The following is a 71,618-nucleotide window of genomic DNA, read 5'->3' as shown; positions in this document are numbered from 1 at the left end:
ACCACATCCTGCTCTCTCAGAACCTGCCACTGCAATACGATACCCTGTGCATATGTGTCCTTCTTCTTGATTCTTTCTGAACCAACAGAGTGGATGACCAGGACCGTGACCTTCCAGCCTACACCCTCCGCCGTGAAGGATAACCTCTTCACTCCTGTAACCTTGGTGCAATGATCACATTTAGGACATTTATCACGGTGCTAGCTCGTGAATGGGTTCCAAATGGATTTTTTTTCCCAGTTGCCACTGTTCTGCCCCTTTACACAGGCCACTCTTCTCCGGGGCAGGACCATCTGGAAGCACATGCTCAGTTGGGTTGCTGCTTCTCTTCCCTTCATGATGACAACTACTCAGGTTTTCTTTGCTTTTCATGTCAGTGAGTCACTCGGCCCCATAGGTCCTCAAATGATCTTTAAAATAAATAAAGCATCTCTCTCCCTCTCTCCCAAGCCCGGGCTCTGTGTGCGTGTGCACGATGACCCGTGGTTGTGAGTGTGAGTGTAGACTTGTGCATGCCACAGCATAGCAGTGGAGGTTGGAGAACAACCTGGAGTCTCAGTCCTCATCTTATTTGAGACAGGGACTCATCCTCCTATCCACTCTCCCTATACAAGCTGGCCCGTGAGATTCTCTTGTCTCCCATCTTACTGTAGAGTGTGGGGAGCCACACCAGGCTTTACAAGGGTTCTGGGTTTCTGATTCCAGGTCTTCGTGCTGTGTAGCAAGTGCCTCATCTGGTGAGTTATCTCCCCAGCCCACGGGATGGACTTTTCAACTGGAAAGAGCATATGCATTCAGAATCCTGAGACTCCAGCCGACGAGCCACCACAGGTTGGGGGGCCCATTTGCTTTCTCTCGGGTGTTTTTTCCTTTGTTAAAATGGGCATGGTATAATGTTGTCTGTCCCCTCTCATGGGGTTCTTTGGGAGCTTCGATGAGGAAGGGGATACGAAATTACTTCAAAATTGCAAGACATTTACTGTTAGTCACAAAACAATAATACTATAAAATTTAAGGTGTCATTATTTGTATGCATTGGTCTTCCTACTAGAATGCTCTCTGACAGGTACGGTGCCTGCCACCCATCCCAGCACCCAGGAGGCTGAGGCAGGAGGGTTATAAGTCTGCAGCTAGTCTGGGCTACCTAGCCAGCATATCTCATGAAAAGCACGGACAACACACAACGTCTACCATCTGTCTTCCCTTCGTTCTTCTCTCTCTCCTTTTGGGAGCAAGGACCTAGAGTCTGCTGTGACTAAAGGCACCTACACTTCACTTGGGCCTGGAGATGTCTGGTGGGTTACTAAGGGCAGGAGAGAAACTGGCCACATGCTGCAACTCTCTCTTCTTGTGAGCCACCTGGGATTCTAGGAGAGGACGGACAGACAAACACTTGTACAAGAGTCGACGTTGTACCCTGGCAACTGCACCCTTCTGATTGTGCTTCACGAAAGCCTCAGACAATGGTCAACCCAGCCAGTTCCCCCAAGGCTGATCGGTGCTTTGTGCTTCCTCTGACTCCGTTCCCTTCCCTGGGTAACGTGGGAGCTCTTGCCAGGGCCTCTGAAGAACACTGGCAGCAGCATTGGTCCCCCTTCCTTCCTGCTTCTCACAGTCACTTTCTCTGTTGGGGTTTTTGGTGAGCGGCTGGACCCAATATGCTGGGATACCCAGAGTCAAGCCTCTGGCCTAGGATTGCAGTGGCATTTACACACACACACACACACACACACACACACACACACACACACACACCCTACTCTCATATCCTTGGAGTGCTCCATAATCACACCAGTGGTCTAGTAGCAAGATAAACAGTATCACGATGCTCAGTGGCTCAGATCATCACAGACATGCTCCAGTGGCTTCATCTTTGGCTCTGCTCTGAGGGGTGGTAGGTGTAGGATATAAAGTCGTTATGATAGGGATAGGAGGGACCTCACCGACAATTGGAGCTTCTGGATAGCAGCAGGGACTCAAAGATCTCACATCCTTGGGTGTGAGGAGGACACAGCACATACTTCGGCCATGGTGACCTGCCTCACCACAGGCACAGAAGCAAAGCTGAGAGACCTTGGCCTGGCGCCTCTAAACTATGACACTGCACACGTTTTTCACCTTTCCAGTAGTTTCCCTCGGGTATTTTGTTTGTCCCAGTGACGACAGACTGACTGACACCCCCACTTTGCCCTGTAGCATTATTATTTGTGCACTGCTGCAGGCCGCAGGAATATCATAAGAACTCAGCTGGTTATGGCAAAGTCACTACCTGGAGGGATCAGGGAATTCCTCCAGAGGAAGCCAAATCCCAAGGAGTTTTTGGTGTTACTTGGCTTGTTATATATCAGCTGTCTTCTGTTATGAAAAACATGTGTGCCTTCATAGTTTTTCCAATTGACTTTCCCCTAAGAAGGACTAACAGTGTAGACTGATCACTCTCTGGACATACACATTCCAGGTATTTGGAGAACAGCCTCAGGAAAGGCTTTCTCTGGAATCAGATTATCTATCTCCCTTGGCCACTTTCAAGGACTACAGGAAACACCACCCAGGTGGGCGCCCATTGTTAGTCCCAGGTGGACTAACAATGGTAACAGCCCACGTGCAAGTCTCCTGACTTACGGTAAATTCCACAAGGGGACACCGCCTAGGAGAGGTGGACGTTAATAGCTTTACACAATTTATCTCGGACCCTCCCTTTTATATACCGGGACTTCCAGGGCACGAGGGGAAAAGAGAAGAGAATGGAAGAACTAGATGGGTAAGAACTTGAGAGAAATGAACTGAGATGGGGAAGAACTAGATTGTAGAACTAGAAGAGAGGACAAGAGGAACGAGATGGAAGATGAGGAAGAGCCAGATGGGGAAGAACAAGATGAGGAAGAGCCAGATGAGAGAGAAGGAGACGGGAGAGGAGCTGATAGGAGAAAGAACTAAATGGATGAGAACCTAGAAGGGGCAGAACTAGATGAAGGAATTAAGATAGAACCTAGAGGGGATCGTAGACAAGTGTAGAGAGAAATCAGGCTAAAGATGACCTAAATATGAGAGCAGAATATAAGCTTGTAACTGTCACAGAATAATAAAGTATATGGACTAAGGAGTTTCGTGTACATAGATTCATTTCTTCTCATCAAAGGTTAATCATCAGCTGGTTGTAGATTCTTCCCGGACCCTGGGAGGGGACTATCGAGGGGCTGGACCCCCATAGTCCCCGATAGTGCACTCTGTATTTCTGCCATCTATTTACAATTTTATTGTCCCTCAAGCTTTCACACGCACTGTCTTAACCGCTGTCAGGTGCACCGTTCAGTGGCACGAGGGCCCTCGCCCTGTATTGCTGCCTCCATGGCTGGCCGTCTCCACCCCTTTAATCTGCATTTTTCACGGCCTTTATCTTTTATGATTTAGACTGGCTTTCGGTTTCCTTATGTTTTTGTAGGGCTGGAGATTGAACCCCAAGCTTTGTGTGTTTTAAGCAAGTGTTCGACTATTGGGCTTCATCTCTGACCCTGGTTTTGATAGTGTCAAGGATCACTCTCCCCTCTTTCAATGAGGCAGAACATTCGTCATCCTGGCTTTTCTCAGTGTCCTTGTGGTCCGTCTGCACTGTCGGCAGGAGCACCTCACACGTTCATCTGGAGTCACACCACAGCCATCTGGTCCCTGTTAGCCAAGTGACCCGAGCCCAGCAGACCAAGAGGTGACCTTCATAATCCTGTGGGTTATTATTACCTTTTCTTCCCTTGTAGCTACAAGGCAGGAGATGGGAAGACACTAGTCCTCATCAAAAGTTCTCTCTAGATTTGAAGTCATCGCTGACCTCATTAGGATAGCTGTGAAATGTTCCCTTTGAACTCCAGCATTCTTGATTTTCCTGGTGTGCCCTCAACAGTCTCTATCAGTGAGAGCCTGGATTGGTTACTTCTCTGTGATAGAATACACAGATCAAAAGCGAATTTAGGAAGAGACCGTTACTTCCTCTCAGGGTTCCAGAGGGAGAGTCTGTCAGGATGACGATGAAGGAGAAAAATGGCTGATCATATGAAAAGTTATGAGAGAGAGAGAGAGAGAGAGAGAGAGAGAGAGAGAGAGAGAGAGAGAGAACAGGGAGGTCAGGGATAAGAAAGTGGGGTGCAATTTTAAAACCTCACAGTGCACTCCCATTGATACTTCCTCCAGCAAGGATTCTTCTCCTGAAGGCTCCACAACCTCCCCAAACAGTGCCACCAAAGAAGGAGCAAGTATTTAAATATATGAGCATATGGAGGACATTTCTCATTCCAATCACCAAAGAGAAGATGTATAAAATCAGTCTGTCATCTATGCATCTTCTCTCTAAATCTATCATCTATCTTTCTAATGTACGAATGTAGCTGGAGTTATCTTCAGTCCTGCCCAGGCCCGCAGCCACTCAGACCCAAATAAACACACAGACCCTTATATTAATTAAAACTGTTTGGCCTAATGGCTCAGGCTTCTTGCTATCTAGTTCTTATATCTTAAATTAACCCATTTCTATTAATCTATAAGTTGCCACATGGCTTGTGGCTTACCAGTACTTTACATCTTGCTTCTCATGGTGGTGGCTGGCAGTGTCTCCTGACCCAGCCTTCCACTTCCCAGAATTCTCCTCTCTGCTTATCCTGCCTATACTATATACTTCCTGCCTGGCTATCAGCCAATCAGTGTTTTATATGTCAATCAATCAGAACAATACATTCACAGCATACAGAAAGACATCCCCAGCATATGAACTCATGAATTCTTCACTTTTCTGTGTTTTATAGTTGTTGGCTTGGTGTTCTCATGGTCTCAGATTTGCCAGGAGAGGTTGACACCTGTGGTTTTGGGATTAGTGACGACTTCTTCCTAACTGAGTGGCAGCCGCAGAATGGAGCAATCGGAACTGAGATCCTGGACAATGCTGGGCCTGCCTGTGACGTAAGCAAAGGAGAATGGATGAGTGAAACAATCATCTAGCAGAGAGGTTTGCTATTATGAGGAAAACTGGGTTGGAGACATCCAGGGGCCATGTCAACTCAATCTTGTGGCCTGAGGCCTGGGTCAGGCACCCTGGGTTCACATTTCAGCTCCCACCTGCACTTCTTTCCATCTGCAGAAGGTGATTAGTAGTGGCACACTATGAAGTAACACAAAGATTATGTAAGCAACTGTGTGAGTGCTGAAGGAGGATCCATGATCCATGCAAACATTTCCGCGTACCGCAGTCCACATTGCCACTTCTGCTTGCTGGAGTCTTGGTTGCTGTCTTCATTTTTCTTGTTTCAAGTGAATGAAAGAGTGGGCCCTTTTCTTCTCAAGATGAAAGGAATTGTGCTTATATTGTTTAGTTTTGTGAACACGTGTGAAACTTAAAAGATCATTTGGAGACATGACTTTTGTTTACAGGCAGGAAAAGAATTTTCTTTTAGTGCTTTTGAAACAGGTCTTGATATATATATCTCAGGATGGACCAGAGCTTGAGGCAATCCCCCTGTCTCAGCCTCCCAAGTGCTGGGATTACGAGTATGTGCCACCCTGCCTAGCTCTAGAAAAAAAAAATCCAAGTAACAAACCAACTGTTAAAATGAACACATCTAAAGGGTGTGTAAAGCAGTAATGAAAATATTCACTAGGGGGCGCCATTATAACAAAGTATGTGACGCTCCTTTTAAAAATATTTATGCAAGCTTCATAGTTTATTGATAGTGTCTTTCCTGTGAAGTGAAAGCCAATATGTATGATGGTGTCCTTTCATCCTACCATAAATACGACAGCTGGCTGTTTTAAAGATAAACATTACTATAATTTGAAATGAACCAATATTTACTGAGCTCTGGACAGCCCTAATGTCTCTTGTTCTGTGTCAGCCAAGAGCTAAATAATCAGTAGATGTATGTAGTTGAATAAAGTATATTAAACACATTAAATAATGAGATAAGAATGAGCCGTTTATAACAGTGGTTAACCTTCTCTGAAATGGTAGTACTCATGCGTGGTAAAATAAAAACAAATGAAATTTAGAGGCAGCTCCTCTAAGTGCTTTTCACATTTCAGTGAAAAAGCAGTGTGTTTGAATTAAATGTGAGCTGGGAGTCTAGAACTTGATGTGGTTTTTCAGTAGAGAAAGAAGGCTGTGTGACAGCAGACCAGTCTGGGCTTGGGGTCCTCTTCCCTCTTCCTTGGCCCCCTGACAACCCTTTCTGCCTCCGTCACTACTTCTCTAGGACGAGGGACCAAGTTCAAAGCTTGCTCAGGTCCTGGGACCTCCTCATATCTTTGGCGTCCCAGTCAGATGCCCCTGCACCAGCAGCAGAGTGTCATTAATTTATGCAGAAGTTTCTAACATGTAAATCATTGCTTTTGTATGAGGTTTTTTTTGGAGGGCAATAGAATAATTTCCCAACTAAGCTGAGCTGAAGGGTGTTGAGGCCGGCTATGTTGGCACCACTGGAAGAACAGAGGGACTGAGCTCATCCTGCAGAGCCAAGGCAGCAACAGACAGGAACAGGTAGACAAGATTAAGATTTTGATTTGCAGTTGGGAGGTGGTGGCACATGCCTTTAATCCCACAGAGGCAGGCAGATCTTTGTGAGTTCAAGGGCAGCCTGGTCTACAGAGGGAATTCCAGGACAGCCCAGGCTACACAAAGAAATCCTGTCTCGAAAAACCAAAAGGAAAAAAAAGATTTTGTGTTGTAGAATATTGTTTTAAGATGTGTTACATTTGTTTATGCTGTGGAACATTTTTTAAAAAAGATTTACTTATTGATTACATATACAGAAGAGGGTGCCAGCTCTCATTACAGATGGTCATGAGCCACCATGTGGGTGCTGGGAATTGAACTCAGCACCTCTGGAAGAGCAGTCGGTGCTCTTAACCTCTAAGCTATCTCTCCAGCCTGAACATTTGTTTAATAAAGCAAAGATGTGTTGCATCCTTTTATGTAGTATTTGTTTAAACTCTGAAGCTGTGCTACTTTGCATTTCCAAAATGCCTGATTGGCCTAATAAAGAGCTGAATGGCCAATAGCTAGGCAGGAGAAAGGATAGATGGGCCTGGCAGGCAGAGAAGATGAATAGAAGGAAAAACAGAGGATTAAGGAGCAAGAAAAAGAGAAGAGGATGATGCTAGGGGCCAGTCACCCATCCACACAGTCACACAGCCAGTCACGGAGTAAGAGTAAAAGTAAGATACACAGAAGTAAGAAAAGGAAAAATCCCAGAGGCAAAGGTAAATGGGATAATTTAAGAAAAGCTGGCAAGAAACAAGCCAAGCTAAGGCTGGGCATTTATAAGAAATAATAAGTCTCTATGTGTATTTATTTGGGAGCTGGGTGGCAAGTCCCCTAAAAAATAAAGAGTAAAAACAACCAATAATAATTTTGTACTTGTAGCTGAAAACATTTGTGTGCATGTGGTGCGTTTATGAGTGACTGTCCTAAAACACATGCCCAGCAAAGCTTTTGTTTGAGAAGGTCCTCTTCATATCCATTGAATCAAGTTTAAAACAAACAGCTCCATAAATTTGATGAGAAAGAGTGTGTGGGGGGGGGGCAAAATCCCATTCTTAATAGCTTTCAAACCAATAAAACACCCCGGGGAGATACCTAAACAAGGAGCTGAAAAACCTCTACCTTTCCAACCAACTTTTAGTTGCTAAAGAAAGAAATGGAAGAGGACACTAGAGGATGGAGTGACCTCCCATGCTCATTTAGCGGATTTAATCTATAGAGTCAGAATAATCTCCATTAAAATCCCAATGACACCCTTCATAGAACTAGAAAGAACAACCCTGAAATTCACATGGAACTACAGAAGACCCCAGATGGCTAAAGCAATCCTTAGCAGAAGGGGCAATGTGAGCAGTCTCAAATACCCAACCTCAAATTCTCTTACAGAGCCATAGTAATGAAAACAGGCACAAAAGACACATAGACCAGTGGAATAAAATGTAGGACCAGAAAATAAGGCCACTCAGTTGCAGTCACCTATTTTTTGACAAAGCTATAAAAATCATATGCTGGAGAAAAGGCTTCCTCTTCAGCAAATGATGCTGGGGAGACTGGATTTCCACATGTAGAAGAATGAAATCAGATCCACACCTCTCATCTTGAACAAATTGGAACAATTGAAAACGAATCAAAGATTTTAATATAACACCTGAAACTGAAAAACTGCTAGAAGAAGACCTAAGACAAAAACAGTTCAAAGTGTAGATATTGTTCTAGTTGGGGTTTCTGTTGCTGTGATGAAACCCCAGAACCAAAAGCAACTCAGGGAGGACAGGGTTTGGTGCATCTCACACTTCTAGGTAACAGACCATCCCTAAGGAAAGTCAGGGCAGGAACCTGGAGGTAGGAGCTGATGCAGAGGCCATGGAGAGGTGCTATTGACTGGCTTGCTCCCCATGGCTTGCTCAGCCTGCTTTTTTATAGCACCCAGGACCACCAGCCTATGGATGGCCCCATCTACAGTGAGCTGGCCCTCCCACATCAACCATTAATCATGAAAATGCCCACAGGCCAACATGGTGGGACATTTTCCTTATTGAGGTTTCCTTTTCCAGAATGAGTCTAGCTTATGTCCAGTCAACATAAAACTAGCCTGTGTGGATACAGACAAAGGTTTCCTAAAAGGCTTCAGTGTCCCAGGAAGTAATTCCAAGAATAGACAAATGGATTTGTATAAAATTTAAAAGCTATGTCACAGAAAAGAAAACTACTTGAGTGAAGAAACAGATAGAACAAAATCTTTTCTGGTCATGTACCAGATGGGTTTAATATTTAGACTACACAGAAAAATGGAAACTTAAACACCAGAAAACCAAATAATCTAATGATTTCTTTCTTTCTTTCTTTCTTTCTTTCTTTCTTTCTTTCTTTCTTTCTTTCTTTCTTTCTTTCTTTCTCTCTCTCTCTCTCTCTCTCTTCCCTCCCTCACTCCCTTCCTTCCTTCCTCCCTCCCTCCCTCCCTCCCTCCCTCCCTCCCTCCCTCCCTCCCTCCCTTCCTTCCTTCCTTCCTTCCTTCCTTCCTTCCTTCCTTCCTTCTCCCCTCCACCTCTTGTTTCATTTTGGTTTTGTTTTTTTGAGACAGGATCTCTCTACATACCTCTGGCTGTCCTAGAACTTACTATATAGACCAGGCTGGGCTCAAACTCAGGGAGATCCACCTGCCTCTGCCTCCCAAGTGCTGGGATTGAGGTATGAGCTTCCAAGACCAGAGACAACTCTTAAGAAAAAAATACAAATGATCAACAAATACTTGACAAGGCATTCAACATCCTTACCAGGAGAACACAAATTAAAATTCTATGTCACCCTAGGCAAAGTGATTTTCAATAAGAAAACAAAGGACCATCATAGTGTAGAGATTTCCTGAGTGCGGCCTCCCTACCATGCTTAGAAGACACTATCTCTCAGGAGTTATTCTTGTCTTCTTCATCAAGAAGAGAGATGCAAATTTATGGAGATTCTCTCCCTCTGCCCCATAATGTGTTTTCCTTTCTTTCTCTTCTCTTTTTCTGCTGTCACAGCCTTAGCCATGAAGATGGAGCTGTACAGTTTCAGCAGGTACAAGATATACCCCAGACATGGGTGGCACAGCACCAGGACCGACAGGAAAGAATTCTTGACAAATAAACTGGACTGCCTTCCACAGAAGAAAACCCCAAAAAAGGACAGTCAGACGAAATTTAGAAGAAAAGACCCCACCGCACAGCCAAATTCTGGCGGGCCATCACTGATGCATCTCTTGTGGATATAATGGTCAAGAGGAATCAGAAACCGGAAGTTAGGAAAGCTCAGTGAGAGCAGGTGATCAGGGCTGCCAAGGGAGAAAAAAAATGGAAGCCGCATCAAAGAGGAGAGCAGTGGCTGTTGCCAAGGCCCTCACAAAGGCAGCATCAAGGAGAAGATTGTGAAGGCTGTGAATGTCCCGATCCCCGAGTCATTGAAAAAAGCTAACTTGGTAGACCGGAGTTTTAAATGAAGATCCATTTCTAACTCTTTTTTTTTTTTTTTTTTTTTTTGGTTTTTCGAGACAGGGTTTCTCTGTGTAGCTTGCGCCTTTCCTGGAACTCGCTTTAGAGACCAGGCTGGCCTCGAACTCACAGAGATCCGCCTGGCTCTGCCTCCCGAGTGCTGGGATTAAAGGCGTGCGCCACCACCGCCCGGCCCCATTTCTAACTCTTAAAAAGAGGAGGAGAGGAGAGGAAGAAGAGGAGGGGCAGAGGGAGAGGGAGGAGGAGGAGAGAAGAGGAAGAAGAAGAGGAGGAGGAGGAAGAGGAAGAAGAACTAGAAGAAGAAGAGGAGGAGGAGGAGGAGGAGGAGGAGGAGGAGGAGGAGGAGGAGGAGGAGGAGGAAGAAGAAGAAGAAGAAGAAGAAGAAGAAGAAGAAGAAGAAGAAGAAGAAGAAGAAGAAGAAGAAGAAGTTGTGCTGACTAGGTGGTTACCTTGGCTCTGATTTCTCCAACATGTGTGAAGTGCCTGCGTGGTGATGGCTTCCTGGAGTCCCTTCTTCCGGCCTCTGTTCCATCCGTCTCCCTCAACTCATCCATTAAGCCCCCAAGGTTTGTATCTCTTACTCTGGGCTGTAGTGTGGCTCTGGTGGGCTGGGATCCTGTGGAAAGTTAATGAACTATGGCATAGGGCCCATCGCCCTGTAGTGCAGCCCTGCCGAGGCCAGGGATGAAGAAAGAATACAGGACTGGAGGCCATCTGAGCTTACCATATGAGAGCAGCAACGTATTTTTGGTTTGTTTGTTTGTTTTTACAGAGGGTGTGGCCCAGAGAAGTACCAGCCCAGATGTGGAGTTAGGAGACAACCAGCAAGAGGAGCTTAGAGGCTGGAGAGATGGTTCAGAGGTTAAGAGCACTGGCTGCTCTTCCAGAGGTTCTGAGTTCAATTCTCAGCAACCATATGGCGGCTGTCAATCATTTGTAACTTCAGGCCCTGGACATCTAATGCCCTCTTTTGTCCTCCATGGGCACTATATGTATGTGATACACAGACATATATGCAAGCAGAACACACCTATACACTTTTTAAAAAGAAAAGAAAGAGGGATATATATATATATATATATCCCTCTTTCTTTTCTATATATATATATATATATATATAGAGAGAGAGAGAGAGAGAGAGACAGACAGACAGACACAGACACACACACAGACACACACACACACACACACAGAAGGACTTGGTGCCAAGGTTGCTGAACCGATGGTCTTCGGCTCTGGCCTATACTCGCTTCCCCCGACAGCGCGGGCCTCCCCGCTCTTGCTGGTGCACGGTGCTCTTCTGCTCCAACACTCCACGCGGCGGTCGCCCGCCGGGAGCTGCACCTCCCACCTTCCCGACTACTGCAGCCATCTTCAGCCTTGCTGCCGTAGAGCCTACCCGTGTGTCAGTGAAGAAAAAGAAAGACAGACAAATGTGGTACCTAAACTTACAAGTGTGTGTGTGTGTGTGTGTGTGTGTGTGTGTGTGTGTGTGTGTGTTTACACGCGTTTTTGTGCAGAGGCCTGTGGAGGCCAGCGCGGGGAAAGGCAAATGAGGACTCTAATGGGGCACACCTATGGTGACGTCACGGGGAAAACGAAAAAATTAAAAACACACTACTCCTATTCCAGCCAGACTTCCTTTTATGCCGTGCATCACAACAATAAGGAGTTTTGGATAAGGTGTTTGTAAAAACAAAACTTGAAACTGTATCCCTCCCTCTTTTCCTTTCGAAGACGGTGTTTCTACAGGATCCCGATTTAAACTGATAATATGTGAAGGCGTTTATGGAAATGGGAAGAATATTTGCTAGAATTAATGACCTACTCTGATTTTAAGTGTGAAAATGACAATATGATGTTTTAATGTTTAAAAATAGTCTCTTTCCAACGTGTGCAGTGAAATAATTACAGATGTAATGATGCTATGTCTGGAATTCACTTCAAAATAATTGCTTCCAGTAGTCCAGTACTTAGGAGACGGAAGTGATGAGGGGACATGGAGGCAATAAGCGTGGCTCCGAGTCGGTAATTATGGAAGCTGGGTCCAGGGGATGGTAAGAGTAAGGTCATTATGTATCCTTTCTGTACTTTTGCACCAGTTTGAAATTTTTCATAATAAAAAGTTAAAAACAAATCACATGCCCCAAAACTCCCAAATGTAACTGTCATTATTTAATAACTTTGAACTTAATGTGGACCTAAGAAGCCATCTTTCACAAGAAAAAAATTTGCAGTTTCAAGTCTTTTTCTTGATGATCGGGTCTGAACGTGTTAATCAATGCTGCCCTGTCACAGCCCCTGACATAAGAAAATGCTGAAATGTGATTTTTAAGTCATAAAAATGTGCTCATCGTAATAGCTCCATCTTTTGCATAATATTTAAATCAATGCATTGATTCCCAGTTGCCTGAGACTCTTATTTCAGTAACAAAATAAACGATACATCGTTGAGGAAAAGTTGAATCCATTTGGGTTCATTTGTGCTCAAAATCTGAAGCTAATTAAGGCCTGCCTATCAGCTGTCTAGAGAAAGTTATCAGGTGGCCAGTAAGGCTGGATTCCTCCCTTCCTCCCTTCCCTCCCTCCCTCTCTTCCTCCCTCCTTCCCTTCATCCCTTCCACTTTCTCCTTCCTTCCTTCTCTTTTTTCCTCCCCCCCCAGTTGCTAACTGTGTTCGTGAAGAGAGAAATTCCCAGTCACATTGATACCCAGCCTTGACAGTGTCTCTGCAGAGCAAGAATTACTAATACATTCCGTGTCCATAGACAACTGTCTTTAAAATTCCCCCCAGAGTTCTTGGCTCCCTAGTCCCACTTCCCTCTCTGCTCTTGTTTTCCTTACAGCAAAGCTATGGAGTCCCCTTCGCCTCCGTCTCCAGCTCCATTTCTCCTGTGCTTTCCTGAGCTGACCTCAGCTTCAGCAGCATGGTGGTCACCCAGCTCTCGCCACAGTCAACATCTCTCCCTTGGTAAACCTGTCAGTACTTACTCCTCCACCTTGTCTCCCTGGCAGCACACGGCATGGTCCCTGCTCTCCACCCAGAGGACTGCTGAGCGAACCTTCAGATCGCTACCCTCTCTTCATTAAGGGTAGCAATGACGAAGGCAAGAGAGTGCGGTGGTTAATACTGACTGGTGATTCCACAGGATCTAGAGAAATCTAGGAGTGGAACTCCTAGACTTATCAATGGGGGAGTTTCTCGATTAGGTTAATGAAGGTGAGAGGATCCAGCCAGCCACCCTCACTGTGGGTGGCCACAAGCTGAGCACCAACCTTCGTCTCTCTCTCTCTCTCTCTCTCTCTCTCTCTCTCTCTCTGCTTCCCGATTGTGGGTGCGATGTGACACCTCACACACCTGTGGCCGTGACCTCCCCACCACGGCGGCTGGTCGTACCGTGGAACTGTGAGCCGGAAGAAGTCCTTGCTTCTTTCAGCTGCTTCTGTCAAGTAGTTTGTTGCTGTGATGAGAAAAGTCATCTTATCAAGCCCCTTTCCCATTCTACCATCTGTGTAAAACAATTCAGAGTTTGATATAAAATCGTTTATACATTGTGATCCCCCCCACCCCCCGTGACACACACACCCCACAACAGCCGTCTGAACAGGCAGTATGGCACCCGGGTGCAGAGGAGGACTCTGAGACTGGGAGACGGGGAGGAGTTGTCCCAGGCTGCCTAGCTGCTTACTGAAGGAGACAGTAAGAGAGCAGCCAGCATTTCCTGAGGAAGTCACGCCTGCTCCTGCATGTGAGACTGCGTTCCTAGGGCCGTCCCCACAGCTTAGCCGCAGAGAGCTTGCCTAGTGAGTGTGAGGCCCTGGGTTCGACCCCCAGGACTGTAACAAAGCAAAATGAGAATGCTCCACAACTTTGGTCAGGTCACATTGGGTCTGCACTTATGACACCAATAAAACCGAATTGAAAACTCAAACTTCTACCAACGTGTTGTTCACACTTCGGCACGACATTCTCAGCCCGTCAGTCTGTTAGGTTCTATAGCACAGAGACAGCCACAGACCTCCGCCCTATTATAGAAAGGTGCTGGAGGCATTACTCAGTTCGCCATGAATTTTTTTTTTTTCTGGCAGATTTGAAACAAGAACAGGATCTCCAGACTGATGCCCATTGTGAGCCTTTCTTGATCCCGCTGGACTCCCTGTATGGTGTGGTGAGCACTAGCCCACATCAGGGCACAGTACTAGAAGGATAAGAGTTCCTTGCACACATCATGACAGAGTACAGAGTGGTTGCAATGAACTACAAAGCTGAGTTTTAAAGAAATCTGGGAGTACGCAGAGGGCTGCACTGGAGGTTTGCCTGTGTTGAGGAAGACTGCAGTGTGAAGAAGGCCAACCCTCAAAAGATGCATGCTGAACTAGGAGGAGACAGAAGCGGGCAGTGACTCCATCCTTGCTTCCTCTTCTGTTTCATTATGAAGACAGTGCGATCCCGAGAAAGAATAGCAATAGTGAACACTGCCAATCCCCTCACCACACTGAGTAGACCTGGCTAACAGAGGACGGGAAAGTGTTTGAAGGCCTCCAGAATGAAGTGACTCCGCAGATGTCACTGGTGATCTGCCACGATAGTCAATGCTGTGGTTGGTTTTCTATCAGTGGAGGAGAGAAACATGATAACACTTGAGCAATTTTCTGCACCCAAGGGAATTCGGCAAAAAGTAGATCTGAGCGAAGTGGTTTAAAGCACTTCCCCCTGGTCTTTTACAGGCACGGCTCCTTGGAGACCTTGAGCAGCCCTTCTGGGCCATTCCTCCTCAGCAGAAGTCCAGCTGAGCAAGCATCTTTAATGACCGACTTAGTGTCCAGAACACCGAGAAGGAGGTAGGGTAATGGGCTTGACTTTGAACTGGATTCCAGGCATGCTGCTTTGTGGAGACACAGGAGCTAAGCCAGCTCCTCCCTGCTCCTTTTGGGGCCCTAAGGTGCTTTATGGATAGGCTGCTCCAGTTCACACCTCTGCTTTACTCCACAAGGGGGCTTCCTCTTTCTTCATCTGGTCATGGCACTTCTTGGCAACTTTGTGATTGGTTGGGGAAAAAAACCATGACGTGGGTTCAGTAACCAGAGGCCAGCACCATGGTGGGAAGTGGGGGGTTTGAGGCTTCCTCTAGCTGTGAGAGAACTAGTTTTAGCATGCATAAAGGTGGAGAGAACAGCACATTCAGAAAAATCACCAGGAGACCCTCACCTGGAAGCATTGAAGACTGGGGTGACTGTGATTGTCAACTTGACTGGCTTTGGTATCACCTAAGAGACAAACTTCTTGGTGTAGGTATGAACGTGTTTCCAGGGAGTTTTGCCTGAAGTGTGTCAGTTAACTTTCTACTGTTGTGATAAAAGACCACAACCAGGGCAACTTCTAGAAGAAAAGGTTTGTTTGGACTTCCGGTCCCAGAGGGTCAGGGTCTGTAGTGGAAGTGGCAGCATGGCAGGAGGTGGCAGATGCAGTGACTGAGCTGGAACCTGAGAGCTGAGCACTCACATCTCATGGCAAGTAGGAGGCACAGAGCAAATTGGGAATGGCTGGTGGCTCTGAAACCTCAAAGCCTACCCCCAGTGACACACTTCCTCCAGCAAGGCCACACCCAAGTCTTCCATAACAGGGCCACCAACTGGAGACCAAGTGTTCAAATTCCAGAGCCCAGGAGGGACATTTTCACTCCAACCATCACAAAAGAAGAGTCATCCTGAATGTGGGTAGCACTCACCCGTGTGCCGCAGTCCTGGATGGAATAAAAAAGAAACAGACAAGCTGAGAAGCACTATTCATCTCTCTTTGCTCCTTGACTGAGGACATAGTGTGACCAGCCACCGCCTGTTCCCGCTGCCTGGACTTTCTGGCATGATGGCATCCTGGAACTGAGAAACAAAATAAGTCCTTCCTGGAGCTGCTTCTGTCAGCCATTGGATCACAGTGATGAGACCATAGAACAGGGGCGGCTGGTTTGATTTTATTTTATTTTTTTAACTCATTTGAGACATGGTCTTGCTATGTGTCCCTGGCTCCTCCTCCCTCAGCCTCTCAACTCTAAGATTATAGTTCTGCATTTCTGTAGCTCAGCAAACAGTTTGTTGTGTGTGACATTAAGTCAGAGTCTGTAAGCTGGGTAAAAGTTAGCCCGAGAGAGAGAGAGAGAGAGAGAGAGAGAGAGAGAGAGAGAGAGAGAGAGAGAGAGAGAAGCAGGTGGCAGAACAAGATGCATCATCTTGTCTTCTAGAACGAGGAGCTGGACTCTGTGTGGAAGGCTCTTGGGAACACAGCAGGATTCCTAGAAGGGGATCTCTGGGATCTGGGTCTACTTGCCCACACACATTTCTAGTCTTTCCCTTGTAGCATCTACTCCTGCAGGCATGGTCATGCTCTAGGGCCTGCTTGTTTCTGATGTGTTTGGTCAAAGGGAGATGACTGGGGAAGGCAGAAATCAAAAGTTCTGGCCATGGTTTTCCACTTCGGGCCAATGATACTAGCTGCCATATCTCCCCCATGACCTCATCTTTGGACAGGTTAGATGTAGTTCCCCGTTCTATGAAGTGACACCACACTCTGAGCTGTAAAAACCATCATATTTTCCCTTTGGTCCTTTATCCCTGGGCTGTCAGTGACCCCTCTGCTACTGGGTGGCTTTGAAGTCTTCTCTCCAGCTTCCAAACGTTTCTGCCATCCATGTTATCAATGTAAATTGCATATATCTTTAGAGTGGTTTATTTCCTGGATGGATCATGACTGATATAAAAATCTGCTATAAAATATGACTGATATAAAAATATGACTGTTGAAACTTTGGGAAGATTGCCACAACTTCAGGGAAATGTAAACTGCATGGAGAAGGAGAGCAGCATTGAGAGCTATGGGTTATAAGAGTCAAACAGAAGAGATGTGATGGGCGCTTGGATTCGGGCAGAGAGCTGGGTATGGAGCTAAAGGTGCTGGAGACGCAGCAGAGTCATCCAAGTCTGGTGGTGCAAGTCAGTGCCTCCCGGGGTCAGGGGGCATGGAAACAGGATGAAGAGCAGAGCACAGGACTGTAGCTGTAATTCCAACGCTTCAGTAAAAGGTCAGAAGACAAAGAAGAGGGAAAGAATGTAGGTGGGAGGATGCGTCAGGAGGACTACAGAAGGCTTTCTGTATGTTTGTTTTCAAGGCAGGGTTTCTCTGTGTAGCCCTGGCTGGCCTGGATCTCGCTCTGTAGACCGGGCTGGCCTCAAACTCAGAGATCCACCTGCCTCTGCCTCCCCAGGATTTCAGAGCCATGTTTCCATCCACTAAGAAAAGAGAACACAACACCATAGTGGTGCCCCGGCTCCTCAGCTCCGTCTTCACAGACTGTGCCTACAAGCTGTCTTGGCAACTCACAGCGCGGAGTCTGCGTTGGTTGCGGTCCTGTCTCCCTGGTCCACGCCACTCCTGGTGCCGCCCAACTTCCTTTTCCCTTGTGCGTGTACACTTGCTTGTATTCAATTGTATTCCGTTGGTTACAAACCCTTTCATGCTCCCCCTACAATGTTTTTACTCTTACTTAAAATTCCATTTGCAGAACCCAATTTATTCTGAGCTTAACTTCATGACATTAAACCCAGTCACTTGATATGAGCTAGATCTTGTCTTCGTTAAGGAGCAATATTAGTCACAGAAGTAGAGCAGCATAGAGGCATTTCATATTTCAAGTGACTGTCACATTGGTCCAGCGAACACTGTAACTCCCAGCACCCTTTGCTTGGTGACGATGGTGAGTGGTCCAGGTGAAACAGCATAGTCCTTCACTTTTTCCTGGACTCTGTCTAGGCTATGTATACTTTATGTCTAAATAATGCCTCACTTCACTCAGAATGTAATTGCATTTGTGAGTTGGTGTGGCCATATGCATCAACAGACAGGGAGAGGTATCTCTTTATATAATGGGCAGCATCTTCTAACTGTAGAAAGAGTGCCACTGTCAAGTGCTGCAGAGACCTCTGAGCCAGGGACAGGAAGCAGTGATGCCAGGTTCAGTTCAGACTGGGCTGCCTGTGGCCCCAGATCTTCTCCGTTTTGGTGACTTAAAAATTAAAAGGCAGCTTTGGTTGCACATACTTGAGAGGTGGAAGCAGGAGGATCCCTGTACATTTGAGCCCATCCTAATCTCCACAGTGGGTATCAGGCTAGCCAAGGGCACACCGCGAGACCCTCTTTCAAAATGAACTCTAAAGTAAACTAGAACCTGGCGTTGGGTCCCTTGCAATGAGTGTAGTGTGCAAGCACAGGTCCCAAGGCCCCTGCTCTGCAAGAAACTTTTGGGGTCTCAAAGAAGTAAATGGTGAGATGTGAAGTCTACAGAGAACAGCAGCTCCAGTCCACCCCAGAGTTATTTTACATTGTATTTTATCTTCTTTCCTGTTAACTGCATCTTAACTAGGACTCAATCTTAACTTAGTACTCAAGAGGATGTTAGGAATTTCTGTCTTGACTCTGTATGAAGCCACGGGTAATAGGTTTCAGTTTAACTCTGCTGTTGGCAATCCTGAATGTAATATGTAGCTGTAGTCATCAAATGAAAGTGTGACGGAGGAAGAATATTTAATTGGTGATAGCTTTAGGCTACTTAAAAAACAGCCCCTACAAGGATGGATAAAAACAATCACATTTTTGCAAAACCTGCATGTTATCTGGGTGGAGTGTCTTGTTCTAGGCTAAAATATTAGAGGCAGGCTAGCTTTATAAAGAGATGAGGGTTGAGATTCAAAGTCCAAGATTGGATGGCCCCTTTGGTCTGTCTCCTGGTTATGGCATTCTCCCTGGCAGAGTCCCAAGGTGACCCAGAGTACCATGTGACAGGATACCACATAGTGTATGAGTCTGTGTCTACTTCTCTCTACTTAGAAAGTCACCAGGATTTAATCATGTCATCTCCATCCCAATTATCTCACATAATTCTAATCACTTTCTCTAAACTCCATCTCTAAACACCACAGCCAATTAAATTCCCACCTTTTTATACAGTTGACCTATGCATCCTTGGATGGAGTAGGGGACAGTTATATTTGAACCATAGCAGTCTGAGGTGGAGAGTCTGATGCAGCAAGCATGTAGGCTGAGCCTAGACCTCGAGTGATAGAAAGTAGGCAATAGGCCGATGAAGGGAGGAGGGGCCACCTCCCTGGGTCTGTAGCATCTGCCCTGTACTCACCATGCCTGCATCCCAGAGTGGTCTAGGTTCCCAACCTGCCGAGAGTGCTGGATCATGGCCATCCCATCCTGGGGAAGTTCAGAAATCCATTGGGATACTGCAAACTGTGGCTGAGTAAGCCTTAATTCCCCTCTTAACTTACCCACAAATCCATCTCCACAGCCAAATTTCCTTTCTTCTCCCATTACCAACTCTTCCTCAGTGTTTCTTGCTTACCGGGCAGAAAGTCCATTTCTCCTCCGCTCTGTCTTGAGCTTTGTGTTTCTCTGTACTGAACCAATTCTCCAACCCTTCAACCTCAAGAAAAGGCTTGTCTTCTCACCTAGTTTCTCCTTCCTGGATATTTCTTAATCATCTTCTTTAGTATCTTCAGTTTCTTCCTCTTCATTTTCTTCCTTTTAACTTTCTGCAAAAATGCACCAGGATAGCTAAGTTAGGGGGAACTTAATGCATGCTCAGAAGCAAGATGGCCTGCTTTACCTCTTTTGCAACTGTCTCTCTGACCAGAATTCTCTTCCAGATGCCTCCTACCCACAGTTCTGGTTGACTGGGCCACCAGCATGGTGCTTACAGCTCTAAGTATGACTGTCTTGAATTGCTAGCTTTCTTTTCACGTGTAAGAGCCAAATCACTAGTAGATTCCTTTAAGAACCTACTTGAAGCTAGGTGCTGTGACACATAGTGATCCCAGGACTCAAAACTGGAGCAGGAGATCGTAAGTTCAAGGCCATCCTAGGTCATTCTAGGCTCCTTAACAAGCCAGGGCTCATAGTGAAACCATGTTGCAGCTCTTCCCCTCTCCTGAGAGAAGGGACCTACTGTGTTTGTTAACTCTCTTGCTGTGTAGCTGATCTGAGACAAAGCTGGAAGTACATCATTCAAGTGAGAGATGAATGATGGTCTGGAGTGTGCGCAGAGAGCAAAGAAAACGAAACCCTAGTATTGATACTGCTGAGATAGGCCTGGCAGAGGTAGACTTGCCACATGACGAGCAAACGTTACTACTGGAAAGGTCCAGGGCTCCTCCTTGGCCCAGGGAAGTTCTTCCTTCCTTTATCCATCACTTCAGCCCTCAGGAATTAGGCCTCCAAACGTCTCTTCTTGGTGGCTGATGTCACCCATTCAATCACTTAGACTCAGAGCCTCTCCATACTTCTTTCACAGTCTTTAAAGGTATCGGCATATTAAAGACTAAGTGAATTCCAAAATAAGATAATAAAAACGCCTAACAACAAGTCCGTGGGGCATGTTGGACAGCCAGCCAGGTCTTATCAGTGAGTTCCAAGCCAATGAGAGGCCCCATCTCAAAGAAAAGGTGGATGGCACCTGAGGAGCTACAATCGAGGTTAACTTCTTCACCCCCATGCATACATGTATACCTGCACACACACACATGTATATACACATGCATACATGCATGAATACACACACACACACACACACACACACACACACACACACACACACCACCTAACACTTTAAGACTTTTAACACATGCATCAGTATCCACAGGATAATTATAAGATTCATTAAATAAATTAGTGTAGAGTCTATGTGGCCGGACAAGTGGTATGGTGACTGCCATATTCTTTCCGCTGCCCAGTGTATGTGATCATCTCAGTTGTGTAGCTATCATGGTATCTCTGTATCTTCAGAGGATACATGCCTGGACTCCCACTGGATGCTCAAAGCACAGAGGAACTGAAACCCATGGATGCTTCGTTTTCCTCATTATATGTATGCCTACAGTAAAATCTAACTTTTTAAGTTAGGTATAATAAGAGGTCAATAAAAACCAATAATAAATAGAACAGTCATAGACATGTACAATAATAAAAGTCCGTGTGGATTTGTTCTCTCTCAAAATATATGATTGTCTGAATTCCTTGGAGGAAGTGAGTGGCATGAATGACATGGGTGTTGTAACTTAGCTTTAACTACTGCAGGGGGGTTGCCTGAGCATGGCCACAGGGATACTGCCATAGAAGGTGTGATACCCAGGGCAGAGCCAGTGACAGAGGCACACAGGAGAAGTCTGGACAGGACACAGCAGAATGGCATGGCACTTCCTCATGCTACTCAGAGCAGCCTGCCACTTAAAATGTGTGAACCGTTTATTTTGGACTATGTCACTTAACATTTTTGGACCATGGTGCATGCATGCATACTGAAGCCACGAGAGTAAAAGCATCGAGGAGGCTATTGTACTCCATCTGGAGGCAACGTCTGAAGTCTACATTTGAAGCCTTTAGTGTGTGGGAGCTCTGGGCCAAATAGCCCCCCTCTGCTGCCTTCTCCAGGGCACACAGAGGCACATTTGGAGGCACACGAAGCTTAGCAATTAGCTCTAGATTATCTCAAGTGACGGGAAGTCTTCCAAGAACCGACAGAAGCACACACAACTGCTATGCTTTGAGAGGGAATAAAAAGCCAGGCATGATTGTGCTATTAACTGGAAACTGTATACAGGTGTCTCTCCCTGACTTGCAGGGACGGGACGGGACTTGGAAGCCATGGGGTTGCATCTCTACGGCTAGTCCTCTGAAGGAAATGTTTGTCAAAGCTATTCCACTCATTTTCCTCCCTCCTGCTTGCAGAACCTTTGCTCCAGCCTGGTCCTGTTCTCTGCCTCAGATGCTCCATTTAGTCTTGGAACTCAGCTGCCATTATTACAGTCTGGATCTCAGGAACGAAGCTGCTGACTTCATTACGCCTCCAGTTATGGAATGCAGAGCCATCTTCCTCGGCTCTTCTGGGGACCTTGAATCTTAACCAAAGCCAAAGCCTCACTTTGAAGCTCTATAGGACTATGTAGGGTGCAAACGACCCAAGCTCCTTACCTAATATATACTGTAAGGAACTTGAAATTCTCATCTAGCCAGAATAACCAGGGTTTTGCTTCCATATTCCGTGTCCTTAATGTTTGGAAATAATGAAGTAGGGCAAACTCATCTAGAGCCAATAAGGTATATTTATCTACAAAAGAATGATGGTGGGATTCAAATATTGTTGCACGAATCCTCATTGGTCTTATAATAAAAAGCTGGAGCTGGATATTGGGGTAAACACTGAAAGATCAGAGAGACAAAGAAACGAGTCAGAGCCACTTCTCACCTCGCCAACTCCTCACCAGAAAGAGGGAGCTCCTGTCTCCAGGAATCCTCAGACTGAATGCCCGAGATCCTAGATCCTGTCTCCCCCGCCTTATATTCCTTTCTTTGCCCAGCCATATCATTTCCTGTCTCAACCTTCCTAGTGCTGGGATTAAATGTGTGAGCCATCACCTGCCTGGCTCTGTTTCTCTTTTAAACTAGATTAATCTCATACAGCCCAGGGTGGCCTTGAACTCTTGAACTCTGCCTCTGTCTGTCTCCTGAGTGCTGGGCTTAAAGGTGTGTGCCACCACCACCTGATGACCTCTATAGCTAACTAATGGCTTAGCTCCGCACTCTGATCTTCAGGTAAGCTTTATTTGTTAGGGTACAAATAAAATATCACCCCAAAATAAGTCTTTTGCAAAATATCCAAACCTTGAGGAGACAGGACACAGAACCTAACATGCCTGTTCAGAATTTTAATGATAAACTTTATTATGGCTTAGTGTGTTCTTGGTTTACCATTCTGTAATTTTACAAGGAATTTTCTGTTTCTACATATCCATTAAATATCCGATTCATTTTTTTTTTTTTGGTGTTTCACAGCTCTATCACTAGCAGACCATTGTCTACATTAGACAGGTGCAAGAATCAAATGTGACTAACCTATGAAGCATCTAATTACCATTTCCTGCATGTTTTTGAGGAACCAGGAGCAGAACAGGAGAACCTTGGTATTACAGAGCTCTGCAGAGCAAGCGCATGGATCCAGGTCATTCATTGCCATGGGCAGATCCTCCTGTATGGAATCTTTCAACATCTCCATTTTCCTGCTCTCAAGGATGCTATAATTGGTACATTTATAGGGTGGGTTATGAGGTCCTGTTTTCTTATCCATTCTGTTAGCCTGTGTCTTTTTATAGGTGAATTAAGTCCATTGATAATAAGGGATATTAATGACCAGTGATTGTCAGTTTCTGTGATCTTTTGGTGGTAGTGTGTGTGTATTTCTCTTTTTTGGGATTTACTGCTGTGGGGTTATCTATTGCCTGTGTTCTCGTGGGTGTATCTGGCTTCCTTAGGTTGGAATTTCCTTCTAGTGCTTTCTGTAGGGCTGGATTTATAGATAGGTATTGTTTAAATCTGGTTTTGTCTTGGAATGTCTTGTTCACTTCATCTATGGTGATTGAAAGTTTTGCTGGGTATAAGTATTTCTTATCGAGGGGACATCGGAGGTAGTATGACTCATGGACTTGATGGCTCTGAAAGGATAAAAAGTATCAAAAGTAATATTGTCATTTTTCTGTCAGCCAACTCCATCTTGTTTACAATCGAAAGCGTAAGGCAACAGAGGAGGAACAGCAGTTAAAGGAGAGCCATGGTTTCCTGTTGCTTTCTTAGGTTTTTACTTGGTCCCAGGTCCCTCTTGGCATGTGTCCTTTGTGCCCTGCCCATCACACTTCCTGGCCCACCCAGTCCCCTCAGGCGAAGACAGCAATGTGTCCTGCCCACACAACACACCTTAGTCCTGCCTTTGCGTGCTTTGTCCTTTGACCCAATCCCATTTCTCTTGATAGTTTAATGGTTTTAAGGAACTTTGTTTTCATTTACCATAGAATCCTCCGATGACTACGCACACAGTTCAAGAGTTTTCAGAAGATTCACAGTTGGGCTATTATAACTAAATTGTCCTGCACCCCCAATAAAGCCACCCCCAGACCTCACTTACCTCCAAGTAGCCACTAGTTAGGTTGACATCAGAAGTCTTCCTCAGCCCCTTTTCACCTTTTCATTGAGCTGGGGGTCTATCAGTGGAACCCAGAGTGAGCTTCCCCTGTCTCCCTTCTGAGCCCCAGAAATATAGGTGAGTCACCACACCCACCCAATATTAAGTGAGTTCTCCGGATTTGAACTCTGGTCCTCAAATTTACACAGCAAATGCATTTACCACTGAGCATCTCCCCATTCTTTTTATTGCTGAGTAATATTCCGCTGCCTGACTATATCACATTGATCTATTCATGTATTAGTTGGTGAATACTTGGGTTGCTTCCACTTGTGTAGTATATGTTCTGCTTGCTAGGGTGAAACTTTCTGTATAGGCGCATATTTTCATCTACTCTTTTAAAGATGAAGGAAGTCAGATGGAAATGCTAGAATCAATGCTTGCTGACTCTTAATACATCACCCTGTCAATTCACTATAAGTCCAGGAACATTAAAAGTGCCAGTTAGCTTTAAAATTCCAATGTTGGGGTTGAGGGCATAAAACTCAGTGGTAAAGTGTATGTTGAGCATATGTGTGCAGCCCTGAGATGGATCCCCAGCACAAATAGGAAAACGAACAAATACACAAATAGATGGGCTCCAGTCTTGTCTACTACCTAGGTCCTTGATGTGATTTTTATCCAATGCTTTGGAACACATTTTGGGTTTTATCTGACATTTGGACACCTTTGTATTTGTCTAGACATCCCTTCACAGCCCAAAATGAAAACAAGTGACATCCTTCGAGTAAATCTCAAATCTACTGGCTGCAATATGATCCCTTGACATTATTATTATTATTATTATGAATTTTTTTGAAAGTAGTTCTCCAACTTTATTTGACACTCCAGCTTAGTTCTCATCCACATTGACTGTAGATTTTTGAATGTGGTAACAGGTACGTAAGTTACCAATGCGTAGAGCTTGTTTGGTGAGTCCTCGTCCTCATTACGTTTTCTGGAAAATGTACACGGATACGGTATGGAACATTCCTTATTCCTTTGGCCCAGATGGCTTTATTGAGCCTGGTATCAATGTGCACATCTGGAATCTCCATCTCCTTCATGGCAAATTTCTGGATTTCTTTGAGTGCCCTAGGGGCACGCTTCTTGAAGCCCACTTCATGGATGCGCTTGTGAATGTTGATGGTGTATTCTCGGGTCACCACCTCGTTGATGGCAGAATGGCGCTTCTTCTTCTTCTTGTCACCCTTCTTTGTGGGAGCCGTTCTGCCAGGCCCAAGTTGGAAAGGTTATTTTGGTTTTTTGAGACAGGGTTTCTCTGTGTAGCTTTGCGCCTTTCCTGGAACTCACTCTGTAGCCCAGGCTGGCCTCAAACTTACAGAGATCCACCTGCCTCTGCCTCCCGAGTGCTGGGGTTAAAGGCGTGCGCCGCCGCCGCCGCCGCCGCCACCACCACCCGGCTAATCCCTTGACATGAATACTTTAGAAAGGATTCTATTGAGGGTCCATTCATGTGGAGTGAACCAGCCCTTGTCACAGGCTCAGAACACTAAGGAAATACATGCTGTGTAAACGAGTTGGCTGTAACAAATCAACCTAACTTGACCTCTATCAAATTCAAAGAGTGCCCGAGCCAGCTGTGGTGACATGTGTGCTTCACAACTCTAAGTGCAGGGACTGCCTGTGGCCCTCAGGTAGTGGCCAAGAAGGCAAGGCCTTTGGAAGTCAGACCCCAGCACTGTCCTGCAGGATTTCCATATGTCCTTCCTCAGTGCTCCGGGCTTCCTCGATGATTTCTTATCCAGCCTCATAATCTTTAGACAGGCCTGTCTTCATGTTGTCCTTTTGTGGGTACCTGAGTACTGGCAAGTTAGACCAAAGAATATGAGCGTTGGAAGGCAGCAAAAACGGACCTTGGCCAACAATCTCCTTATTTGTTAGTATGTTGAAGAATAAGATTAGGTCTACCCTGGCGATTTCAGGATTCTGGTCTCTTAAATTCCAATCCATGCTAGTCCTGGTACAGGAGGGGCTCATGCTGATGAGTCTTGGCTGATTATAAGCAGTGACAATTGTTCTCAGAGTCATCCGAATGATTCTCTTTGGCTTTGACTCCTGAGCTGGTATTCTCAAGCCTGGCTTGGGCAACTACCAGTCTGTTTTTAGTAGTTAATGTCCCCCTCCAACTGACTTCTTTCACATGTGTGTGTACGTGTGTGTGTGAGGTGTGTGTGTAGTACATACATGTGTGAGAGCATGTAGATGCTGATGTTGGATGTATTCCTCTATTGATCTCCACTTTATTTTTGAAGCAAGGTCTCTAACTATGAGCTCCAGGGATCTGCCTACCTCTGCCCCTCCTGCAACCTCTGGCATCACTGATGTGCTGTGGTGCAGGTGTTTAATGTGGGGTGTAGGGATCCAAACTCGGGTCATGACGCTCATGTGGGAAGTACTTTACTGACAGCTGTCTCCCCTACCCATCTCCCCCACCCATCTCCCCCACCCATCTCCCCCACCCATCCCCCCACCCATCTCCCCCACCCATCTCCCCACCCATCTCCCCCACCCATCTCCCCCACCATCTCCCCCCCATCTCCCCCACCCATCTCCCCCACCCATCTCCTCCACCCATCTCCCCCACCCATCTCCTGCTGATTGGGACGAGCTTTAGATCGAACTCTCCAAGCACTGGCTGAGATGCTCCCGTTCCTCCTTAGTCCTACCCTAGCCATCTGCTTCAGTTTCTTTCCCCTCCTGTTGGAGGTGTGGGCAGTTGAGTGACACACAGCAAATCCAGGGACTAGTTTCAGCCTCTATGAAGGAACAGCTTTCCCATACTTCCTCCATCTGTGTTGAAAGCACAAAAGCAGCACTTGGTATAAAAACTAAGTGCATTCTCCCATTCTCTCCTCCTTGCCGATGTCACACTGATTTTTGTTGTTGTTGTTTGGTTCCTTGGTTGAATGTTCCTTCCACTTCCAGAGCAAGAATCCTGTTCCCTCTCTGAACGCAAACCCTGCCATTCCCTCGGCATCACTTCTCCCCAAAGTTTCCGCTTCCTCGTCGCACCTTTCAGTGACACTGTAGTTCTCAGTGTCTGTAACATTTAGCTTACATTTTTCAAACACACTGCAAAATAATACAGAAAGACATCCTAAAATTTTGTATATGTACCCCATTTTTCAAAGACAATGAAACAATGTCATGTGCAAGAACTATGCTTTAACTGGGTGTGCTGGTGCACGCCTTTAATCCTAGCACCCAGGAGGCAGAGGCAGAGAGGCAGAGGCAGAGGCAGAGGCAGAGGCAGAGGCAGAGGCAGGGCCAGGGGCAGAGGCAGAGGCAGAGGCAGAGGTAGGCAGATCTCTATGAGTTCAAGGCCAGCCTGCTTTACATGGTGAGACAGTGAGTTCCAGGACAGCCAGAGCTATATAGTGAGGCCCTTTCTTGAAAAACAACAACAACAACAACAACACACACACACACACACAGATTTTCATTTTATCAGCCAAGTTTTCATAATAGTACTGGGCACACCAAGTGGTAGCAAACACCCGAACTCTAATTTCACCTAATTTGTAACAAGCTGAAAAGTAATCACATGTGTACTCTATATGGGAGCACATGCACTTTCATCACCAATGCTTAATTAGGGTCAAGAAGACAAGATAGAGGAGGTGGTGCTGACTGATGGGTGTTAGGCACTGACGATGATCTGGGTTCTGGGTGAGGTACCAGGTCTGCAGAGATTAGGACAGTACAGGCCTGCTCTACAGGAGCATGCAGTCTGGAAAGAGAGAGTCTGTGAGCACATAGATTCAACAGTGACAAAGTAGGGCATTCTAAGCACAGGAAGGCATAAGAGAACAGAGGGGACTGGGCATAGTGTGTGTGGACTGGTAGCAGTTTACGAGAAGGATGGGCCGTATGGAGGCAGTTGGAAGTTTAGTAATAAAACAGGTAGCCTATCAATGCTGTCTGACAGGTCTGTCTCTGTGCTGGCCTGTTGTGGGGCATTCGACTACACTGTGAACCCCAAGTTTGCTTTTGCATTAATTAAATAAAATCAACCTTGGGTCAGAAGGCTGAGTTAACAGCTAGTTGACAGAAAGTAATCGTAGAGAGTCACTGGGTGTCTGTAAGACAACAGAGAAACACACAGGAAGTAGTTGGGAGGGACTTAGTCTAACATGAGCTCTTTTGTTTTGGTGGCATGGGAGGATGCTGTCTTTCAGAGACACCAGCAAAAAGAGGTTGGCTAGTTGCTATTCAGCTTCTCTGAGCTAGCAGGTTTTCACCCCAGACCTTGACTCCCAAGTCTTATTGATAAATAGAATGATAGAGATTTAATTAAAAGCTTTATTTGGCAGCAGTGACATACCTGATGCCTTTGGGGACAGAATTCCCAGCAGGCTGTGGCCTGAGCAGCTAGGCTGCCTCCAGAGAAGCAGGCAGGCAGACTGAAGTTTCTTGGCCCTGCCCAGTCCCACCCAGGCAGCAGCCACATTTATAAAATAATCACACAGAGGCTTAATATTAATTACAAACTGTTTGGCCTATGGCTCAGGCTTATTGCTACCTAGCTCTAACATCTTAAATTAACCCATTTCTATTAATCTCTGTATCGCCACATATCTCATGGCTTTACCTGTGTTCTATTACATCTTGCTCCTTGGCAGCAGCTCATAGCATCTCCCCTGACTCCGCCTTTCTTCTTCCTGTTGTCTCTCTTAGATTTCCCAACTGGCTGTTTGTCTTGCCATAGGTCAAAGAAGCTTCTTTATTAAACAATGCTAGCAACACATATTCACTGCGCACAGAAAGACCATCCCACACCACAGGCCAGTAACTGGGGAGCTGCATTTCCTGGCTAAAACAGCAGCAGATTTAAAGCACAGTTTCTGTGCTGATGGAAAAACAACATTCGGTATCCAATGCATGGCAAGACCACAACAACAGAGAGTTCACATCAGTAGGCCGCCACTGCTTGATGCTTTCAGGACTCTGGAAAGTGGGCTTGTGCATGGAAATTGCAAGAGGGTCCCAAACCCTCTGCTGATGGTGCTGTTGCTGCAGACAAACTGAGAAGTCAGCAGATTTGGTGAGACACTTGGGAAGTCCTTAACAAGAGAGTTTAATAATATTAAAAAGAAAAGTCTTTCCCATGTTAAGAATTGGAAATATTTCAATGCTTGGAGTTAGGACTCTGTATAGTGCTACTATGAATGACTTGCAAATGGAAAAAATAAATGAGGAGATAAACCATTTAGCTGGGATTGACATAACGCTGACTGTAATTACTATCAGTTTGGTACTTCATATTTTATCCTTTAAAAAGTGGTTTGATAACTGTGCCAAATATGAAAATTCGACTGGTAAGATACAAGCCATATAAAGACTTACTATTGATAAGATACAAGACATAGAAAAACTTACTAATGAAAAAAATAAAAATTTGACTGTAAGATACAAGTCCTTAAAGGACTTACTATTAATAAGATACAAGTTTTAGAAAGACTTACTACTGGTAATATACAAGCCTTAGAAAGACTAACTAATGAAAATAAAAAAATAACCAGACACAGAGGAATTTAGAGCAGAACCTACCACACCATCACCTTATAAAACTAAAAAAGAGCAGCCTAAGGCTATTAGAAAACTAACCTTAAGTTATCCAGTTACCATACAAGAATGACCACCAGATGGCATCCTCAACACTATGCAGAAGTTAACTGGGATCCTGTAGAAATATTAGATTTGAAGGGATTTAAGGAAGCAGACATTTCATATGGAAAGAATTCACATATTGTGAAGCAGATGTTAAATTCATGGGCAACTCAGAACAGAATTATTCTATAAGACTGGAAAGATCTAGCTACAGCAATATTGGAAGCTGGTTCTCAGTTACAATGGAAAATATGGTGGAGAGAGGAAGCTAGGGTCATAGAACAATGAAGTAGGGCTAGAGGTATTGAAATTTCTCAGGATCAACTCAGTGAAAGCGAGTATGCTGATTTGCAAAGACAGTTCACATTTGATGATCACACCTGGGCTCTATGCTGTATAGAAGTTTTGAAGACTTGGGACAGGGTTGAAGAATCAGGAAAGAGGAATGAGTCATTTACTAAAATTATAAAAGGTCCAAAACAAGCCTTTACTGATTTTTTTTTTACAAATATTGACTTTAGCTATAAATAGAATGATATCAGATCCAGAAGTTAGACAAATATTAATTGAATATTTGGTTCTTGAAATGCTAATTTAGAATGCAAAAAGATGATTAGGCCTTTAAAGTCAAGATCAGCACCCATAGGTGAATGGATCCGAAATACAACTGATATTGGATCTCACACTTATGATGATACGTGGATAGAAGCAATTTTTTTAATTAAAAAAAATGTCAGATATTTTAAAATTGTGGTAGCAAGGTCATTTGAAGAGGGATTATAGACAAGGTGTTCCTATAAACACTGTTTTTCTAGAGATAACTAAACAGAAGATCCCAGCCTTCTGGACTATGCAGAAGGTGGGGCAAAGGCTGGAATTAGACTAATGTATGTAGATCAACAAGAGGTAGGCAAGGTAACCCTTTACCATTGGGAAATGCCTTGAGGGTCCTCCTGCAGGCTCCGATATAAAATTTGGTTCAATCATTCCCTATCAACATTGGAGAAACTCATCCACAGAGCAATTAAAAGAGTTAATACCTGTTGTTAAAAAACATACTGCTCTGAATGTAGTCAAGGATAGAACAGCTTCAATAGATACAACAAAAAAATTCAGGAGAGACCAGAAGGTAAGTATTTTGGCAAACTTCTTTAAATGACCAGAGACCAAAGCTAAAAATACATGTAAATGGCATTGAAATTGAGGCTTTAGTGAATACAGGTGCAGATGTAACAACAATTTCACCAAAATCTTGGCATCCAAATTGGCCTCTTCAGGAGGTAAATGTTCAACTTCTAGTGATTGGAACTTTATCTCAGGTAAAACGATGTGGAAAATGAGTCAAGTGTATAGGGTTAGAAGGACAGAGAGAAAAATTAAAACCATCTGTGGCTAACATAGCAATGAATTTATGGGGACATGATTTGTTGCAGCAATGGAATACCCAGATTAACATTCCTCCAATCTCAGAACAACCCATAAAATTAAGAATACTTCTGAGAGAAATATTAAAAGATATTCTCAAAAGCAGTCACAGACTGTTCAGGTTGTAAATAAACAGGGCACAACAGCTGTTGATCTTTCAAAAATACCAACAGCCCTACCCTTAAAATGGTTAACTGACAAACCTATGTGTGGACCAATGGCCTTTGACACCAGAAAAATGACAGGTACTAAAAAAGCTGATTTAAGAGCAGCTAGATGCTCAGCATATTGAGGAATCAACCTGTTCTTGGAATTATCTTATATTTATTATTCAAAATAAATCTGGAAAATGGAGAATATTAACAGATTTAAGAGCCATGAATCAGGTGACTCAGCCAATGGGCTCTTTACAGGTTAGAATCCCCTTGCCTTCTTTATTACCTAAGGGATGGTATATTATAATGATTGATTTAAAGGTTGCTTTTTACTATACTTTTACAAGAACAGGATGGAGAAAAATTTGCCTTCACAGTGCCCACTTTTAATAATTCCCAACCTGTTAAATATCCCTGGAAAGTTCTACAAGAAACATTAAACAGCTCTCTCTCTCTCTCTCTCTCTCTCTCTCTCTCTCTCTCTCTCTCTCTCTCTGTTTTTATATATATATTGGTATATATATATATATATATATATATATATATATATATATATATGTGTATATTGGTTTTTCAAGACAGGGTTTCTCTGTGTAGCTTTGGAGCCTGTCCTGGAGCTCACTCTGTAGCCCAGGCTGGCCTCAAACTCACAGAGATCCGCCTGCCTCTGACTCCCAAGTGCTGGGATTAAAGGTGTGCGCCACAACCACACAACTTTATGTCAATATTTTGTACAATAGCCATTAGAATTAATTCATAAACAGTTTCCTCAATCTATGGGTCTATCAGGCCTTCTAGCACAAGGAAATAATGAAATTGATCAGCTATTGGTAGGAGATATATTAGAAGCTTCAGAATATTTTAGGAAATACCACGTTAACAGCAAAAATTTAAAGAAAGATCTTTTTTTTTAATCACTTGGCAAAAAGCCAAGGAAATTATAAGAAAATGTTCTATTTGTTCTTTGTATAACAAAACTCTATTACTTTCAGGAAGTAGCCCAAAAGGTACTCAAAGAAATGTAATTTAGCAAATGGATGTGTTTCATTTTACAGAGTTTAGAAAATTAAAGTATGTACACCATACCACAGATACATATTCAGGATTTCAATGGGCAACTGCTTTAAGTTCTGAAAAGGTTGATTCTGTAATTACATATTTATTAGAAATCATGGACATTATGGGGATACCTGTACAAATTAAGACTGACAAAGATCCAGCATATGTCTCTAGTAAAATGAAACAATTTTTTTACACATTACAACATAAAGCATATTACAGGTATACTACATAATCCTACAGGACAAAAAGTTATCGAAAGATCTAACTACACTTTAAAATATATGCTTAATAAAGAGAAAGGGGTAATAAAGACCTCCAGAGAATGATTACAAAATGCTCTATTACCATTCAATTTTTTAAATGCTAATGAAAAAGGATTAATGACTGCCGAGAGACAATGGATAATAGAAAAAAATGCTAAATTAAATCAGCTTATATATTTTAAAGATGTGTTAACCTCAGAATGGAAACCAGGTTATGTGTTACATTGTGGAGGAAGTTTTGCTTTTGTTTCTTCAGGAGAAGAAAAGCTATGGATACCATCAAGATTGATATAGATTAGATTCGAACAGGAGAGACCTCTTGATTAAGAAAGGTAATAGTTCATCAAACAACTTGGGTATTCAATCCAAACTAATTTATAAGACTAACAATTAATTTTTTATCATTAAAAGATAATACTTTTGCTGTTGCCAAAAAACATTTTGTCTTAACAAAGATATAACTCGCCAAAAAAGGAACTCTCCAAAGTTAGGGCTGGGGTCATTTTTTTTTTCTTTCCAGGAGAATAAAAAGTATCCATCTAAGGAATCTGAAGACCACTGGACAAATGAGACATCTGAAGAAGAAAGAAGAATAATCCAGAGAAAATTTTCCCCCCAAAAAAGAGTAAAATTGTCCTAATGGTACAGCACATTTCCAACAGGATAAATCTCCCCAAATATTTGTTTCTGCTGCTCTCTACAGACATAAAAGGCAAATGATCTTTTTGTGGTCTCAATTCAATTAAAAATCAAAGCTGGCTTTGGAGTTGGAGTGTGGCTCTCTCCTTCTCTAACCTCAAGCATGTTTGTTAAAGGAAAACCCAAAATCTCTGTCTCATGTCAGAAGAGCCACCTGGTATGGCACAGATAAGAACCAAAATTTAGGCACTATTCTATTGTCAATAATCTCATAATTCTTTGGTTTCATTTTGACTCTTTAAAACTTTTCTTAAGGTATAAACATTATCTCTAAATTTATAAGAATATATATATATTCAAACTTTCTGTCATGATATTTCTGGTCATGTAGAGAACTAACTAATTCTAAAAATAGGCTTCAATGACTTTGAAGTCTCCAAAAAGATGATGGAGCCCCACAATGACAATTCCACCTGGATTTTGGTAATGCCATTAAGCTAACAAACACCACCCAAAGATAATTTTCAGACTACAAACTGCTCAGAACAACTTAAAAGCCTCACAGACTACTCTAGCCAGTACTTCAGATAAGCCCTGCAGTTTCCCATCACGCACAGACTGAACAACAAATGTTACAGCTAGTTTTTCCAGGACTTGGACATTATCTCAATTTTCTCAGGATCCCCTAAAGATGCTCTCATCCCCCAGACAACAGGAAGTAATTTTAAGAACATGAACGTGGAGTAGATGGATTTTGGTCCTGTGTGGGTTATGGATGTTTGTCATCATTTAGGGCAGTTAGTTGCAAATTGTTACTGGTCATGGTAAGGGAGGAAACTAAGCAAGGGAGGTTGGATTCAAGGATCTTTTTCTGAAAAGAAAAAGGAGGATATAAGAATGATAGGATAAAAGGGTAGATTATTGAATCTACTTTAAACTAAAAAGCAACTATTTGTGGTGATATATTATTTACCCTAATAAAAATTTCCCTGAAAATCAGAGAACAGAACAAGCCACTAGATTAAATATAGAGGTCAGGCAGTGGTGGCACACACCTCTAGTCCTAGCCACCCTGGACTACATGAGAGTGAATCAGTCTAGGAGAGAAACAGAGCCAGGCAGTGGAGTCACACACCTTTAATCCCAGTACTAGAGATCTCATGCCTTTGCTTGGGAAGCACACACGCCTTTAATCCCAACACCAAGAAGGAAGTGATGGCTGGGCAGAGAAAGGTATAAAAGGTGTGAGGAGACAGGAACTGAAGCTTTTTCAGGCTGAGGAGTCCTAGAGGTAAGACGTGGCAGTGGCTTGTTCCTTTGTCTCTCTGATCTTTCAGCCTTTACCCCAATATCTGGCTCTGTTTTTTTTTTTTTTAATTAAAAGACCTATTCAGTTTCGAGCTACACAGAACACTCTCAGAGATGCCAGCAAAGTTCACCTAGTTGCTCCTCAACCTCTCTGAGCTAGCAAGTTTTCACCCCAGCCTTTGACTCTTGAGTCTTATTGATAAATAGAATGATAGAGATTTAATACAAGCTTTATTTGGCAGCAGTGACATAGCTGGTGAGTTCTGGCCAGGTCATGGCCTGAGCGGCTAGGCTGTTGCCAGAGAAGCAGTCCAGTTATTGAGGAACCACATTTGCTGTCTAAAACAGCAGCGAATTAAAGCACAGCCTCTGTGCAGATGGAAAAACAGCACAGGCTATTCTCTCCACCCTGTCTCCCTCTTTCTCTAGCCTTGAACTTCCCATCTTCTATCTCCTTTCCCGAGTGCTGGCATAACATCAGGTTCATATATCTCTTGGGCATTTGAACCTTGCCAGTTGGCTTAAGAAAATGAATTTTAGTTTAAATTAATTTAAATTTAAATGATGCTTCTGGTTCCTCTTCAGTCCCATCCTATATGATTTGGTTCTGCTTCTTTTCTTGGCAGGAGTGTGGGCAGGTTCTTAGGGAAAGAGCTAATGAAAATGCACACAGGCTATGGTTAGATAGGCAAGTCCACGGCAGCAGAGTCCAGTTATGAACAGAATCACATGGGTTATTCTACCTTCATTCCCTATGTGTGATTAGGATGGGTCTGTGAGATGAAAAGATTGCCTGTTGTCTTAAGAGTTTTTATTGCTGTGAAGAGACATGACAACTCTTATAAATGAAGACATTTAATTGGAGTGGCTTGCTTACAGTTTCAGAGGTTCAGTCCATTATCATCATGGCAGGGAGCATGGTGCTGGAGAAACAACTTAGAGTCCCATATCTTGCAGGAAACAGGAAGTCAACTGAAACACTGGGTGGTATCCTGAGCATAGGAAACCTCAAAGCCTGTCCCCACAGTGACAGACTTCCTCCAACAAGGCCACACCTCCTAATAGTGCCACTCCCTATGAGATTATGAGGGGCAGTTACATTTAACCTACCACACGTGTGGTGACTTTGGTTTCTCACATCAGTTTCTGAGTCAATAAAATGGCAATAATAATGTTCTGTCACATGTTTGGGGGATTAAATAGAATGCTATGTGTATATATATATATATATATATATATGTATATATATATATATTTATACTATATATATATAGTTTCTGTAAACATTGAATTGCCCAGGAAAGTAACATCCATGTAATTTAGAACATAATTTACATTATTCATTATTTCTAGATGGTACCTCCATGGTAGTGGCATCCATATTTGAATCTCCATAGCCAACCAGTATGAGTAGCTATTGGTGAAATTATTATGGCCACTCCACATAGTTAAAAGAATATTTATTTAATGGCATAACTCACAAATTAAAGGATAGGTAGGTTGCAGGGTCTGGGGAAGGTGTATCACAGTCCAGTGGTGGTCTCTGGAGCTCTACACCGTTCAGCGTCCCGGCACCGAGAGCGATCGCCCATCCAGCTCTCGGGTCTCCAGGCGCCTCCCCTGGCCCTGCCTTGTAGGCGTGACAGTTGCCAGAGTCTCAATGGGGGTTGGAACTTCCAGATCCAAGCAGGAATGGCTACCCACTACATCTCCCCCTTTTTGTCTAAATAAGAAGGTTCTAAACTAATACAAGACTATATACAAAGGAATGGTTATCAAATATTGTCCAGGAATAATGAGGGATAATGACCTAGATAAAATGGAACTACAACCAATGCAAACAATATCAAGCAAGAAACACATACTAAAATCCAGAGAAGTATAGAGCATAGGTAAATGGCATGTTATAAAGATCATTCCAAAAAGTGTCCTATCCTAAAGAACCTGAATCTAATACTTAGTATGTTCTATCTAAGATATTATATATACTAAGTTGTAACTATAACTAAAAAAAATGACGGAGAGACTTTAGGCCTGTGAGCTAAAGACAGATGTCCCAACTTTACAAACTTTACAAAGGAACATTAGATGACTGTCCAGGCTGTCAGCTGTCTCTGTCTACCCTGTAAGACTCCCACAGTTGCTTATATCCTTCTCCCATTTCTCAGGTAATATTATATCCTTCTGAGGTCTTTGATGTGGTTAAAGACTAGATAGTTGTAATTTCCTCAGTTATGATAAAAGATAAGTTAGATATAAAACTTTAAACTCACAAATATAAGATAGATAGGATATCTTCTTTAATATTGTAACTGTAATTCTTGCTCGATAATTGTTTTGTTATATGTAATTTTACCATGTTAAAGTTAAAACCTTCCTTTAAAAAAAAAGAAAAGGGGAAGTGCTGTGGATATCACTCTATATAAATAAAACACTGATGGCCAGTGACCAGACAGGAAGTATAGGCGGGACAAGGAGAGAGGAGAATTGGGGAACAGGAAGAAGGAGAGAGAGACATTGCAGCCACCGCCAGGACAAGCAACATGTAAAGACACCGGTAAGCCACAAGGGATGTGGCAACGTATAGATTTATAAAAATGGGTTAATTTAAGATATAAGAACAGTTAGCAAGAAGCCTGCCACAGCCATACAGTTTTTAAATAATATAAGCGCCTGAGTGATTATTTTATGTGTGGATTGTGGGACTGCAGGGCTTGGTGGAACCTGGAGAGAAGCCCTCCAGCAACAAGTAGCTATTGCATTTATTTTGACACTACAGCTGAGTGTAGCTACTACATACTTATGTATAGAACTGGGTGTTCTTACAACTTATCTTTCTGTTAATCTTTCTCTTATAGACTGGGCTCTCTGTAGCTGTATCTTCATTTTGTGTAGCAGCAGTTCATATTACTATAAATGTCATTTCAGAGTACTAAAGGATCCTTATTCATTATTCCAAGGTAGTCTAGTTCTGAGGTTGAGAACAACTTTTCTAGGCTGATATGGTCCCTGTCATCATTATCTGCAGCAATCTCTGAACTCCATCAATACACTCTATTTCTGTGAAAAGCACAAATTGTGACTTCTTATAGCCTAAGGTAGGCAACACTTCTGTGGTAGAAAGGAAAAGTCATTGGACTTCACAGCCAACCTAGATGGCCTAGAAAGTTTTCCCTATAATATTCTGGCCCAGGTGTGAACTATGGGTCCTTTTCTTGTTCTCCAGAAGAACACTAGACCATCGATACAAGCCTTACTAACAGTACAGGGAAGCAATGTGGAAAATGAGCATCAGGGACTGAGATGAACTAGTTTCTACAAGGGACTCACAGTCATGGAGAGTCCCTGTGAGGAGTTCTTCTTAGATTAGGTTTTCTCTGCATGCTGCTGCATCTATTGGGCCTCTACTATGCAAAGCACCCTGTGCAGCTTGAGGTCCCAACAAAAAGAAAGAATTGAGGAGAGAGAATTGTTTGTTCATGCTCAGTCATCTAAGCTCTGCCTCTTCTTCCTTCCCAAGGATGGGCTTTTCTACAGATGACAGACATCAGGAAGTCTTGGTTCCTTTTTATCACATAGGTGTAGTCAGAAGGTTTCTCTGGTCCTGCCTGCCCAGTTGCAATCCAGACAAATCTCTCTCACCTGATGTCCTGTGGCTGCTCGAACCCAAGTAAACACACAGAGGCTTATATTATATACAAACTATATGGCCGATGGCTTTAGCTGCTTGCCAGCTAGCTCTTTCATTTTAAATCAACCCATTTCTATAAATCTACATGTTACTCATCTGCTGACATCTTATTGCTCCTTCAGCAATGGGCTTGAGTCTCCCCAGACTCTGCCTTTCTCTTTCCTGTCCCTCTCCTTGGATTTCCCACCTGCCTCTAAGTTGCCTTACCATAGGCCAAAGCAGCTTATTTATTAACCAATGGGAACAACACACATTCACAGCATACAGAAAGACATCCCCCAGCACATAGGGGGTCTTCCAGAGTGTCCAGCCATTTCCATGAAACAGCTTCCAGAGAAAGACACCTTAAAGCCAGCACTTTTTCAGAAGAGCAACTGACTTACTAGCCTGACAAAGTACCAGTTTCCAACAGAGTAATAAACCTCATCAAGAGCATAGCTGGGAAGATGTGCATTGGCATTAAGGAGTTGAAAGATTTCTTTCTCTGTATCTCAGGCAGATAAACAGTATGTCTCCCTGGACCTGGTGAACACCTTGATTTTAGTATTTAGGGGGCTGAAGCAGGAAGATTACAAGTTTGAAACAAGGCTTGCCTCTAAGACAAGTTTGACACTGAGTTCAAGGCCAGCCTGGGCTACATCAAAAGACCCTATCTCAAAACAAGCCATCAGACTTTCCAACAGATAGGGCATCCCTTCTGGTTAATTGATGTCAGTGGCAGCACCCTTTCTAATTGGTTGATGCCTGTAGTGGCATCCCTTCTGATTGGTTGATTCCTGTGGAAAACTGATTGACAAATGATTTCAGAATTGTGCCTATGCAGTAACCATAACTCCATCACCTGAAGTATACCAGGTAACCGAGGATTTCCTTGGTAGCCAATGGATTAGTGTTCAGTGAATTTTTTTTTTAAGTTGGTTAGTTTGTTTTGAGGTACCTGGCCATTGAGCATAGATGTCTTCAGCAGCTCTATGACCAGCTTATGAATCTGGCTTGTATGTATTTAGAATGAAAAAAAAAAAACTTTTAAAAGGGCCAGAGTGCTGTGGAACAATCTTTCTGTACACTGTGAATATGCATTACTCTCATTGGTTGATAAAGATGCTGATTGACCTATAGCAAGGCAGGATAGAGTTAGGCGGGGCAATCAAACTGAGGATGCTGGGATCAGGAAGGGAGGGGTGAGAGAGTCTCTGATAGACACAGAGAGAGCAAGGTGGGCACTCTGCTGAGAAAAGGTACCGAGCCTAGATAAGAAATATGGGTTATTTTAAGTAAGAGTTAGCTAGTAACAAGCCTGAGCCATCGGCCAAGTGTTTATAATTGATCTTAAGTTTCAGAGTCAGTTATTTGGGAAGCAGGTGCTGGTTATTCAGGAGTAGGCAGTTGGGACAGGATAACTCCGACTACACAAGAGATGGCAGTCATACTTACGTCCTGGAACTTAGGAGAGCCGAGTAGGAGGAGTGCTGAGAACTGCTGGAGGGTTCAAAGCCAGCCTCAGTTACAGAGGGAGACCCTGTTTTAAAAATACTGAAAATTAAAAATGGGTCTCTTGAAAGTCTGAATGGGGCATGCAGCTTGCAAGTAGGATGCTTGCCTGGCCTGGGCAAAGCCTGGAGTAAGATCCAGAAGACCACCAAAGCAAAAAAAGAAACAAAAACGCGTGCGGATGTAAATAACAAAAATTAAAATGATTTTGAAACTTGGGTAGGAAAAAGATTTTGGACCGTCTCAAATAATAATAATTTAATCTCTGAAAATAAATGCCTTTGGCTTACACACAAGTCAAGTACCTAAGACATGGTGAATTATGTTTTCACTGTAATGAATACGTAGAGTTATTTAACAATTCACAGCATTCAAGTTGCTGTCATATGCTCCCCTATTTTTTTTTCTAGAGCTGGGCATGGAACCCAGGCCTTTGAGTGGCATGCTGGGCAAGTGTTCTACTGTTAAGCTACATCCCCAGACCCATGCTTTCACATACATTTAAACTTACTATTATCATAGTCTGCAGAAGGGCAGTAGAATATACCAATTAAAAAAGTGTGGGTGACTCGAGCCAGATTGAGGTGTGTGTGTGTGTGTGTGTGTGTGTGTGTGTGTGTGTGTGTGTATAAAAATTCCAGTCTTCCTATTTAGCAATCTTGAGCAGAATTCTTAAACTCTCTGTTCCACAACTTCATTCCACAGGAGGGTGTTTATTTTGCCTAATTTGTAGAGCTGTTGAATTGGTGCCATAAAATACTTTGACCACTAAACATTTCTAAGCTGCTCTTCCTGTTCCTGTCACAGCATGCTGAGGAGTCATGGCTATTTGAAGGGGTTGATGGTGAATAGAAAAACCAAGGAAGGTGAACCTTGCCACTGAAACCATCTCCAGGCAAGATTACAGTTTGTTAAGGTGAGCGAGGTCTTCTCACACATGCCCATGGGAGGCTAGTTCCCAAGTCAGGCTGGTCTCTGCTTCTATAAGTAAATAAAGGTTATAAAAATGAACTTAGATGTACAACCCTAACTCCTTCAGTATGCTCTCCACATTAAGACCATAGAACAGGTATTCGGTCACAGTGTTAGTATGGAAGGTAGGATTGTGGGCCTCTGTGTTTGGGCGTATATGCATTTGTATATCCTCTGAACTTTGCAAATGTGCCCAATTTGGAACAAAATTCCACTTGAGAATAGAGAAGAAAAGCAAAAGGCCAACATAGTTCCGATAAAAGTGTCAATGGAGCCAAGAAGCTGTGTGAAGCACAATCGTTAGGAAGATTTAAAAACTAACTGTTCATCCCAGAAGGGTTGTGGTACTCTAATTAAAGCAAGACAAATGGGCCCATCTCTGGCGTCAAGAATTTGGTAGGTCAGCCGGGCGTAGGTGGCGCACGCCTTTAATCCCAGCACTCGGGAGGCGGAGGCAGGCGGATCTCTGTGAGTTCGAGACCAGCCTGGGCTACCAAGTGAGCTCCAGGAAAGGCGCAAAGCTACACAGAGAAACCCTGTCTTGAAAAACCAAAAAAAAAAAAAAAAAGAATTTGGTAGGTCATATAGAAATTAAGCGAATGCTGGTGGGTGGCACAGGCATGGCACGGGGATTACCCCCAGGCAGCCTGTGCTCCTGACAACCCAAGGGAATGGTCTCCAGTTCTTTGGCTGCTAAAGAAACGCTAAGAATTTTTTTCCCCACAAGAGGGCGATAAGTGCACAATGTTTCACAAGAGCGTGTAGGCCAAGCGGCTTCAAGACTTTCCGGTCCCCACCCAGGACCTAAGAATGAGAAGTTGCACCCGGGAGACCGAAGCAAGGACCCACGCCCACCCACTCAGGCGCTCACTCCCACGGGAGGAACCGGTTTATGGAGTCTATCAAAAAGCATGCTCGTTGTTCGTCCTTATGTCTACCATAGCTGTGCACATCAGATCAAATATGAGGCGTTAGAGGAGCCTAGCATTTTCTTCTGTGAGTTAACTCTGGAAACCAACGGACATTCCTTCAAGCATATCACTCTCCACCTGCATATATTCCAGAATATATACTTCAAAGCAGTCCAAGATTGCAAACCGCGGGTGGCACATAGGTCAGGGGGCGGGGAGAAGGGGGATTTTCATTTGAAAAGAGATATATTTGCATCCCTACGTATGCCTACTTTGTTTGCAGACACTTCTGAATATTTGGGGTTCTGCCCTTTCGCATCTTCTGGGGGCCTTTCGGAGTCCTCCAATGAAGCACTCCAGTTCTGGTTCAGTGGGGGTCGCCCGGGCTGCAGCTGTTTTGATTGGGTGTTGGGATGCCAGTTGCTGGGAGGGCAGGCCCCAGGGGGGTTGAGGCAAGCCCTGGAGAGTGGTTCTGGGTTTTTTGGTAGAAGAACCCTCCAGGCATCTGCCGGCGCTTCCTCATGGGTGAGCGCGGAGTGCAGAGCGCCCCCTTCCCCCGCCCTCCTCCCCGGCCTTCGCCCGAGCATGGATTGACCGGTTCTAGCTTGGGAGACCTAATGGTCTCCTTTGACAGAACTTCCAGGTCTGGTTATCACCTGACAACACTTAGCGTCAGCAAAGAGACCCTTGCATGCACGCCTCCCACTCCCCCCACCCCCCCACCCCGCCCCAGTACCCGCGCGCTTCCGAGAGCGGGCTTGGCCAGCCTGGGGACGTTCCTGTGTCTTCCTCGTATTTCCATGTCGCCACTATCTCTACCCCTTTTGTTAACAATGACTTAAAACCAATCTTTCTCTTCTTATTCAGCCGGAACAGGCCTCAGAGAAGTGGAGGGGTTCAAATCTTCCAAACGGTTCGATAAACAGGTTCCGAAGAGACTTTTTCTTGTTTAGTATATGGGATTTTTTGTTTGTTTGTTTGTTTTGCCCGAAACACACATAATTCCCCTTTCTCCCCTCCCTCTGTCTGTAGCAATAGCCCTTCTATAGCACCCTGGAGCATCCCGACTTTTGACACTAAAATAACTCGGGCAGAGCCGTTGGCGTCTTTGACGAGACTACATACAGTTAGCTGAGGTTTCACTCGCCTTCACCCGGTGTGTCACGGGGGATTTAAGGGATGGTTCCTTTCTCTTAAAGCAGACGTATCAATAGCGCGTGGCACCCTGCCTCAAAGGTCAAGGAAGAATGCGGAGCCCAGTGGATCCCGCAAGCCACGGATTCCAGGAGCAGGCTGCAACAGGAATCTAGACCCCCAAGCGCCACTGTCCTCCAGGCTCAAAGTCCAGGGGGCAGATCATCTTCCTCAACGCGGCCCTGTGAACCTTTCCAGAAACCTCGGAGTTGTCAAAAGCTTTCATTTATTTTTAATTAAAATGCAAATCATTTGCTTTCAAGCACAGCCTTGCCCCCTCCCCCCAATGTATACATATAGAAACATAGTGTGGGATGAGCAGTGGCCGTCGCCTAGCTTCCACTTTTTGGGAAAGCCAGGCTTTATTGGGAACTGTGCATTGAGCTGGGAGGCCCGGGGAGGTTACCCCAAGGAAAACCAAGTCCCGAGTCCCAAGAGCATTTGAAAGCAGTAAACACTGAGCCCACCAGACAGTTGCCTGGCAGGACCCCAGCCAGAGTGGACGAGTGGAGGGCAGGGCGATCTCTACCCTAAGGAGCCGAGCAGCTCACTCTCCAGGGATGCTGGGGGCAGATCCTCCACAACACCTGGCTAGAGGCACCGGCCTTTCTTCAGAGGCCGGCAGACTGAGTCCGGAAAACATGCTGCTGCCGCTGCCGCTGAAAGATTTGGGCACCCGGATTCACCCCTCAGGAATCAAGAACACAGGTCCCATAATTTTTTTATTGTTAGAATTAAGAATCATACTATTTTAAGTCTACAACGTGAACGACAGTTATAGAATCAACGGATGAGACTTCTTCATTTCAAACCCAGCCTTGCAACTACAGAACACGTTAAACTGGAGTTGACCTACACTGATCTCTGTCTTGCTGTCTGTCTGTCTGTCTCTCTCTGTGTGTGTGTCTGTCTCTGTCTCTATCTCTCTGTCTCCCCCACACACTGTGTGTGTGTGTGTGTGTGTGTGTGTGTGTGTGTGTGTGTGTGTCCTTTTGTCTTTCTCACTCGGGTCTCTTTTTTACATCTCCTCCCCAACACCAAATACTAAATTCTCAATAGAAAAATGATTTTTTCCCTAAAACTACCAGTTCTTTCCCGATGACAGTGTCTACTAGGATAGCTACTTCTTGAGTAGTTAACTTAGAAAACCAGTAGCTTAGTTTTCTCAGTTCCTACCTAGTCCCCGAGAACGCTCTTCCCGGAGGACCTGAGCAGATGGCTGGAGGCCCTAGATTCGGGTTGCAGGCTGATCTTGTGTTACCGGGGAAATGCTGGATCCGAGTGGGAGCAGTTTGTGAGGAAGCCAGAGGCATCGAAATTCCAGCGCCAGAATCGGAGTCCTTGGCGGCACCGCTGCCACGGTGGCTCCGAAGCCTCCCTGCGAATTTGGCTGGCTGCTCGCCTCGGGTTTAGGCGCAGAGGCGGGCGAGGGGGGGGGAGGGCGGAGGGGGGGGTGGAAGTGCAGAGAGTCCCCACTGCAGCTCCCCTCCGAAGCTGGAGGCTGGCAGCCCCTTAGCATGCCTCCCATCCCTGCAGAACGCTGCCTTTCCTAGGTCAGATCCTAAAGTCTATGAAACGATGGTGTGAACCAAGTCTTGAAGTTAATAAAGGTGGGACAGATAGAGGAAGACAAATATCAGTCCCTCGACTCACAGTGAATGAAAGGAGCAAAAGGTGATTAACCTCTCGGCTTTGCTCTCACATTTCAAACTGGACCCCAGGTTGACACCTGTACAAGACTAAGCTTAGGAAAGAAGGGTACAGGGATGATTAGGGCCTCCTGCTTGAACTAACAAAGGCGCCTTGACGTTCAAGCTCCCTGGTGTAGCTCAATTTTTATTCTTGGGTGGTTTGTTGTGTCTATTTCTCTTTTCTCAGCCTTAAATTTGGGCTCAATAATCTCATGCAGATCTGTGTGGTGGCACCCCCCCCCCAGACACTGGTGCATTAACTGCCTTGTTCTTCAAGATCGACCCAAGGGCTTTTCTCCTCGCTTAGGTCAACCCTGACCAGAACTTAAAGGTCAGCCACAAGGAGCAAAGCCCCTTTGACCATGGCTCCTAATCCCAGCCTACAATTCCCGGCATCTCCAGCTTCCTCAACAGCTCGGGGCTGAGAGTTGGACCAGACATTCTGGAGGTATTCCTGTATCTAAAGTTGTCGCTTGAATTTTAGTGATTCTGCCTCGTGTGAATCCAACTAACAAAAACAGAGAGAGATTTATTATTATTATTATTATTATTATTATTATTCACCTCATTCTTCTTAGGTTTAGACTCCACGCAAGAGAAAATTATTCCCATTGAGCTGATTTCGTTCCCAGAGCAATGAGACCCCCCCCATAAGTGATAACGATGTGTGTGTGAGGGGGGCAGGAATGAAAATAAACATGGAGAAGAAACAGAAAAGAGAACGAGGTGGAAAGATGGGCCAGGATGACTCTTAGGCCTGAGAGGGGATTAAGGACATCTATAGGCTTAAGGAGCAACAAATTAATTTACACAATTCTGGAAGAGCCCAGATGGTCTTTAATTAATCCCTTCAAAAGAAGGAACCCGGCCTGGGATGCGCCCGCTGCCTGCTCCATTAGCTCCGTTTCGCGAGGGTCCAGACACCATTCGAGGTGAGGCGCCGAGAGCTGGTGGGGGAAGTGGAAGAGGATGACGCGAGCTGGTGTGGGCGGAAGGGACGAACTTAAACTGCTTTTCCATAAAAGGGCTGGCTTTTCATTATTCCTCTCTTTAAAAAGTAATACCCTCTTCGTCCCTGCTCCCTCCTCCCCTTTTCCATTTTATTTTGCACAATTAATTGAGCCCGGCCGCTGGCCCGGGGGCTGGAACCACTCTTCTCGCCAGGTCCCTCCCCTCTTGGCTCCGCCCAAGGGACGCTGGGGCGGGGACTAGGAGGGCGCGGCCTTACGGCTCCCTAGCTCTAGCCAATCAGAGGATGTGGCGCTCTCCGGTGGGCGTGCCCCGGGAGCAAGGCCCGGCCGAAGCGCAGCGCTATTGGAGGCGGTGGTTACGCCCCAGACCTGCGCCCCGGCTCCTCAGCCCCGCCCCAGCGAGCCGCCCCGGAGTGACGTCCCCGAAAGTTCTCATTTTGTCCCCCCACCGCCCCCTCCCTTGCGTCCCCCCAGCTAAAGAGCGGCAGGGAGGGGTGCAAATGTTTTATTACCTTTGAGAGCTTCATCCGAACTGTCAGGCCCGGAGGGAGCGAGGAGAGAAGGGAAGAGCCGCCGAGAGGGTCAGTTTGGCCAGAGGACAGGGTTTAGAAGAGCCAAGCCTGGAAAGCCAAGGAGAAATGCCAGAGAGGCGAGAGCAAGGCGGAGAGTGAGAGCGCCGGGGGGTGGGCGGGCGGGGGTCGCTGGGCCGGTTTGCAGAAGCGGACGGACACGATCGGAGCGGGAACCGACCCGTCAGACTTTTCACACTTAGGTTTTCGTCTTTTTTTTTTTTTTTTTTTTTTAAATAATTCCTTTTCGTTACCGCTACTCGGGCGCCGCGTGGCCCAGAGGGGAAGCCGGCGCGTGGGCGCGCCAAGTCCCCGGGCCGCCGGAGCGGTGGCACTGCCCTTTCTGGCGCAGTAGAGAGCCAGGCCCGCGGCGGTGGCAGGCGCGATCCCCGCGCGGGCCGGCTGCGCTCCGTCGTCCCCCGAGCGAGCCAGCGAGCAGCGAGTGCGAATCAGCTGCGCAGCGGCCGGCGCGGAGCTCCCGAGCCAGATTAGAGGCGCGCACCGGGCGGAACGCGGCGCCCTTTGAAGCTCCCCAAAGCCGGCGCGCCAGCCCCCACCCTCCAACATCAAAGTGTGCGCCGGGTGGCTCCCAGCGTCGTGGCAAACTCTCGGGGACCAGCTCCGGGCGAGTTTTGGTGATTTCCCGCGGGGGGACTGGAGAAGAGGAGACGTAGAGCGCTCTGAGCGCCGGGAACCGAAGCCGCCACTCTCCGAACCGAAGCCGCGCCGAGCCCGCCCGCGCTCCCGCTGCCCTCGCCGGCCGCAGCCTCCCGCGGGGGCGCTTGGACATTTCTGCTGCGCATCCCGGACAGCAACTCCCGGCGCCCGCGGCCCCGGGCTCCCTCGGCCCGTGGTGGCCTCCGAGTGAGCCGAGCCACACTCCACTTGCGCCCCCTAATCCCCGGCGCCTCGGGCTCTCCGGAGCGCCGGCGGGGCCACCGGCCTGCGCGGCTGCGGGTTCGGGCCTGGCTGTGGGATGTTAGCTGTGGGGGCGATGGAGGGCCCCCGGCAGAGCGCGTTCCTGCTCAGCAGCCCGCCCCTGGCCGCCCTGCACAGCATGGCCGAGATGAAGACCCCGCTGTACCCCGCCGCCTACCCCCCGCTGCCCACCGGGCCCCCCTCTTCCTCCTCGTCCTCCTCGTCCTCGTCGCCCTCCCCGCCTTTGGGAGCCCACAATCCAGGCGGCTTGAAGCCCCCGGCCGCGGGGGGCCTCTCGTCCCTGAGCAGCCCCCCGCCGCAGCTCTCGGCCGCCACCCCGCACGGCATCAACGACATCCTGAGCCGGCCCTCCATGCCGGTGGCCTCAGGGGCCGCCCTCCCTTCCGCCTCGCCCTCGGGGTCCTCGTCCTCCTCCTCCTCGTCCGCCTCGTCCGCCTCCGCCACCTCGGCCTCTGCGGCCGCCGCCGCCGCCGCTGCAGCCGCCGCCGCCGCCGCCGCCTCGTCGCCCGCGGGGCTGCTGGCCGGCCTGCCCCGCTTCAGCAGCCTGAGCCCGCCGCCGCCGCCGCCGCCCGGGCTCTACTTCAGCCCCAGCGCCGCGGCCGTGGCCGCCGTGGGCCGGTACCCCAAGCCCCTGGCCGAGCTGCCCGGCCGGACGCCCATCTTCTGGCCCGGGGTGATGCAGAGCCCGCCCTGGAGGGACGCACGCCTGGCCTGTACGCCCCGTGAGTACTGTCGCGGGCCCGGGTCCCCGCGTTCCTATTGCTGCTCTCGCGTCCTGTCCCCTAGTGTGCCGGAGGGTGGGTGGGTCCTCGGGGCCACCCCCAGGAGTTTGACAGTGCCAGATCAGCCGGATGGTGGCTGGGCCCGGGCGTCTAGCAAGGGACGCAAGCTTTCCTGAGCTCGTCAAGCCTCGGGCAGGCCTGGGCTCCGCGGGAGAGCGTGTGTCTGGATAGAACGCAGCGCAGTGGGCGAGTTTTTGTCTGGGCTGTGCGTGAATTACCCAGCTCTGGGTTAAGAGAGTTGGGAAGCGGGGTGGGGAGAAAGGCCTCTGCACCCCTGTTTTTCTGGCTCTTTCTTGCCAACCAGAGCCGCCCTCAAGGCTTCAGAAGCCTGACCCCGGTTTTCCGCAAACCTGAGAGTGTGGACAGGGCAACTTCCTATCGCCCCAGGAAAAGCAGCCATCCCCACGCACACCTCTTTCCTTGACGTCTCTAGCTCACATTTTTTTTGCCATCTCCCCGCACACCTCCAGTACGCTTGTCTACAGCCGGCGGTTCCCAGAACCGGGGCGAGGAAGCTTCGGGGGCCTGGGCCTTCCCTACTCCTGGACCCCAGGGTCCTGGGCAAGTTGGATCTGGGCACATTGAGGAGGAATTTGACACTCAATGACCTAACACAAGAAAGGAGAGGGAGAGAAATGTGACGCGTGACAGAGCAGTAAAATGGAACTCCCAAAGACTTTGTCTGGGTCAACTCAATGGCCTTGGTAGTCTTCTGGCTAGTGGGCCACAGCCCCCAGAAGGCTCCTAGCCCCCAGATGGCGTCCAGGGCCCGGCTCTGATCCTCTTCTCACTCTGTTGTTTGCTGGTGACCAAGTCGCCCCCGAAGTTAGTCCAAGTCACTGGAACTCCATACTTGAGGCTTAATGGCAATAACTTCAGTAACCGAGGGAACCAAGTGAGGCTCTCTTGGGGAGGTGACTCCTCAGGGTTACTGGGGTGTCAGGGACACGTATTAGTGTTGACTGTAGGGATCGCCAAAAGCTGTGTCCCGCACCCCCACCCCGCCCTCTCTCCCCCCAGCTCACAGCTGCCTCAGACTAGGGACCTGTTAGTTCACAACTGTGCAAACCACAAGGAGCCTTTTGTGGCCTAACACAAGTTAGAGAAGTGACCAAGGTGTGTGTGTGTGGGGGGGGCAAAATATAATATAAAATAAAAATGTAGTTACCTTCATACCAAACTGCTTGTCTTCCATGCGCACAGGGACTGACCCCGGGAGGGAAGGGTGACCTTTCTCATGTGCTCCTGCTTAGTTTCAGTGTGTGTGTGTGTGTGTGTGTGTGTGTGTGTGTGTGTGTGTGTCCGTCCCATTTCAGTCCTGAACTCTTCAGCAGTCCTCTCCCTAGCTATTTGGCAATGTGGTTAAGCAGAAAGTATTTACTGCTGCTTGGACCGCACCTGGCTTTGATAAAAGTAGCAGGCACACGCCGCCAAAAGGACGCGCTGGGTGCACTTCTGGTGCAGGCCACGGAATTGGCTTTGCCAATTCGCTCCCTGTCCCCCCCCCCACCACCACCACCATGGAGCCCTGTAGCTGATCATCTGGTCACTCTCTGTTATGATATCGGTTCTTGCAGATCAGGGATCCATTTTGTTGGACAAAGATGGGAAGAGAAAACACACCAGACCCACGTTCTCTGGCCAACAGATCTTCGCCCTAGAGAAGACTTTCGAACAAACGAAATACTTGGCGGGGCCAGAGAGAGCTCGCTTGGCCTATTCTTTGGGGATGACGGAGAGTCAAGTCAAGGTGAGTGGCCCTCTGACACCCCCAGGGATAGCATTCCCCGCACGGACGTGCGTGCGTGTGCGTGCGTGTGCGTGCGTGTGTGTGTGTGTGTTCACGCACACGCGCCTGTGTTTTCCCTCTCCCCAAACTAACAAACTAGGTGGAGGTGAGAGGCGCTCTGAGGAGCCTGGGGAGAAGTGGGGAGCAGAGGAGAGGGTCCCCCCCCCAGGCCCTGGGGTCTTTTGGAGGCAAACTGTTGATGAACAAAAGGAATCGAGTCCCCGCCTTAGAAATTAGGCTAATCTAGACTGCAGCCGGTACTGGGGGAACTCGCCTTTATCAGAGAATAAAAGCACTAAGGAAATATATCTGAGCACAGATTGAGCCGATTAGAAAGCTTGATTTGCTTATTTGTAAAGACACTCAAGCTTTTGTTTGCCGATCCAGGCTCCACTAGATATATAATTTCCTAACGGTTATCAGCACCACAATACTTCTATATTAACTTGTAGATTAGGGGTAAATGAATCCAGAGGAACTTAACACTGATAAAACTTGCTTTTGGCTTAGATGAAGATAATCATTTTGGAATAGTAATTTTCCAAATGAGCTGACAAGATTTTTAGGGTATTATGGGGTTGAAGTCTGTTTAAAGCAAGTTTATCCGCAGAATTAAGATACTGCAGTTTATGAAAATTTGCAAGTAAGATGTCACTTTGCTTATAATTGAGTTGTATACTTCATTTCTAGGGAATCAAATTTTAGAAGTCTGTCCCTGAAAATAAAGGGGTTGAACCCGCTGTGTAAATTCAATCTGATGGTTTACTGGGTTTCTGTGTTCTCTTGGTCCAGTTCAGTTTGTTACATTTGTTTCTTTATGGCGAGAGTGTGTGGATCTGCTTTCTTTAGTTATATTGTTTCTCATTAAGGAGCAACATCATTAAGTCTGATACTTTATTTCCCTGCTAGCCAAGCATCACACAATCTATTTCAGCCGAGATTTTTCACGTGGTCATTAGAAAACCATCACATTTGAAATTATTTTTGTAGTGAGTGGCTAGAGAGCCCATCACCTTAATCTGGAGGTCTTCATCTGTCACCATAAATATGTCCATATGGCCGGAAGTGAATTATTATAGCAATATAAAGAAAAACCACTTTTCCTAACAATTCTAATTCCCTGAATAAAATGCACAACAGATCAGAAGCATAAAAGAGAGGGCAGTTCAAAATGTTCAGAAAATTGGTTGTTTATTCCTGATCCTAAAGATAAAAATACAGGTGTCAGACCCGTGTCAAACATCATGAACAGATTGAAGGTATTTGTATTTCCAACGAATGTCTTAGGCAGTAGCAATATTACACTAGTGTTTGAAAGAATAGACGAGACCATAATAAAAATAATGTAACCGGCAACCTTTCAATTCAAAAATAGCTAATGTTAATATTTCACCTTTGGTTTTATGAACATTGAGGGTAGCACCATGATGATTCTGACTGAGACGTTAAATGTCTCCACACCTCTGTATGGGTTGCTATGAATGACCTGAAGTTGTTTTATCAGAAAACTTGGGATCACGCATCTAAAGTGTTGTGGAGAGGAGAGAGGGGGATCGAGCAATGAAGTTAGTGCGGATTCAGGCCTCAAATAAGTACACAGTCAAGTGTTCAAAAGTGAGAAACACAGCAGATGTCACTGGATTTAATACTGTGCTCTTACGGAGGATAAATCACAAATCACAGGGCACTGTAGTTGTTTGAAAGTTCTCAATCTACGATTACAAGTTAAGGACTAAAATCTGCCACTACGGGAAAACTAAGCAAGTGTTCCCGTTTCCAGTCGGAACGTAGGAAAAGCAAGTTTATTTTTAGGGAAGCTCGACCCAAGTCTTGTTTTCACTCTTTCGGAGAAATGGCTTAGGGCCGGCCTCGGCGCTCTTGTGTTACTATCGCTATGGCAACGGCGGTGGGTTAGCGAGGCCAGCAGCCTGACTTTGACGCCTGGACCCCGGGGGCCCGCAAGGGAGGGTGGCGAGGTGGGAGCCTGGGTCTCTCGGCGCTCAATTCTCCCTGGCCCTGCCTCTGCCCTCCCCTCCCCTCCCCTGCCCTCTCTCGGAGCTCAGGTCTGGTTCCAGAACCGCCGGACCAAGTGGAGGAAGAAACACGCGGCTGAGATGGCCACGGCCAAGAAGAAGCAGGACTCGGAGACCGAGCGGCTCAAGGGGACTTCGGAGAACGAGGACGACGACGACGACTACAACAAGCCTCTGGACCCGAACTCTGACGACGAGAAAATCACGCAGCTGCTGAAAAAGCACAAGTCGAGCGGCGGCGGCCTCCTGCTGCACGCCTCGGAGGCCGAGGGCTCGTCCTGAGCGCCGCCCGCACGGCACCGCGGGGATCTCGGCCGCCCCGAACGCGCCCCTCAGCCCGTCCTCCCGCCCCCCCAACCCGGGCCCCAGCACCCCGCTGCTCCCCGGGCCTTTACTATTTTCTAAGATGTACATATCTATTTTTTTAACCTAGAAATTGTGGCGGGGGCTGGAGGGGGGTGGTAGGACGGCGCGTGGATGAGAAGGGAGCCCGCCGACTGCACTGCTCAAAAAAACAAAAAACAAACCCGCAGCCGAACCCGCAACCCCGCGGCTCCCCAGGACCCTTCCCACCCTCGACGTCAGCACTGCCCCCCCTCCATCCCCCTGCTCCCCATCCAGGCTCGGTCCCTTGCTCTGCGGTCCCTGAGATCCCGGTCGCGTTTCTGAAGAGTCGCCAGCCAGCGCCTGGTGGGATTCTCCGAGCCACGCAGGGCGTCGCCCGCCGCCTAGGAAAAAAGGGGACCGAGGCTCCCGCTGCCCACAACTGCTCTGCCCACTAAGTAACCTGTTGAAGGCTCTATGTAAATAAATCGTGAGTCACACTGACTAGAAGTTACTTTATTGTGAATATTTAAAATGTAAAATGCTTTTTGGAATTTGGTATAAAGAGATGGCTACCTTTCCTCCCGTTGGTTTTAAGAGATATTCACACCACTTGGCCGTCTTTCATTTTAACTCGGGAATCTCAGAAAAGAATGTCATCGCCCTCCCCAGACACCTCCCGACTCACTCCTCTTATGGCTCTGGATCTTTCCTAACCGTTCATCCCCTTCACCGATTCTAGCGAGCCCGGCCAACCTCGCTGGGCCCCTGGGCAGCCCCAGGTCCCCCGCCCCACCCCAGGACTTAAAGCCTGAAATTGCAGGACCCGCGAGCTTCTCACACCAGCTTCTGGGTTCCCTTCCGAAATTGCACAGTCGTTTGTTGCTATTTATTAGTGATTTAAAGAAAATATTGGGGAGGGAGGGGCTACAAGACCTTGTATTTAATTTAACCCCTTTCTGATAAAAATGCGTGTTAAAAGTAGATGGTGGGAATTGTTACAAGCGCTCTGGGTCAGAACATAAGAATTCCATTTAGTTGCTGTAATTAAATTCGAAGTGTTTTTGTATCATAAGAATACTATAGAATATGTAAATTGTTTTCTTTTTAAGCTAATAACGGTGATATATTAGCCTCTTTAACATTTATTAATTTATACGAGGAATTCGGTTTGTAAAGAAAAGGCAGCCCCTTTGCAAGACCCATGAAATGTAATGCACTTTCTGTTTTAAAGGATAAATCTAATTAAAAACAGCAACAAAAAAATAGTTTGAATAGAGTCTGTTGCCTTGAATGAATGGGTACAGATCACCTGGCCTCATCAGACATTTCAAATAGAAGCCAAGAGCACAAAAAAAGGTGTTATATAGACTTCCTGGGTAAAGTAGCTCCACCTCCTCCTCCTCATCATCATCATCATCATCACCATCACCATCATCACCACCACCATCGCCATCATAATCATCATCAGTAGCAGCATCTCCATCATCTGCTTACTGGAACTGTCTGGTGGATGCTTCTGATGTCTCTCCTAATTTTTCTCTAAACTCCCCTCCTTTGCCAGGAAGCCCCTGGGGAGTCTGGGAAGACCTCATCTCTTGTATGGGGTGCAGTTCCTCAGGCAACCCCTGATTCAATTAGCTTAGGGGGAGCAGGGAGCTGGGTGCTGCCCCTCTGCCATAGTCACCTAGTCCAATGCAGAAAGTCAGGAGCCCCGAATTTACCAAGCACTATAGTGAGCAGAGAGAAAGCTTTTTTAAATGACCTGATCTGTCAGCCTTTAGCATTACAGACACAGTGCCCCAAGCTTCTCCGTGAGAAAATGTGTTAATCCGGGGCGTTGGAGGGCAGTTACTGTCTTGGGTTTTTGGGAGGGGCATGGGCATAATTGGTTATTGTTTTATTTTCAGACACTCAGTTATAGGTCCAGGGAGATATATTTTTTTTTCCTTAATGATGTAGGCTAATGAGCTTGTGTCCAGAGAAAGACAGATCAGTGGTACCCCCATTCTTTAGTGCAGGGAAAGCAAATATGAGAACTGTTTGGCTTTCTAGAGAATGCATATTTTAAAAACATCTTTTTCTCTCCAGAAGTTGGAATGGCTAATGGTAATTCTTGTGATGTATATTCCTGATGGCATGCTGGAAAAGAAGGAAGGAAATGAATCGCCCCCTTTTATTGTCTCCAGTTTGCAAAGTTCTCCAGAAGTTTCAAATGCATTTTGGTTTCTGTGTTCTTAGCAAGACTGAGATGTTCATCCTATAGAGAGGCAGCTGGATTGATTGCCAAGAAGACTTTGCTCTGCTGGAGTGATAGCCGGTTAAGCCTAACTGTGAACAAACAAGAAACCAGCCTCCTTCTTTTCAGATTTTCCTTCTTCTTTTTCTTCCTTCATCCTTTGTCCTTCGTCCCTCTTCTCTTTCTTTTCAGTATTTTATTATCTCCCTCCTGCCGTTCAAATTCTTTCCCTCTTTTTGTCAATTTCTCTCCCTCCCTTCTTCCCTCTCTCCCTCTCTCCCTCCCTCCCTTCCTCCCTCCTTCCCCCCTCTGTCCTTGGCTTCACTGTTTTTGAGTTTTGAGAAAGGGACCAAACAAGTTTGCGATTTTGCATCGACACTTCATTGAAACAAATAAAAAGTCCTTTTCCCACTGCACTCTTGTCAGCTTTTAACCTCTCTGCTGCATGAAGAAGCTAGGAAACAAAAGGGAAGAAAAATTCACACCACAATTAAAAACATCGTTTCTGGATGATGACAGCAGTAACTGGGAGTGGGAGAGATGATATAGTAGTAATAGGAGTCATAGGAAACTCTTGAGTAGGACGGAATGTGTTCCTCAGGAAGTAAATCATCTGAAGGCTGACAGTGTTTATTTCAGGTTGGACTTGTGGAGGGGCGCCTGTCACGATTCTCTGTGCCCTGCACCTTTAGATGTGAACACATGGGGGTGGGGGGGCTGCGGCCACCACTGTACCCCACCCCTAAGACAAACTTGGTGGCATAAGGTTCTGCAGGGAGCTGACTGGTGGCCCTGGGTCCTGGGGCCACACTGCACTGGCATCCAGTTTTTTTCCAGTTGCCCGCAGCAGGCACTTGAGGTTTCCAGTTAATTTACTTCCATCCCAAACTCCAGCTGGCCACCGGTCACCACTGGCCCTGTACAGATGGTAGGAAGGGAGAAATGGATGGGACAGTACCTCTTCAACTTTCCTTTGTCTGGGTTGGTTTAGTTTCTTTATGTATATGCAAAAAGATAATTTCTTCCTAAGACTTAGTTGGTGGGGAAACTAAGGAAGCCTCCCCCCACACACACACAAGCAACTAAGGGGAAGAATCCTTTGGTGTTTTGGTTGTTTTTGTTTGTTTGTTGTGGTTTTTTTTTTGTTATTGTTGTTGCGGTTCTTCATCTCAGCTTAAAAATGTTATGGTATTAACAACCATGAAAACCTGGTGAAAACCGCCAGCTAGAGGTTCATGACTGAAAGTCAAAAAAAAAAAAAAAATGTCTCAAGTGGCTTGACAGAACACTGCTTTAATAAGTGTAAAAAACGAAGTGTGTGTGTGTGTGTGTGTGTGTGTGTGTGTGTGTGTATGAAATGAAATGGAGGGTACCTGTTTTGATTTTTTGTTGTGTGTGTTTCTTTTCCTAAAAAGGAAGACATTGAGGAGACTAGTTGAGGGAGGGGGACATGCAGTGGAAGCCATGCTCCTGGCTTCTCTCTTCTTGATCAGTTTTCCTGTGCGGTGATTAATTTTCCCTTTGGGTTACATTCGGGATTCTGAAGTCATACCCATATGCTTTCCTTCCAGAAGCTGGGGTGAGGGGTGCTGGACGTGTTTCCAAGCCTGTGAGCACTTTAATCCACTTTTCCTTTCCCTATTGAGAACAGTGGGAAGAGAGGGGACTCAGAGTTCTGGAGCCCTGCTCTTTTTGGACATACTGTATGTTCTACGTCACAGAGGCTAAGGGTGTCTTTGAAACCTTCTGCAATCCAGGGTCAAGAGAACTTGGAGAGGTCTCCCTCCCCTTCAAGCTGGTGGAGGGGACTAGGAATGCACACACACACACACACACACACACACACACACACACACACACAGAGAGAGAGAGAGAGAGAGAGAGAGAGAGAGAGAGAGAGAGAGAGAGAGAGAAATTCCACTTGGGAACTCCTAGCACTGAATGGCTTAAAGAGACAGTGGCGCCTTTGTTAGCCCTCAACAATGGGATGGTGTAACAACAACAGAGGTAAGTGTTGATTTCATCTATAAACTCCATCTTAGGCTAATTTGAACAGCTTTCTCTGCTTTCAACACCCCTCCCCTTTACCACACACACAGGCAGACGTGCAGGGAACACCCCCTACGCCCACCTCAGGACCACTTTTTTTTTTTTCTAAAAGCCAGTTCTCCAGTACATTTCCCCCTCCTTTCCTTAGGAAAGTGCTATTTCGTTCTGCAGGATTCAGATGGCTACTTCAGAGAGCGATGCATCTTTCCTGGGGTAGTGAAGGCTTTCTTTCCCTTTCCTCTTCCTTCCTCCTCTTCTTTGCCTTCCCCTCCTCTGTGTTCATCTCCTCTTCCCTTTGTTTCTGCTGCTTTTCTCCCCACTTATCCTTTTCCTCTCCTTCTGGTCCCCCTTCCTCTTCCTCCCCATCCCCTCCCCTTCTCTTCCTTTCTGAGACCCTCTCTGACTGGCCTCAAACTGGAGATTCTCCAGCCCTTCCTCCTGGGACGGTGGGTCCATGCCACCACACCCAACCAGGTCCTCTTAAAACTCAGCACCACAAACCCTCCCACTTATTAATAGGAAATTAGTGGAGAGGAGGAGGTGTGACCGGGGTGACTGAAGGGTTAGAGGCGTTTCCCTGAAGCTGGCTTGGACTTGTTCCACAAACTGGAGCTTAAGCTCAGACTCTGGCTTCCTTTCCCATCTAACCCCAGTGGCTGGAAGATTAGTTTTCTAAACGTGTATTACTTGTTCTGAGGCCCCCAGAGCAGACATTACGATGGAGTAACACATTAGAAACTTTGAAAAATATGATTTTCCCAAGGCGTTTGGTATCCACTCCAGCCAACCTGAAGTAGAAGCCTCTTTTCTAGCCACAAAGTCTTCTTTGGAAAATAAGAGCTAGTTCAGATAAGGATTTACTTAAAGATAGATCCCTTCTACATTGTATGGGGGAGTTTTCTACCATGCAGTTTAGATAGGTATATCCTATTGTTATAGGGGATCTCTAGTACTTTCTAATGCGAATGCCTTTATCTTCCTTGGGGGCAACCAAGAGAAACATTGAGGGATAATGACATGATTTGGCAGATACAGGAAGTTCAAGAAGGAAGCAAGTGAGCAAATTCCTTTCGCCTCTGTGCACAGATTTTTAATTGGTCAGGGTATATAAATTATGAAAAAAAATTGCCAGGTTTTGGGAGGCAAATCCTGGCACAGAGAAAGTTAAGGTTCCTGGAAGTCAACTCTCTTAGTTATTATCAGCCTAGGGCATAGATTGGCTACAGTCATCTTCAAGCAAAGGCTTTTGAGGAGTCCCCATGCCTCTGATGGGAGCCTCACACATTGGCGCAGTTCTCAGTCACCTTTCCAATAGTCAACTGCAGCACTGGCCTTTCTTCTTAACAGTATGGTTAAGCTCTTAAAAACAATTTTGTTAAGCCTCTCTTCCCTGGGGAAGTGTCTTCTTCCCTTCCCGCATCATTCACTTGATCTATCAGGGCTTGTCAAGTTTTCTCCCTAAACCCTATGCTCCCAAGAGAATGAGAGGGCCTGAGAACTTTTTTTTTTTTTTTTTTTTTTTTAACTTTGCCACAGTCACAAGACCGCACAGCTGCCATCCTGCTTGGCCGTGCAGTGGTGGTTAAATGACTTGCGTCTTCCCTGTGCCTCAGTGTTCTTGGCTGTGCAAAGGGATGCCAAGGGCACTGTCCTCTCAGAGTTGTTGGGAGAATGCAACCTGTCAGTTGGTAAGAAGCTCTGAGAACAAGGCCTGACACAGGTAAGTGTGGGAGCCACACCTTTATCACCATCGACCTCGTCATCTTCTTCATCATCAGAAGCATCTGCTGGAGCATCAAGAAATGTGTCGTCCAAGGCTGCTTTTAGCTCTGATGCAAGATAGATACTCGGTCCAGGAAGAGTCATAAAATGGAAGTGAAAACATTCCTGAGGGCAAGGTTTGTTTTTCCCTGGGTGAAATATAAAGTGCAGCTAGCTGAGGTGTCCTTAAAGGATTTCCAAAAACTCTGGGGTAGTCCTTTAAAAAGGACTTTAAAAAGGACTTCCTTTAAAAAGTAGAGCCTGGTTTCCCTAGTCCTAAGTGAGGGCATTATGTTGATTAGAGAATATGGCTGTTCTCCCTTCTGGCTCCCTGCCTGGGGCAGTCAGTGGCCTCTTGTCTTAGACAACTCTATTGAGAGGTTCACATGGTCAGGAGTCGGGAAGCTTATGCCAGCAATTTATTTTAACAATCTGGGTTTTTGTTTTGAGGTAGGATCTCCTGTAGTTCAGCCTGATTCTTCTTCCTCTGCTTCCTGGTGCTGGGCACACAGCTCAGCACGACCACACACTGTTTGAAGCAATGCTGGTGATTAAACCAGGGCTTCCTTCATGTCAGGCAAACCCTCTATCAGCTGAGTGACATTTTCAGCCCAGAGTTAAGTCCATATGAGTCCTAATGCTCAAAGGGTGTAGGTAGAGTCTGGAGGCAGATCCTCCAGCTCAGGGACAGCCAACCTCTTGATGGCTACCTTCTTTGAGTCCCTCAGTCAGAGTCACCCAGCTTTCCTGGATTTCTGACCCACAGTGTGCCAGATAATAAAGGTTTATTGTTTTAATCCACTAACTTTGGGGGTAATTTGTTATATAGCACAGAAAACTAAGCATCTAAAGGATTTATTTTTGTTCTTTGGATAAAAAGTCATGTATTGAAAGGAAAGACTCGGAGCATCTGTACTGATCACGGGCATCTGTACTGATCACTTAAAGCTGTTTGAACACACTTCAGAAGGACACTGAAGAGTGAAAAGGAAGCACCACTTAATTTCCCTAAAGCAACATCTGAGCCCCAGGAATCTTTTGTTCCTTTTCCTCACTTTTGTTTTTTTTTAAAAAAGATGTATTTATTTTATGTGTATGTGTGTGTGCACCCGAGTGTATGTGTGTGCAGGTGTGTAAAGGCCAGAAGATGGCATCAGATCCTCTGGAATTGGAGTTGGTTCTGTGGCACTTGATTTGGGTGCTGAGAACCAAACCCCGGTCCCATGCAAGAGCAGCAAGTGTTCTTCACCTCTGCACCATCCCAACTTAATCTCAGGTAAGTCATGTGACTTTGGCAACCTTCCTTTTCTTTCCCTGTAGAATTATGTTAATATAAGAACAGCTCTTCAAGGTTGAGAAACTCGACCACATTACTTCCTGTAATATGGTGTGCAGTTGGGCTATATAAATAGGACACCATGTTTCCATTATGAAACCTCAGACATGGAAAGATGCTGACAGGCTTTGCATCCTGCTTGTCCCTATTGTTTCTCCCCATGGCAGGAGACCAAAGGCACACTTCATTGCTTTGTTAGATGCCAGAACACACACACACACACACACACACACTTTTAAGCTGGGCACTCTATTACCTTTCCCTTTGATAACCAGGGCTGTGGGTCTTTGTAAGTTATGGTGATGAGGTGAGAAGGGGAGTGAGAGATCCTGCTGAAGTTGCTGTGACCTCCTGAGAAGGAATGAAGGGAGGAAAGCAGCAAACTCGTAGGAGAGCAGAAGCCCCAGATGTGAGCAGACACTTCCTCACTCAGTAGGACTGTTGACTACTGAAGCTGATTGGCGGAAGGCTCTTCCTTCTTTGGTTTTTTTAAAGGTGTAAAACTAAATACATGAATTCATTCATGACACAGCATTCTTGCTATGGGGCCCAAGCTAGGCTGAACTCAGGATTCTCCTGCCTCAGCCTCCAAAGGATTGAGACTATAGGCAAGTGCCATGACGCCTCGTTCACTCACATACTCTATTTTCACACTCCCCTCCCAAGAGAACAAGCAGAGAGCAGTCAGGGGACCAGGCATAGAGCAATGTCAGCCAGACACAGCCCAAGACTGACCTTCATCACTCTCTGGGTAAGAAGCAATCCCTGTGCCTACCCAGACAGTCTGACAAAGATCATCATAGTGAGTAAGGGCTCTCGAGAGATAAACATGAAACCAGCATGCCATGATCATCCGTTAGACAGACTGCAAGGCAGAAGTGGGCAGAGTTGAGTGCCCTTTGTCTTCAGCATGACTAAGGTGACTGACAACCAAGGATCCATGCTCCACCTGAAAGGGTTTGATGACTTCCAGGTGGACAGCGTTTTATTTATACTTTTTCAGTTTTCCTGTGTGTTATCTTGCCAGGGAGACAAGTGAACCTTAGATAATCTAGAAAGGCCACAGGGGATAGCAGCTTGGACTGTATGGTCACACCAGTACTCCTCGGAAAACAGAAACCTGGAATGTCACTCTACCAGAACATGAGTCATATGGGGCTTGTTGACTGTTGTGTGAGTCTCATGTAATTCAGGATGGTTTCAAACTTGCTATGAGGGTAGCCTTGAACTTCCGATCCTCCTGCCTCCACCTCCCTATAGTGCACCCCACGTCCAATTTTATATGATGCTGGGAACTGAGTTTAGGGCCTCTTGTATGCTAGACAAGCAATTTATTAACTGAGCTACAACCTTAACCCAAGGAATACATCTTGATCTTGTACATGTGGGCACACATGCATGAGTGCGCATACACACACACACACACACACACACACACACACACACACACACACACACGGGCGGGGGGGGATATAGATATGAAAAGAAGCCACAAGGAATGTTGCATTCTCCTGAATGTTTTAAAGAAAATGAGAGAAACTGTAATGTGGCTCTCATTCCTGCCCCCTGGAAGGAAGTAATTCTCAGGCTCCCAGAGTCTCTTCTACAGCTTGTTGAACTTATAAATAGCAGACAAGTTGTTGTAAAAACAGGCCAAAGTAAGAGATTAACGAGTTTAATGTCAAGATGTTCCCCGGGGAGAAATGGAAGACCAAGAAATGGTATTTTAATTCATACATTTAGAGTTGCTTTAAAATAAAAGTTTCAGCGGAGCCATTTTGTAGTGTAGTCACATAGGTTAGGGTTACATGAAGGACAGTAGGACAGAAGAAGGGAGCTCACTGGCCATCTCCAGGGTTCACTGCTGTGAGAGTCACGCCTCATTCACTCACCCAGCAGAGCATTTGAAACGGTAAACTTGATTTCCAGTAACATTTTCTTTGGGGACAAAAATTTGGAATACTAAACACTAACACAACTAACTGATCTCTACACGTTCTAACTACAGGCCCCAACTCCTGCAAGTCCTCATTGGGAGCACTCGGGTCACCTTCCATGTCTACAGTACGCTGTTCTTGTTCTCCGTGCCTAGAAAGTCAGGAGGCAGCTGGAGAGCATGCCAGAGACCCTTTCTTTGGAGGATTCCTGCAGGACCGTGAGGCTCAGGAGACCTGCAGGTAGAGGTGGACCTGGTGGTCCCCTGAAGTCAACTTCCTTCAGCCTGCTGGCTAATGTTGCAATACGGAGAACATAAAGCATCCTTCCCTGGTCCTTCGGGGTACTTATGAGTCACTGTGCCCCACGGGGTGTCACTGTGCCCCACGGGGTGTGTGCTTTCCCACACGTAACGGATTCATCTTTCAGTTATTCTCCTTAGGTACTTCTTCTATCATACTAGCTTACTGTAACAGCCACCCTGCTCTGGAAAAAGCCCTGTGATGGTGACAAAGGTCCAAAGGTCCGAGAGTCTGGTCCTGTAACAGACCAGAAAGAGGAGTCAGGGAGGGGGTGTCCCTCCCCACCTCCCCCTGCTCACTCACACAACTACAATCCGGGCTGTTTTAGTTAACCTAGTCATCTCCCTTTTAAGGAGTTGTTTCCGGGATCATGCTTCTCTCCCCAGACACTCTGACAAATAAAACCAAGAGCGGTTAAAGAACAGAAGAAGGGAACCCGGTTCCTTTGGTCCAAGATGGGAGGGTCACATCTGATGTGGGAAGACTTCCTCCACCAGCGCCATTGCTCCTAAGATTTGGAATATCTCCTGAGGGCCCAAGGAAAGGGAATGCCAACACAGTGTCTCCTGAGTCTTGGGGAGCAGGATTTCTTGGAGACTCTCCTTCCAGGGAGCAGAGAACTGAAAAGATTCTGTGGCGCCCAGCGGGAGGCCGCAGCTCTAGAAGATTCTTCCGGTCGTGGACTGGGAAAGAAAAGATGCCAAATTTGGGGACTGTTGGCCCCTTTGAATTCCAGACAAAAGAAATACAGATAAATCAGAATTAATCCGAACTCACTGGCAAGGGAAAGTAAAAGACTACCGCGGAGCTGTTCCTGGTACTCTCATCTCCCTGGGAAGAGGACCCGCAGGCATCTCCACCTCTCTTCACACCCCCCAGGCTCAAGTCTCTCCTTTCTTGCGCTTCCCCCCCTGCACATCTTGGGCCATGGAGTCCTACTCTGCAAAGCCAAAGGCAGGCCAGTGCTTCCGGGTAGGGTGGGTTTGGCAGCTGGACTCCCTGTGAGGGTGATCCCGGGGCTGACTGAGGCAGTGGGTGTTAAGTTCATTCGGGACCCCTTCTTCAGCGCATTCTGCTTACCTAAGAAGAAGAGGCCACACCTGCTAGCAGAGGGGGCAGGAACAGCTGCCACAGTTCCCAGATCTTCTCAGAGAATAGAATGCCTTCCTCCACCCCTCCAGGGCGGGGAGAGCCAGCGATGGCCTCTGCCCTCCCCTGTCCACTGTTCTCTTAGGTTTTGTCGAGTGTTCCTTGAGCATCTCTGCTTTGTGCCACGCTCACACAGTTTGAACGAACCCTCACTGGGTCAAGGCCGTTTTTTTGGGCTATCATTCACTATACTGTAGTGCCGAGTTCCTATCTTCTAGAGGGGATTTGCAGTTTTCAAGTGGTAGACCCCGCGTACTTCCTTCTCTGGCCCCAGTACGCTTTTTGACCTCTATTGAGTCTGGCCCACCCGAGACTGGGACTCAGGGTATGACCACTCCTGGGCCTGTTTCCCTGGTGCCGAGGGTGTCCTCTAGGGGCAGACCTTTGGTCAGCGTGGGGGCAGGCTTGTCAGAGGCCCAGCTGCATCGATTGCTGCCACCACATCACACCCAGTCTGAGTTTTCGGCCCCAAGACAACGAAGAGGGCTCAAGACATCAGTGCAAGTCCTTGGCACTATCTGTCCTGGGTGTCGCTGTGCCCAGAGCCCCATCTGAGAGTCCCTGGCTGCGCGTCTTCAGAGAGAAGAGGGCATTGGAGTGTCCAGAGTAGAGCTGGGTACAGTAAATCACCTTCCCTGGTTTAGCCTCACTCCCCACGACACCCGCACAACACCACCCGTGCCTCCCCAGCCCCCCTCCCAGCGCGAGCTCACTTCGGATTCGGGGCGCGCCCCCTGCAGGCCTGGAGGACTGCGCAGTTACCCGGATCTGGAGCCCCTACAGACCCTGGCGTGCACACCAAGGCCACACGGTTCCCTCTGGACCGAGGGCTCATTAGCACCCTTCACACAGCTAGTGCCCACGCCCTTGTCGCCGCCCATCTCCGGGAAGGTCGAGCGCCCTGGAGGCTCGAGCAGCCCTGGCCTGGGGACCACCGCTGCGGCTCTTTGCATCCGCGGACCCCAGCCGGTATTCTCTGAGCTGCTGCGACACAAGACACCCTGGAGTCCTCGCTCCTTTCCTCAAGGAGCTTCTAGCCTTTTCTCTCTCTTGGTTGGTCCTACACTGGGCAGTCAGGACGAGCTCCCCTAAACTGGATCCGACCGTTTCTCACGCTGTGAGTGACACAGAAGAGTGTGTACACATAACACACGCATTAATTTGCCCCCTGCCGGGTCCTTCCCTCTCCTCCGCAGTTCCCACCAGGTTTGTTCTAGAACAGATGCAAGTTGCTGGCGCGGTCCACCAGCTGTCGCGAACATCAGTTACAAATCTCCGCGAGGGACAAAAACATCTGCTCTGACGAGGACCGGAACTCCAGGCGTTCGGTGTCCTGCAAGGACGCGCCACGCCCTGGGTGCTGAGGTCGCAGGTGCCCTGTGGCACCCTCTCCAAACTCGGTCCTCGACCTCACCCCCTTCCTCCAGGTTCAGGAGGAGGACCTGCCCTTCCAATCTCCTTTTCAGCGTGCGACATGGCCATTTGCCTCTGCGGCTGTAACAGACGCAGCTGGCTGGTCGCGGGAGGAAGGGCATGGAGCGGTGGCGCGCTGTCTGCGTCCCCAACCCGGGAAACCCGCGAACCAAGTCCCAGAAAGCTCAAAGAGCTGAGGTTGGGACGCCTTCAATTTTTGATTAGTTCGGTGTGCCGTTTATTTCTGTTTATTTCGAGAGGGACGTGTACGTCGTGAGAATGCAATAGGACGCACACCAAGCCGGCGTTCGCAATCGGCAGGGGTTTTAACTAGAGTATGACCCTCGGGGCGGTGTATATCCACAGCCCCTAGCGGATGGATCCCAAAGTCGTCCTCATTCACCGACTAGTCTAAACTGGTGATTTCTTACTGCGTGTGACTGCCTGGGAGAGCGGTGGCCTTTCCCATCCACCTCTAGGCTCATGTAGTCAAGAGGTTTGTCAGTTCAGAGGAGAGGACGCCAGGTATAAAACGCTCATTACGACTACCTTCAAATTTAATGTGGATGAGGGTATACAGTAGGGGCTCATTTTTCTTTTCAATTCCCGTTCCATTTACAGTTAACGTTACTAATGATTAATAAAATGTGGTTTGCGATCGTAATATGGGTTCAGAGTGGTCCCAATAAATGTCATAACGTGCAAGACAAAAAAGTACCTTGCGATTGTGCGCTGGACTGTATCACTCCGGGTTTTAGCCACGGATGCACTAAAATAACCCGTTAAACACACACCAAAGTGCATCCCTATAATAACCGTCTCCATCACTTATTAAAAGTCGTGTCAAGCAGGCCGGTATAATTCATCTCTATGCAAATACATCAATGTCAGGCCATTAGTGTATTGCTCAGGTTTTTATTAAAGTGCATTCTTTTTAATTCAGCCCCGTAAAATACGAGCCCCATTGCTCAAGAATTATAGCAACTATTAGAGTAACATATGGGCAACATGCACTCAGAAAATAAAAAGCAACAGATAAAGTGGCTGGGTCACACAGCAGAGCAGACACTTAACAAAATGGCAATAGGTAATAGATTTTGTTTCCTCCAGGGCCTTTGGTGAAAGGGTGTCACAGGCACGGGCACCTCCAAAAAGGCAGACTTCAAGTCATTTTTTCCTGCTCCAATTCTAGAGCCTGCTGGGAATCGGAATCCTGCGAGCGAGGGGAGCATTAACTTCCCGAGTCTGTCTGTGAGCATTTCCCATCCTTCCGGAGATTTCAGCACCCACCAGAGAATACTTCTGTGTTTCTTAAAGCAAAAAAAAAAAAAAAAAAAAAAAGCCCCAAATTTCAGTGTCTACTCTGCGGCAGACACTTTAGCTCTCTTTCAAATCTTTTCAGGGGTACTTCTCTACGGCGAACCTCAAATGGGAGCTTAGCCCCGTTTGGTGGAGGCTCTGGGATCCTTCTGGCCACCTGCCTCAAGCACTGTGCTAAGGGCAAAGTGGGGCTATCTACGGAGGGCCTCTGAGCTTGCCTGTACATTTCCCTCTCCTGTGTGAAGCACCGCCCCCCGCGCCCCCCGGGGGGGGGGGTTGTTCCACAAGAATCAACCCCTAGCTGAAAAATAAGGCTGCTGTTTAGCTACCTGCTGGCTCACTGTTTCCCCTTGGTGCTCTAGGCCATCCCAGATTTTCACTAGTCAGATCTCATTGTTTAAATTTTGCTTCAGCATAGAGGAAGCACCTGGTTCGAGGGCAATTAGGTTATTTTACGTAAGCAGGTCAAAGGAAGGAGGTGGGTAGGGCTCAGTCTCCATTTTAGTTTACTCCTAGGATTGGAGAGGAAGGGAAGAAGAGGATGGGGCAGAAGGTGAGAGGGGGATGGGGAGAGTGAGGGAGAAGGGGAGAGGGGGAAGGAGAGGGGAGAGGAAGAGGAGGGAGGGAGAGGAAAAGAGCAAGGGATCCATCACAAGTTTCAGTTTAAAAATTTTAAGCTGTGATTACAGCAGTCAATTTTTAGAGCCCCCCAAATACACCACAGATTCTAAACACCACAGAGCACACCCGGAAAAATACGGAGGAGAGTGGGAAAAACTCCGAAGAACAATCTTCCAGATTTAATGAGAGTCGCCCACACCCTCATCACCCCAGCATGGTAATTGAGCAGATCTATTAACTTGTTACACTAGATTTGTTTAAAGAGACTATTACACAGTCATTTAATCAATTTGTTACACTGGAGGTCCTGACTTATGAGACACTTGCCTTATGATTCCTTAATGACTGAATTAATTTGTTTTAATAAAACCAACATTGTGTACAAGCACATTTCTAGAAATGTAATTTTGGAGACAGAACAGTCCAATGCTTCATCCGATTAGGCCCTTTCTATGGTTTATCGGAGGCTGTACTTTCTGACATAGCTGTGTGTGTGGAGTATTTTTCTTCTTTATAGCGCCATTAATTTAATATGGATCATTAGTTCTTTATACACATGCATGTTCTGACAAATGTACCCAATGAATAATGCAGCTAATGTGCTTAGGCCCAAATGCATCACATCATAAACAGAGGCCTCTGCAAAAATAACACCAATGAAATAAAGCCCTGCTGCAGTCTCCATGGTCATCGTCTGGGTAGCATTCCGAGTTACATAAAAGTCTTGCCTTGCAGAGCAGGACATGCTTGGCCCCAGGATTATATCAAGATCACCAACTGGGTCTAACTACATAGTGAACACAAATAGATTTATGGTGAATTAAGGCTGTCTTGAGAGCAGACACAAGACAAGAAAATCGGTTTTGCTCTTGATGGAAACTGACGTGTGTGGAATAAAATGTAAATAAACAGAAAGTCTCCAAGAAAAAAGGCCTTGATGTTATTGATTATGTAGAATAATTAGGACATTATAAATGGTGATGCTCTCCAAATAACTGGCCTTTAAAGCTTCATTTCTACAGGAAGAAATGGCCAAGGATCTGACACAGCACAGGAAGAATGGGGCATGGTCCAGGGTGATCAAAAATTAATAACAGAGTGGCTGGAATGATCAGCATGTAAGCAGTAAGTGGTATAAATGGTAGCAGAACAAGCCCTACTGTGGAGACAAACATTTGAACTTGGAGAAATATAAGGTGGAGTGATGGCCCTATGTGCCTCATGGCCTCCAGACAGGCACAGAAGCCAGGTATTGATTAAGCAAGCGGCTTTAACAATTATTACAGGGAATAGGAAAGCTGCAGATATCCTCAATAAAGAGATGCCTTATACATCTTCCTTAACCATACTGGACAGGCAGGCGTCTGAGCTCGATTTCATTGCAAGCGAAGACTTCAGACTGCACCCATATTAACAGTGCAGCTGAACGCTTTGGTGCTCTCCTTCTGATGTGTCTTTCAGCCAGAGATAATCATGTGGGGTGGTGAATGTAATTTATAAATAAAAAGACACGGTTACTTCTGTATCAGAAACAATTAGACTCTGACATACCAGTGAGATTCAGAATAGTTATATGTACAGAAAAATTTCTTACAGTAGTAATCAGAAAACAAACACAAAAACAAACCCACAATCTACCAAGACTTCAGTGTGAGGCACAGCAATCCGATGGGCTGTGTATTGGCCATGGTTAAAGTAACACAACGTTATTTATGGTTGTGATTCTGTTTTGAAACTAATCTTCCAAACACAGTTCTGTTGGTAAAATAGGCTTGGTCATTCATCCTAAAGTTTGGATAACATGAAAGATGTCACTAGAGTTTTGGTTTTTGAAGCGTAAATATTTGTAAAACGAGAAGGCGTTTCAGAAATCAGACAGTTGCTCAGTTCTGACATTTCCACACTCTGCATTTATCTTTTCCATTTCACCCTGGCTCAGTGATTTCTCTGCTGGGGCAGGGAAGTTTATGATGATAAATCAGTGTTGTTTAATTAGATCCATCTTTACTTCATTTCAATGTGAGCTGGAAATATTTTCTTTAGTTTATAAAAATGAATAATTTAATCTCTTCCCAGTATAACATAAGTGGTGTGAGACCACAGATTGATAGATCTTTTTTTTAAATTTTATTTTGAATTTTATTCTAAAACACTTGTGTAATCTCTTACCTTCTTATTTTGGGAAATGAATTATATGCATTTCTTCCTATTTATAATCAACTAATGCCAAATGTGTTGGCTATTTATTACACAGTAAATTAATTTGACCTTTTGCCGATTTCTCTATATGCTATTTCTGACCATCCTAAAAACCCCATTTAAAGTCAACAACATTAAGCATTTGAGGTCACAAGACCAATTCAAGGTCACCTTAATACTGGCAAAAGGTTAATTAGATCACTGTGTTGGAACAGGAGTAGACTTTTTTACTCAGTTCATCTAAATAAACAGAGACAGACTTTTTGAGCATTCCAACTTTCTGTATTTCTTCAAAAAATGAAGTCTTGTAAATGTAAATTTCGATTTGAAATTTCCTTTACCCATTTTAGTAATATTTGTCATTTATTGGGCACTTAGTGCGTATCAGGTGCTGTATAACACACTTCACATCATCTCATGGAACTCCTCAGCAGCCCTAGGAGGTCATCACGTTCCTGCTTTACACACCAGGCTACCGAGACCCAGAAAGGGACCAGGGTCAAGAGAGGCGTTGATCCAGACACAAATTCAGGCTCTCAACTTTAGACTGAGTCTACGCTGTTGCATGGTTTGTCTTCAAGAAGCACGGCGTGCACAGCGTTAAAACCATATAGCTCCCTTTTCATCCGAATTTCCACAGTTACTTGTTTCCGTTTTTCTCAGTATGGGAGGGATGTCAAGCCCAAGACCTAGTGCAGGCTAGACCACCAGTCTCTCACTGAAGTACACTTCCAGCACTTGCACAATTGAATACGATGGAAGCAGAGGGCCCAGGAAATCTTTGCAGCCACTTTGGTTCTAAGAACAATGAAGTTTTGCACTAGTCTGGTACGAGACTTCAATAAGTACTGAAAAGGATGACCAAGTGCTTAATCGCAACTCTCCCGTGGTGTGTGTGGCAGCGAAAATGGTCTCCAATTTCCATGTCTAAATCAAGACATTCCCCAGAGCCCGAGAACAGATCCCTGGCTGGCTGTGAGCACCCGGAAAAGGTAATTTACCAAATCATTTCTTGTGGCTCCTGAACAAAACCACCCACACTCTTCAAGGGATGGCTTCTGACCAGACACTGCCATTTCTAGAGAGAATCTTCCTTCCTCCTGATGGACCGATGGGAGCTGGGGACATCAGCTCTTGGGGGTGTGTTCAAGATGTGGCCCTGGCAGTGAAACTCCCCATAGGACCTGGGAACCGGAAAATCTTCAGCCAAGTACCGCGTTTTAGAGTTTCATTCAGACTCCTTGTCTCCGTGGTGTATTGTTTTATATTGGGCTCAACCTGCTTATGAACAGTGCCTACTTTGCCCGTGTAAACTGAGCTAAATACTCTCTCTCTCTCTCTCTCTCTCTCTCTCTCTCTCTCTCTCTCTCTCTCTCTCTCTCTCTCTCTCTCTCTTCATGCATGTGTGTGCATGTACAACACCCCCACACACCAGCTTATGGGCGTAGTAAGGAGCACAGGGTTAGAGAACAGTCAACAGTCAAGCTGTCTACTTGAGTTTTACTTCTAGCCTGTGCCTTCTTGTTTTTTCCTTCCTTCTTTCTTTCCTCCTTCCCTCTCCCTCAATTCATTGCTTTATTCATTTGCGTGTGTGTGTGTGTGTGTGTGTGTGTGTGTGTGTGTGTGTGTGTGTGACACCTCTCCTCTGTCTCTTCTTCCTTCTTTCTTTTCTAATTCTTTGAGACAGAGTCTTGGTGCATAGCCCAGATGGCCTCAGATCGACTTGCTATGCAGCCCAGGCAAACCTCTAACTTAAGCCCTTCCTGCCTCAGTTTCCTGGGTACTAGGATTAAAGCACCTTGCTGGACTAAATCTTTGGAAGGAGAGACCAATGCCCTGTTCTAGTCTTTCTTTACCTATACCATATTTTCAGTTTGCTTCTGAAATGTAATTTTTTGGAACCCTTGCAGGCTGCAGATCTCAAGAACAACCTCCTGAAATGATTTCTAGTTTCAGGATGCTGAATATTTGTCAGATGTTACAGGATGCTTTTTAGTGGAATGGATGTGGGATCACAGGCCAATGGAGGTTCTCTGCCCTCCAACTCTCTGGGACAAGGTTACAAGGACACTGAGGAGGAGGAGGAGGCAGGTGAGGTCAGTCAGTGAGCAGCAAAGTCAGGGCCTGGGATTGATAGAGGTGGAACCCAAGGCCCTGCTCACAGCAGCTGGCTCTCCACCGCTGAGTTACTTCCTTTTCTAAAATGCAAAATTAATATAATCAATATGCCCATTTCTCATATTCTAGAACTTTCTTGGTTTCATTAGGTACAACTTAATTCTCATTCATTAGATGAGGCACATCCCTACAACTCACTCTAGGGCTGCCATGTGGAACCACAGCTTCCTACCACCTCCCCGAACTGAAGAGTGCACTACCAACTTGCCTGACTACAGAAGCAGCGGGTTCCGTTTATAAGGTCTGTGTGTTCAGACTGTCTAAGTTGGTTCTTGGCCCACTGCTGTTCAGCTCCAGCTCATGAGGTCAACTGGACAGCCTGGTGGAGGTGAGCTCCAAGGCACACTGCTCCAACTGTGCTGAGTGAGAACCGCAAGGTAGACCGGGCTGCGAGATCCCCCCCGCCCCCCCGGCTTTTCTGCTGCTTCTTCTTTGGGGTCCAGGGCTGCTCCTTCGCTGTTCCCATGGACTCTTGTGGAGCATTACACCCCACCTTGTAATCTGTACACTGTAACCAAGTTCCACGTTGCATGAAAACGGGGTGCCTTTGGTCCCTGCGTTTTGTGGCACAACCTAATTAAATGGTGTAACACGGGCCATGTTTACAGTAATGCCTGGCAAAGAGTCCTTGCACACTGATCGGTAGTCCCATGGCTTTGCCATTGTTGGTGATAATGCCACGTTTCAACAGTAGCAATGACCATGGAAATGGTGATCCTAATCCGCTTCAGTTCCTAAGCGGGACTTCCAAATTCTGAAGCGTCTTACCCTGAGCACAGTGGAGGGGCTGGCATTTAATTTTGGTACTCCACAGACACAAGAGTCAGTTTGAAGATGGGTTACTATGTGCCCCCCACCCCCACATTCATTTTATAGGGTAGCAATAAACATAGCTGTATCTCATTAAATTTAATGAGCCTTCATAAAATAACTATCACATTCTGAAGGTAATGAAAGAATAGCTTTGATGGTTAGTAAATAAACTGCCAAGGGCAGTCCCATCACATTCTAGGGCTACAATTAGGTGCAGAGGACACAGGAAGGGGCTGTGTGTGTGTGTGTGTGTGTGTGTGTGTGTGTGTGTGTGAAAGGCAAGAAGCCAGAGCATGGTTAGCTTCAATGCGTATGAAAACCCATGATGCAACACTCCTCGTTTTGGCCAGGGCTTTCCTTATTACACCTTGGTTGTGAGATGTTATTAAACTGATTGGCTTAAAACTTCCT

General features: G+C 46.1%; 1 protein-coding gene and 2 pseudogenes across 1 annotated transcript; 2 read left to right on the top strand and 1 right to left on the bottom strand.

Annotated features, from left to right (window-relative positions):
* Window positions 1–9,545: 9,545 nt before the first annotated feature.
* Window positions 9,546–9,924, top strand: LOC121832636 (large ribosomal subunit protein eL24 pseudogene; annotated as a pseudogene).
* Window positions 9,925–24,853: 14,929 nt separating this feature from the next.
* Window positions 24,854–45,892, bottom strand: LOC121832540 (large ribosomal subunit protein eL31 pseudogene; annotated as a pseudogene).
* A 420-nt stretch (window positions 45,893–46,312) lies between these two features.
* Nkx6-1 (NK6 homeobox 1) lies at window positions 46,313–53,112 on the top strand. The gene is made up of 3 exons (XM_006975404.3): window positions 46,313–47,686; window positions 49,324–49,496; window positions 51,599–53,112. The coding sequence occupies exons 1-3, from the start codon at window positions 47,002–47,004 to the stop codon at window positions 51,848–51,850; spliced, it is 1,110 nt and encodes a 369-aa protein (XP_006975466.3). The 5' UTR covers window positions 46,313–47,001; the 3' UTR covers window positions 51,851–53,112.
* The last annotated feature ends 18,506 nt before the right edge of the window (window positions 53,113–71,618 follow it).

The sequence above is a fragment of the Peromyscus maniculatus genome, chromosome 10 (genome assembly GCF_049852395.1).
Source record: "Peromyscus maniculatus bairdii isolate BWxNUB_F1_BW_parent chromosome 10, HU_Pman_BW_mat_3.1, whole genome shotgun sequence".
NCBI classification, from domain to species: Eukaryota; Metazoa; Chordata; class Mammalia; order Rodentia; family Cricetidae; genus Peromyscus; species Peromyscus maniculatus.
This window is presented reverse-complemented; position numbering and strand designations above follow the sequence as displayed.

Excerpts from the sequence above, each read along its gene's own strand:
- Nkx6-1 (XM_006975404.3), top strand. The coding sequence starts at position 47,002 with ATGTTAGCTGTGGGGGCGATGGAGGGCCCCCGGCAGAGCGCGTTCCTG. Across the intron at positions 47,687-49,323 it reads ACGCCTGGCCTGTACGCCCC|ATCAGGGATCCATTTTGTTG; the intron begins GTGAGTACTGTC and ends CGGTTCTTGCAG. Across the intron at positions 49,497-51,598 it reads TGACGGAGAGTCAAGTCAAG|GTCTGGTTCCAGAACCGCCG; the intron begins GTGAGTGGCCCT and ends CTCGGAGCTCAG.